We start from the raw sequence: 72089 nt of genomic DNA, 5'->3' as shown, positions 1-72089 counted from the left end.
ACAAAAAATGCAGGTGCAGAGAGCAACGTCACACTACTACCCACTTGCCCAATTAGTCCACCATCTCTTGACGCTCAGGCCCCAAGCCAGGGCTTCTTCTTTATAGTTGACCTTGCAGTCTGCTCTCTGTTCTGGAACTTTTAAGTAAGAGTAAGTACACCATTATCTTCATTTGGAGCTTAATGAATAGCACTTGTTTTCGACTTCTGAATCACATGTGTGGAGATCATGATTTTGTCCTTTCAAACATTTATTTTCTGCTATTTGATTTAATTCGTCTGGGTGTTATTACTCTTCTTGACCTCTGGAGACTTGATTACTCTATCTTGCATAGGCTTTTAACATCTTTGATTGTCCAATACTTGGCGCTTCCAAATGTTTTCTTCTTCACTTAAACTAAGAGAAATATATCTTACGTACATGGCTTATCTTCTGGACTTCCTTTCTGCCCTGCAATTATTCCTTGATGTTGCGTCCTTGATCCAGGCCAATTTACTCCTCTGTGTTCCTCACACAAAAGTTAGCATGATTGGTTTCATCACTAGTCCGGCATGCATCTTTTTCTAATGGCCGCCTTAGCCACATTATGTTTTCTTCTGCAGCAAACTTCTATATGTCTCAACTACCTTGCGTTTCTGCGTATATACATTCACTTCTCTCCTCACTTATTTCTTTGGTGCATATGCTTTCTTAGTCTTCGATTACATGTTTCTCTTCTTACTTCAGTTACATCTCATCTTTATTCTTTAAGTATTTCCATATTGTTTCAGTGTGTCTTTGTGTCTTTCCTTTGTGTCTTTCCCTCATGACGTCACTCTGCCCTCGTTTGATTTCACTTATAGCTCTTCGATGTCCGATGGTGTGTGTAGACATCCCTCCACTCTTTCAGTGCAGGAGCAGATTCGATACGGTTGTCTGAGTGCATATCGTCTCTCATACACTCAATGCGGCATTGGGATAATACATGGTGTCCCACATATGGCTCTTCTGCTGTTGCAATATGATGGAGGTGAGGGGGGCGGAAGCGAGGGATGACATGTCACCTTCTCCTCTACATCGCCAACATTCCAACATTGATTTCATATTGGTGCAGGTAGGCAACATAGGGTCTCATTCTGACCTGGGCGAGAAGGGATACCGGGCACCGTTAAGGACAACGGTGCCGGTAATCCCTTTGTGTCCCTATTTGGAGGTCCCTAAATGGGTCCCGCTATAGGCTCCTGGTTTTACCAGGCGGCCTTAGCGGGAGCCGTAAAGGGACCAGGGAGCAAATAACGGTACCGCAAATTGCGGTACCGTTGTTAGCTCCCTCCCCATTCCCATTGAGCCCTATGGGGGCTCAAATGGGAATGGGGATTGCCTTTTTCAATGGGGATTTACCGGTCCGACAAAGGTCGGACTAGACCGGTAAGTCCCCATTGAATCAGGGCTGACTCGGTACCATTATTGGAGGCAGTCATGGCGCTAATAGCTAATAGCGCCATGACTGCCTCCAATCTCAGAATGAGGCCCATAGTCTTACAGATTGTATAATCCCGATGAACATTTTCATTTTATATTTCACTTTGCCATGAAAGTTAATCCCTAAAGCAATGCTAAGTGGTGCCATTAAATGGCCAGCATTTTACTTCCTTCACAGGCATACCTGCTACTGTCTGGCACTATCTAACATGTGCAGTGTGTATAAACAGGTATTGCACCACCACATTCCAGGTAATAATGAAAAAACACACACATACACACACTTAAGATACTCCTCTCACTCTTCCACGTTGCTTACCTTGAAATGTGGACATGTGGGTGGTATGAGAAACCTCAGGGTATTCTCACTCATACTCCCCTTGCCTCCACTGCACAGGTGGCTGGAGAAAGGCCGTCGCTCTTGAATCCTGAACCTGGGGGTGGAAAAGCGAGGGAGGATCACCTGGGTGGAGGGTCCTTGAGGATTGGGAGTGGGGTACCATGTGGGGTACCATTGGACAAGACATGGCATCCCCCTTTCTCTTGTGGCAGTCAACATAACACTTCCCCAACTTTTATGGGCTATTACAAACCAGTTTGCCCATTTTTCCACATCGAACACCTGACATAACGGAGACTAAGAAGAGGCAACTGAGAGTAGTGGTGTACCGAACTTCGGCTTCGAGTAAGTATTCGACTGAAAACCAGTTACTTGGCTTTGGCCGAATGTTTCCTGGAATACTTACTCAAAGCCGAAGATAAAAAAAAAGTGTCAGAGACGATAGCCAATGCTAGAAAGTACAACAGTGGGAAAGGAGCAGCAGCCAGTAAGCTGTTTGCTTACTGGCTGCTGCAGGCAGCACAAGGAAAAATACCCTGAAGCATCGGGACAGTGGACTGAGGCACCGAGATCGGAAGACGACGACCAGAAGATGATGCCCTAGGAAAGACGGTCATCGAGGTGGCATCAGGTAAGTGTCCACCTTCAAAACGTCAATTTGTGGGAGGGCCATGAAACGAAAGTGAAATGCTTGCGCTATTCAGCCTTGCCAGTTTTTTTCTGCCTCTGCTGCATTGAAAGGCTGGAGAACAATGGGCAATGGATCGGCTACATCTGGGAGATGCTGTGGGCTGGATTCTTCTCAGCCTCCTTTCTCGCCTCCCGCTGAGCATCTTCGTTGGGAATACTAGGGAGGTATATAGCAACGTGGATAGCGCATTCAATGCAGGCAGCCCCTAGGGACTCAAAATATGGGTGAAATTGAACCATCCGCCCCTAGCATGTGTACAATCCTTGTTGACTGACAGTGGGTTAAACATTAAAGATAGCCTTATCTTTGGTTGTCCACATTGGTGTAAATTAGGCACGGACACGCTGCTTAAAAATATGCACCTCCATTTTTTTAGAAAACCTTGCAGGTGAAACTGAAATAGTTATAGTTCATGAGAAAGGAATATGAATCAAATGGCGAGGGCCTTTGTTTTATTGTACTTCTCTAAATAGCTTATATTTGGAGATTTGCAAAGTGGTAATAGTATTCAATTTAGCATCCAACTTCCAATATCAAACAACTGCATGAAGAGAACTTGATTTCTCCATAATCACTTTTTATATCCACAGTGAATACGGTATTTTGCTCAGGCACACATGGGCAAGAATGCAGATTAACATAGGTTAGGCTGACGTCCAAAGTGTCATGCAACGGGTTCTGTATTTTTACTGCCACCCATCCATGCAATCTTCATATACTGAACCTTGCCTTCTTCCCTTTCTACACCTCCTGTCTCCCTTTTGTCTCTCCCCTCATTCCACTCCAGAGGCTATGTCCCGTTCCCTTGCTTGCTTTCCTCACTTCCCTTGCTTGCTTTCATTGCTACTCTTGCTTTCTTTCCTCGACACCCTGGCTAGCTTTCTACACCGCCCTTGCTAGCTTTCCTCGCCACCCTTGCTTGCTTGCTTTCCTTGCTGCTACACCTGCTTGCTTTTCTTGCTACACCTGCTTGCTTTTCTTGCTACACCTGCTTGCATTTCACAGTGACAACCCCTTAGCTGCACTTCTAGCCCTGTTTGAGAGATGGGGCTAGAAATGCCAGAATGACAGCAGCATTTCAAACCTCTGCTCTCACACTTAAAAAATAAAATACACAACAGTGTCAAAAATGGTCCATACAGAGAAGGGGAATGTGTTTCCATTTTTATGCATTTCCATGTACATCAATGAGAATTTAGGATGCACATAGAAATGTGTAGAAATGCTCCTTATTTGTGCAAATGCTCAAAAGGGGTTGAAAAGTGCATCTGAATGTGTGCATCCATGATGCGTGCATTCATATGGTCTTTACTGTCTTGTAAAGCAGTATTTCTCATGTGCTGGAAAATGTATTTAAAAAACACCTATTCGGATTACTATTCGGCTTCGGCCAAATAGTGATTTCACTATTCGGTACTACCCTAACTGAGAGTGATGATAATTACCTCTTTTCACCACTTTGGAACTGGGACAAAGAAGATATATGCGAGGAACCGTAAGGGTTAGGTATGTCCCTCTAATCATGGTCAGGCAGGGCCAATCAGGTTTTCACACTTGCAGCCTGTCAAGGGGCTGCAGGTGAATAAAGGGAGACTCACCCAGCAACTAGGAGAGAAAGAGAAGGAGAAGGAGAAGGAGCAACAGGGAGACCTGGGTGCAGAGGAGCAGCAGGAAGCCCATGTAAGAAGGCAGCCATGATAGTCCAGAACCCAAGGTGTATGGGCTTTGTAATTTCCCCGAGCCTGGGAGCCTCCAAAGCTCGGCACATGCAGCAGGAGCTGTTGGGGAAAGCAGAACCCCGAGGATGCGGTCTGCGTCTGAAAACAAGCGTCAAAGGTGCCGGCGCGAAGGAGAAACTATGCGGCCTGCAAGTGAAGTTCACACCAGTGGGCTTCCCGTCTGCTGGGGCTGAAAGGAAGCAGCGGGAACCATCAGATGAACCAGAGGCTGGTGTGTGTCAGAGAGACACTCCAGCGTCGGAAGCTGCTAAAGGACCTGCAGTGAGTAACGGTCTGGGAACTTTAACAATTGAGCGCATATTGAATGGCGAACTATATGAATATTTTACTTTGAAAGAAAACCAATACATCTTGAATGCCTAACTATATGAAACCTTAACATTGAGGCAAACAAACACATTGAATATCAAACTCACTCATAGTTTGGCTTTGAAGCAAACAAGCGTACGGTTCAAGCCGAATATAATTAAGAATCATAAATCCACTTTTGTACTCTGAACTGATATTCACCATAATGGATCTATATTGCACAACAAGTTACATTTAACCTGAAAGTTGAATATATTAAAGGCTGAAGGAAGCCTAAAAATGACTGGTTCAGTGTGGCAAAGCTACAACTTGACAAATGGTGTGTGATACATGGTGGCAGAGCCACGAGACAACCAAGGAGAGGCCAGAGGAATATAAAAGTAGCCCTAGAGCCAAGAGGCCAATAAAAGGAGTCAAGTGAAGGTGACTTGGTGCACAGGAGCCAGAGCCAAGAAACCTTTGTGTGGGCTAAGGAGCCAAGGGATCTGGTTGTGTGAATTGTGATGGGTGGATGGTGCGGTCTGATAACTGCGCCTAGACCAGAGAGCCCTGAATGGTGAGAACTAAAGGACACCAGGTGCAAGCCAAAAAAAAACACTGCAACACTTTTGAAAAGACTGAAGTAAGTGAACTCTTGGGGAAGGGACTCCTGAGGCTTGAGGCATTGCACTTCTTCTCTTGGGAACGAAGTCTCGAGATCCTTTTTTTTTGGATTGTGAAACTTGAAACTTGGGGAAGGGAACCCCAAGGATTGGTTTTGAACTATCATCTTGAAGTGGAGAATGTAGACTTTGAGACTTTTTGTTAATGGAACTTTCATATGCTTGTGGGGAACTTTCATATGGTTGGGGAAGGCAAGCTGAAAGAAAGCTGTGAGCTGGAAGAAGCTCATAACTCAGCGTTAAACACTATTTCTTTTCACTATGATGTCCCTACACATTTATTGGTACTAGTTGTGAGGACAAGGATAGGTTTTGGACATTAGCTTTGTTCAGGTAGGGAAATCCCACCATAGCATGGTGCAAGTTAGGCTTTCAAACATCCTGACATTTAAGTTAATAAATATCTTTTGTTTGAATTTTAAGTTTGTTGTCTGTGCCCTTCTTCATGATGCCATCGCAGTGGTCAGAGTGCCTCATGGCCATAATTCGGTATATGCAGAAATTATCGAATACAAATACCTAATGAGAAATAACTGATTATTTTTTGTCAAATTCGTTAGGGATTTTTGTACATTTTTTATTAAAAATAGATGGGGTTGGGTAAGTGTATAGGTTAAGGTGGGGGGAAGTGGGAACGGATGCAGGGGGTCTCTCCCTGCATTATTAAAATAAAGTTAGAAAAAAGAATTCGGTAATTTCTCAGTAGGTCATTTTTAAAAAATCCTTTCACGGTAATCTGCATAAATCCACTCACTCTGCAAACCTTGACTCATACCATATATAGACCCCGCTGTTATCCCATGGCATGATTCACCCCACAAATGCTCTAAGAAATGTGGACACTTACTATGCCAATGTCTGGTCAGGAACAATTCGGTGTCTCACACGTGGACATTTGCACTTCCCATCTAAAGTCTACTTTCCGGTTCTTCGGAACAAAGGTTTCACTCGTGCATCTCACTGACAAATCACCTTTGGGTTGGAACCTGTATGTATAAAGAATAAACCCCCTCCTACAGACCCCTTTAATCCATAACATTACTCCTGTTAAGCACACATTGCTCAATATATATTGGGCATGTTGTTAGATGGATTGCTGCACCGGTTGCCGCCCTATGGAACTAAATGTCCCCTCACATAAGGGCCAGTCCAACCCGCCACCCCTTCATGAAAGCTATAATACAAACGATTCAATGAACCCCACCAATCTGGGTCAATCACTCTCCTCTGTCATGGCTCATGACACTGCCCCGCTTACAGACGATTCAGGTCATAGTGTGCACGTCACACACCACAGTTTTCAGTCATTAAAAATAATTGTAATCAACATTAATTATACCTAATCAAAATTGCATTGACGCTTAGCATTTCATACAAACAACATAGGAGGATATTTCAATGTACATGCCCTCACATGGGCAAACCCATTTATGTATGCAAAAAGATGCATACATTCTTCCAAACACATCTACACGTCACACATGTCATCCCATAGCAGATCTCATCGGATTGACAACAACCGAAAACAATACAGCATTTACAAACCTTTAAACCCCAAATGACATATAATGACCACAATATACATCGTGTAACCCTGATTGCACAAGTTCAATAACGTTTGACAAAAACGTATGGACTTAACTCACAAATGTAGGGAAATGAAAACCGAAGGGTGAGTGATAGTGATCATTAGGATGAATGCATATCCTGTTTAGGGGTTTGACCAGAAGAATCTTTGATCTTTAATATGTAATCCAAAGAAGGGACGAGAGCTTTCGTTATTGGCCAGCAGAGCTTTCATGGAGGAAGTTAGTGGTGGTATTACATTGTCATATTGCGCATGCGTGATGGCCTTGAGCTGTGCTCAAGAGTGCCTGGGAGTTCTGGGGCATACCAACCTGATAAGCACACTAGGTTCCCTCCTGCTGGTAGCTGCAAGGGATTCTGGTTGTCCTTGAGATGTCACTGCTTCTGCTCTATATATTCAGGTTGTTGCTAAATAGCCATCTGCAAACCTTTGCATGTTTATCTTCATATGTATGTGTTTGTTTACTTTTAGCTTTGAGAATGACACCATTGGTACATATAAATAACCCCCAACAGAAACCCAGGAACGACACAATGGAAATCAAGGGCAAAATGTACAACAAAAAAAGCACAACATTCGCTCGGAAAAACGAGCGCATCAGCACAACCTGAATCAGAGGACGGCAGAGTCAGCAGTGCAGAGGTCGAAGAGAGATTAGTTACAACATATCCGATTTCTGCCTTTTAATAAAGAGCACATCATACATTAGCTCAGTTATTGAGCATTGCTGCAATGAGAGTCTGTAATATTGATTTGGCAAGAGTTGTTGTTATTGTTAATGCATGGCTTGTACAGGCAGTGTTTTCAAAGATTATGTTTCAGTATGAAAAACAGAGAAATAAGCAGTATTTCTGAAGTTTGGAAAGGCGCCTTCAGGGTTTCTAACTAAGTTCACAGGTTAAGATCTTGAAAGCTACTTTCTCCAGATGAAGAGGGTTGATCGGCGTCAAAAACCTTTTCAATTATTGGCCTGCTGAGGCTTAGCAACATTTTAAAGTTTTGGCACAATAAGGTAAAATGTCATCCTAATGATTTATGTTTTCATTTGCTTTGGTATTTTGTATAGTGCTGTCATGCTTCCTTGGTTGCATTCAAGCACTGTCCTAACACTGTAGCATGCTGGGAGACTATAGAAAGTGAGGTTCGGTCAGCCACAGGAAACAGAGCAAGCGTCAGTGCAAAATGGCGTCGATACTTGGGCTGAAGTCCCTAACAATCACTCAGCTCTATCGGCAGATCAGCTGGGAGGTAAAAGTTCACAACAGAGTGCAGTGCTCTGTGGCAGCTCTGCCGGCAGCTCTCCACACTCCCAACTTCCTGCTATTTTCTTTTGTGATGTTCGCCTTAAATGACAAAGTCAATCTGGCAGCCGCCTGGTCCTGCCAGAGTTTCCGTCGGTCTGCATGCAGGTTGCTTCTCTGCACTACATCTCTGTTCCACGCTTACTACTGGCTCCCTGTGTGTTGTAGTGAATAATGGTCAAGATGGCAGTCACTTCGACGGTTGACCCACGGACCACGCTCCTTTCTAATTTTCGGTGTCACACTTGCAGTCCGGGTTAGCAGATAGGATCGTAGTCTGTAATTTTCAGCATTCGATTTCTTTATTCTAACAGTGCCTTGGGGCACGTAAGTGGAAAGGGTGATTGACTGGAAATGGGTTAGATGCACAGCAGGATACCATCCCGCCCTCGGTCACCATCGCAGAGCAGGTGGCCTGCCACGGTCACAGGGCTCCTGTCCCCTCAATAGATAGGTATACATGACTTTTTAACATGGATTAAATACAGTGATTTCAATGAGGAGGCAATTAAACAAGTCGTCATTTCAATTGACTAAGATTAATGGCAAAAAGATTTTTGATAGACCAAGTCATCTGTAGCAAATGTACTCTTTTTGAAATTTTGCACGCAGATTTGGTGGGAAGGCAGTAGTCCCAACCCTTGAAGCCCAGGTGCGGAGTGCATTTTTAAATGGGTCAGAACTTTGGGGACACATTCCAGTGATCTCACTGGAACTTCTTGAAAGAAATGCTTTCAAGGCCTAATTGTGCACCCACAGTACCTGTATATGTTAAACTCGATCTTCGACCAATTGCCTAGGTAGACTTTTTAAAGCCGATTTTAGTTTGGTTACGTGGAACATGGTACTTCATTTCTCTTTCCATGAAGCAGTACTGTGGGAGCTCGCGGAATCAAATGTGCATCCACCATGGACTTAGTTTAGATTTGTCAAGTCGACCCTAATACATTTGGATCTTGCGAGATAAGGGACAAAAGTGTAACCAACCAGACCAATCCTCCTTATGACTTAATAAGGACAATTGGTGAATGTGCATCCAACAACACCGCTGAACTCTTTAAAATCTGCATGGAACTAGCCAACCCCACTGCAGTCTCCTCCTCACCTCTTCCCTCCCAGGCCCTCTGCATCGCACTGGCCACACACTTCAGTGTGAAAACTGAGCACCCTTGCGTCATTCCTCCCTCCCCTTCACACACTCCCTTGCCTCCTATGACCTCCAATCCTGATTCTGCCTTTCTCTTCCCCTTCTCTCCTATCACACACAATGAGGTTACCAGAGTTATTCGCTCCATGAAGGTCTCCTCCAAACAGGTTTCCCCCTGCTTCTTGTAAGGAAGGCATGGTATCAAACAGTAAGACAGACCCAAGTGATCACAGTTCAAGGGTGTTTATTGAACTTCAATTGGGTTTGAATATGCCTGTACAGGGGCGTTGCTAAGGGGGGCTAAGGGGGCTATAGCCCCTGATCTTTTGGTTTGTAGCCCCGGATAGAATCTCAGGAGCTACAGCCAAAAGACTAGCTAGCCCCCAGTCCCAACAGTTCCGACATCAGCTTAGCCTGGGTCTTTTCCAGACCTAGCATCTCCCCTGTGCCTGTATAATCCTAAATCTAAAGATGAGAGCAAGCTATGACCATCAAATAATAATAGCGCAGTCCTAGTTGAATCCATCTTCCCTTCCCCACGTTTTCAGCACGGGAAAAGGCAGCACACTTGAGCTTAGCACACTCTCTGGCTTCTCTAGCATGAGGATGCAGTTAAAAACCTCAACATCAGGGCCTTCTGTGCCAAAGTCTCTTTGCCATTCAAAGTCTCTTCTCCAGAGGGCCTGATGCAGCCGCCTCTGCCGGCTCAGACCCACTTTGACACAAAATCTTCAATTGGTCACACTCCGTGTGGCTCAGACCCCCTTTGTCCCAAAAACGTCAATTGGTCTCCCTCCGTCAGGCTTGGATCAAATTTATCTACTTTTCCAAACTTTCTCTACTTCATCAAAATCGAAGACTTTTGACTGTGCGCAGGATTTTGCTTGACCCGTCGTTAGCCCACTTCAATTCATAATTACTCATTGTCTTCTTTATACAACCTTTTCCTCACTTTCACTTTTGCCACTTTTCAGCTGGAAATCTTACAGAGACCTCCGATTGAGCACCCATGCAGTGCCGGACCACTCTGTCTAAAGCATTGTATCTTGTTTTTAAAGTTCAATCACTCATCAACGGTTCATCTTTACTTGCATCTCTTATCACACACGTTTTAACAATGTTCATTCCAGTGCTCGCCATAAAATGTTGCTGCTTGAAACCTTGGCTCCATCACAGACTGGTCTTGTATCGGTCTCCCCAACTCACCAGCGGTGTTGATTTCACTGACCCTGCTTTGTTCTTGGAGCCAAGGATGGTACCACAGTGGCTGCTGCTTCTCCCCACCTTGACGTGGGAGGGCTCTGGGTATCTCCGACACACAATGCAGGATTCTTCAGCCTGGTTTCCTGGTCTTATGCTTTCTATTCTCAAGGTTTCTGGAAAGTAACTGTTGCTTGTCGAAAAGGTCAAGTGAACTTCCTTCCTCGCGATCCCCTTCAGTTTGCCATGTTTCTTCTCTCATTCAACTGCTGTCTCGAAACTGCTGTTTCCTTGTATGCTTTGCCTAACTCAGTGTGTACTCTCGTGCTCCGCCTTTTATCAGTGTGGAGAAGCTTAATGGAAGTCAGGTTTGTGTGATGATCCATAAATGCATAACCTCACCTGACCATTGTATTGGGACATATCAGGTATACTGCCCGGGTGTTACTCTCATAGCGGGATGTCCATGTGAAAATGTTCATGTTGTAAAAGGGGGTTGGAGTTCTTAAATATCCTACCTGGGAGGATAGGGTAGAGGGGCTACAGGGAAGGGGATACCACATCTGACCATCCGGTGTCCCAATCCCTGAAGACCCCTCACCCAGGTCATACTCCCCACTGGTCCACCCCCAGGAACTGAATCCAAAAGCAATGGCCATGTCCTGGCCACCTTAATGATAGATCCCCAGGGACTAGTGGGTGAGACACCGTCTGGTTTCTCACATCCTCCAGAGCCATTAAGGACAATATTGGTTGTCTTGCCCCTGCACTCGCTGATTTCTGCAAACACTTTTGCTACTGGATCTTTCCCCTCCTCCCTCAAACACTCCCTTGTGCACACCCCCTGGAAAAACCTTCCGCAGACCCATCTTGTCTAGCCAACTACTGCCCCATATCTATCACCCCCTTCCTTGGGAAACTTCTGCTTCTTCCAATGTCACACTCACCTGTGTCTCTGCAGGAGTGATGGACGAGCCTCCCTTGACCCCGAGTCTTCACTTCCCCTGTTTCACCCAGAGGAATACCTGTCAAATACAAGGTGTACACTCAGACATGAATTCACCCGGGCCCTTCCCTTCTCTTTACTGTGTGCTGTGATGAACCACTATGGGCTTACCTTGATATTTAGTAGGGTGTGCACTCCATCCTGTATTTGCAGGGGCGCAATTCACTCATGCGATTGGTGCCAATGTCTGTAGGCTGAGTTCAGATGCCAAAAGCTGTTTTATGCCTTCACAGCGAGGCCGAGGGTTTAAGGCGCCAGTTTCTTCACTGGCTAGAAAGTCCTTCCCACAAGTGAACGTTGCGCGGAGAATGTTGAGTGTCCAAAATTGTCCGTATTGCCTTTGTTTGCCAGTATTTTTGTGGGTTTGTAGCGCTGCGTGTAGAAGATAGCTGCTGGTTTTTGCAGCACCTTCAATTCGAGCGCGCCTGGTAATGTCTCTCCCTTTCCCTTGCAGGAGAAGTTATGTGGTATTAGCGCCTCAAGTCCGGGTTCAGCGATACTGGAGACTTGGTGGTTTTGCACCGCGTAGAGAGAGAGCGCAGTGAAAGTGTCCACATTATTGGAGCGAGCGCAATGAATAATGTCTCTTCTTTCTTACAGGGGTTTGTGCGCTGTCATGATGCCTACCCCCAGGGAACCAGACCAGGTCCAGCAACCCCGGAAGCAGGCATCAAGTTGTTTTGAGCAAGCCCAAAAGCCCCTGTTAGGGGCTGAATCGGTGCGGTCCTGGCGCCTATGGCGCCAGGCTCATATGGAGAGCCAGTCCTGGCACCTATGGCGCCTGGCTCATAGAGTAGAACTTACCTGATGCAGACCATGCTGCAAGCTTACCTGGTGCAGATCATGCTGCAGAGCTCCAAGCCAAATGAGGCTTGGAAGGGACTATTTTACCTAGGGACTATTTTTTTACTCGGGTGGGGCTGGGGAAGAATACTTACCTGGGACTACTTTGGAGGCTATTTAAACCATGCCCGAAGAGCAGCACACGCTTCGTGTTATTCTGCATCCAGCAGCGTAACGCTCACCGTGTCTGCAGGTCTTCTGCCACGCCCGCCTCGAGTCTGCAGCTCCTAGAAAAAGGGAGGAACAGAAGGAGAAAAGGTTAGAATACCTGAATTCCAGATTCACCGCACCTTCGAGCTGGAAGAAAGAAGCATTTACACGCGCCGCCTCGCCTTCTGCAGCGCCGCGCTGAACTCACCGGCCGTCGCAGCATCCTCACGATCCACCGCATCCTTCTGCACGTTCCCGCCACATTCTGGCACCTAAGGGGAACACAAGAACAGCAAAGGTGAGACAAGGAAATAAACAGAGGAAATAGTAACTACCCACATAGACTTACCTGATTACCCCCGGGGGTACTATTCCTCTTCACGGGTCGGCACAGTCTCCATTGCATCCTCACCGCACCCCGGCCCCTAAGGGGAACAAAAGGACGACAAGGTGAGACAACAGGACAAATAAGGGGAACTCTTCTCACCGCAATAGACTTACCTAATTTTACCGCCGGAGGCATAATTCCCCGAACTTCATATTTTATCGCCACACCTGAATAAGGGAACAAGCAGCTTACATTCTTGCCTTATTTTATTGAACTGTGTAGGACAAGCCAAATCCTTACCTGAACTTAGTCAGCTACCACGAGGAACTCTTTGCTGGGGTCAAGCTGCAAACTGCAAGGAATCGGACAAGAGTGAAAGTCAGACATGTGAACTCTTACGAACTACATATTTTTCGGAGTCAATATTGTTCTGGAACTCACCAATTCCTTCGAGCCAGTGAAGCAACTGGTTAACAGCGCGCCCCTGCGCTCAACGCAGGATGGAGAGCTCATCTTTTCAAACCATCAGGTGAGACTATAAGAGGGGACATCAAAGGTGATCTGTGGGGAGAACAGCGGGGGTGGGGAGAATTTACGCTCAACTCCACGGGTGGTTAATTCCCTTTCTCCATTTGCAGAAGAATATTCCTACGGTCCGTCATCTCGGCCCTGCGCGTCACATTGGTGGAGACCGCAGCTGTCCAGTTCAGATCGACGCCTCTGTGGGAGCCAGGTGTGCGTAACAGCACTCGTGCAACTAACCTGGATTCCAGCGTCACGGGAAGATTTGGTGAGCATGCGCAGCATTACTGATGTAAGCGTGTTAATGCTGTTCTTCTTTGTTCTTACAGGTGCCGGTGTAGAAGTCCCCTCTTGACTGGACATAGCTGAGGTGTGGAGTAAGAACCAGGTAAGCTGAAGCTGAATGATCCCGAACGGGTAAGCAGAAGTAGGATGATCCAGAGCAGGAGAGCAGAAGCAGGATGATCCGGAGCAGGTAAGCAGATGCTGGCCGATCCAGAGCACGGCAAGTGTGTTGCTGATACAGCTCACAGTAAGCAACACGAAGCACTGGAAGAATCTTGGGTGTGGCTTATATAGCCAGCCACACCCAAACACTAGAGAGCTCATGAGTTATCATGCACTTCCTGTTTGGCAACAGGAAGTGGTAACCAGGAAGTTACTACAAACACTAGGAAGGAATGAAAGGAGGGATTTGTTATGGGTTCTTTGTGTGCCTACGCCAGGCCTGCCAAGCCTCCACCCAGCTTGCCCCAACTACCTGCCTGATACCCATGACAGCCTTCCCCCTCATAACCCCTCCCAATGGTATGTATGAGGGCTTTGGTTTCTCAGGATGGTCCCAATGGAATTTCCGCACCAATCGGGGGGCATGCGTGTGCGTGTTGGGTTCCCATGATCTTTCTTGGAGTCCATACCCCTTCCAGTCAATGAAATAATACAGGGTCTTCCGTACTTGTTTGGAATCTAATATGTTCTTTACTTCATATTCTGGTGCTTCTTCACCCACTTGTATGGGTGCGGAAGTTCGGGTTCCTGGGTGTGCTGGTTTTAATAGTGACACGTGAAATACGGGATGTATACGCATATGCTGAGGTAACACCAGTCTCATGGATGCTGGATTAATGACTTTTTCTATTGTATATGGGCCGATGTATCTAGGCTGACATTTCTTGAGACCCTTTAAAGCAATGTGTCTAGTTGCTAGCCAGACCGAGTCTCCCACTTAATAATCTGGGGCTTTTCGTCGATGGCGATCAGTGTTTCTTTTCTGTGTTTCTTTGGCTTGCTGTAGGTTCCTGCTGGCTTCTCTGGCTGCTTTCATGATGCTGGCATGTAGATTCTTTACTGAGGGCATTGCAATCTTTTCTGGCGGATCGTAGACCGACGTTCTGGGGTTTCGACCATATATAGTAAAGAACGGTGTTGCTTGGGTTGATGAATGTGTTGAGTTGTTGTAGGCATACTCTGCCATCCATAGAATTTCTGTCCAGCTTTGGCTTGTTTGGTGTAATAGACAGCGCAAATACTGTTCCATGGTCTGGTTCGTGCGCTTGGTTTGGCCGTCCGCTGGAGGGTGGTGACTAGAAGACAGACGGACGTCTACTCTTGCCAGGGCACAACATTTTTTCCAAAAACAAGATACAAATTGGCTGCCTCTGTCTGAAACGATTATGGTGGGGAATCCATGTAACTTGATGATTCAGTCTAGAAAAACCTACGCCAGGGTCTGAGCTTAGGGAATACCTTTTAGAGCTATGAAATGGGCCATTTTGGAGAAGAGGTCCACTACTACAAGGATAGTATTATAACCTGCGTTAGGAGGTAGATCAGTGACAAAGTCCATTGATAGTGTTTGCCAGGGTGCTGGGGGAATGGTGATTGGCTGAAGGAGGCCGGCTTGTTTTTGCCTGGATTTTTTGTATCGTGCACACACCTCACAGGTGCCTATGTAGGTGGCAACATCTTCTCGCCAAGTTGGCCACCAATAAGATTTTCTTACTTTCTTCATGGTTTTGGCTATACCCGGATGGGCTTCTAACAGCGAGTCATGGTAGTCTGATATGATTGCTTGTTGCAGATCCTTAGTTGGAACATAGAGGTGTTTTTGGTAGCATGGTAGTTTGTCTTGAATGGTGAACTGATCTCCATTCGTGTCCCAAGCCAGTAGGTCGTCTTCAGACAAATTTTCTTTTATTGTTTCCTGCTGAATATTTAACAGAGATGGGCCGATGCAGAGGCTGAGAATTTTATGGCTGGGTATGATCTCCACCGGGCTAGGGGCATTGCAGAATTCCTCTCCTGTGCCAATGCGGGATAACGCATCCGCTTTCCAGTTCTTAACTCCGGGACGGTAGGTGATTTAAAGTCATATTCCATTAAGGATAGGGCCCAATGGAACTGCCTTAAAGACTGAGCTTTTGCTGAGCGTAAGCATTGCAAGTTCCGATGATCTGTTATTACTGTGATGGTGTGTTTTGCTCCTAGTAAGTAATGTCGCCATTCACACAATGCACTTTTGATTGCTAGGAGTTCTTTCTCAGAAATTGCATAGTTTAATTCTGCTGGGAAAAATTTCCTTGACCAAAAGGCAATGGGATGAAGGCATCCGGTTCCAGGATTTTGTTGAGACAATACGGCCCCATGGCAATGCTTGAAGCATCCGTTTCCACGGTGTACGGTAAATCGGGCTGTGGGTGTTGCAGAATTGGGGCTGCAGTGAACTTTTCCTTGAGAACCCGGAAAGCTTCTTCCGCCACTGGTGTCCATTCGAACTTTCGGTGTTTGCGCAGCAAGGATGTTATTGGATTACAATATGTGAGAATCCTGGTATGAAGCATCGATAAAAGTTTGCAAACCGTAAGAAACTCTGTACTCCCTTCACAGACGTGAGTGAGGACCAAGTGAGGATTGCCTCCACTTTTCTATTGTCCATCTTGATCCCCCACAGTGTCAGTACATATCCCAGAAACTCCACCTCGGTGACGTGGAAGGAGCATTTTTCTAGCTTTGCATACAGTTGGTTTTCACGCAGTTTGCGGAGTACAGCTCGCACGTTAGTTATGTGCTCTTGTGGGAGTGGTCGAGTAGATCAGAATGTCATCGAAGTAGATGACTGCACAGACATCGAGGAGTTCCCGTAACACATCATTCATAAAATGCTGGAACGCAGCCAGGGCATTGCAAAGCCCAAAGGGCATGACCTGGTATTCGTACAAGCCATAGCGGGTACGGAACGCAGTCTTCCACTCGTCCCCTTTCTTTATACATACCAGGTGATATGCACCGCGTAAGTCTAGCTTGGTGAAAATCTTCGCTTGTCTCACCTGGTCTAAGAGTACCGGTATCAGAGGTAACGGGTACTAATTTTTTATGGTGACTTGATTTAGGGCCCGGTAATCAATACACGTTCTTAAGTCCCCCTCTTTCTTCGGTACGAAGAAGAGTGGGGAGGCGGCTTGTGACTTAGATGGTCTAATGAATCCATTGGCCAGGTATTGATCCAAGTAGGCCCGTAGATGAGTGTTTTCTTCCTCGGTTAATGCATAAATGCGGCTGCACGGTACTTGTGCCCCTGGATGCTGGTCGATCTGGCAGTCGTAAACTTGATGTGGTGGTAGTGTATTAGCTTGCTCCTTTGCAAACACATCCTGGAACTCCTGGTATTCCTCTGGTACAGTGCCCACCAAGCTTAAACCTGCTATCTTTTCCTGTGAAGCTAACAATGGGCTTCCTTTGATCCCTTTGATGTCGTAACAAGCGGTGCATTTCGTGGAAAAGAGTAAGGTTCGAGCTCGCCAATCTATCTTTGGATTGTGTGTCTCTAGCCACGGTATCCCAAGAATCAGCTGGAATTGGGGTGCAGCGATAACATTGAATCTAATACTTCCTCTGTGGCCATATTGGCAGATTAAGGTGATGGTGGAAGTACACTGCGTTAATGGTCCCGAAAGGAGTTGTGTGCCATCCACAGCTGTCACACTTTCTGCAATGTCCTTACAGTGGAATGCTAATCCCAAGGTCTTTGCGGAATTTATGTCCAGGTAGTTCCCAATAGCCCCACTGTCTATGAAAGCCTTGAGGGCATGCATTCGGGTGGGCTGTGAAGGGTCTACCAAAACTACAGGAATACTGAAATGTGAGATCTGAGTGCTCCATTCCTGGCTCGACAGACCAACCTCTACATCAGTTGCAGTTTTCTGCTACCGCACTTGTGTCTTCCCCTGTGTTATCTAGTACCCCCATTGTCTTCTGTGGGGGTTTAATCATGCAGTTCTGGAGGAAGTGACTAGACTGGCCACAATATAAGAAAAGTTTTTCCTGACTCCTCTGTTCTCTCTCCGCCTTGGTGAGTGGTCCCCTGAAAACACCCAATTGCATGGGCTCTGAGTGTATTTCTGAGGCCTGCCGATGGGACGCTTCCTTTCGTCGGACATACACTGATCTATGCTCTGATCTGGTTCGGTTGGCCTTGCGATCCTGTAACCGGTGATCTAGTTGCATAGTTAGGTCGATGTATTCACTGCAATCTTCGGGAGGATTAACTACTTGCGCCAAGATATCTTTTAATTCTCCTCTCAGTCCTCGATAAAATAACGTCATTCGTTTCTCCTCTGGACAACCTGATTCGGCTATTAATCGATTGAATGTGGCGACATATGAGATAAGATCCTGACCACCCTGTCGCAGAGAGAGTAGCTCATCATCCAGGGCCTGACCTCGAGTCTGATGGGCAAATAGTTTTTCCAGTTTACGCTGAAAACCTGGGTAATTTCTCAGTAAAGGGTCGTCCCTAAGCACTAACGGGACAGACCAGTCTGCCACATGCACTCCTAAATAGGAGAGGACAAAAGCTACTTTAGCTTGGTCATTCAGAAAGGTGTCCGGTTTGCATATGAAATGTAGCCGGCATTGATTCATGAACGCTCCAAATTTCTTGGGATCCCCAGAGAAGCGTTCCAGGGGTGCTAAAGGGATGTTTCCTGGAAGCAATACCTGAGCGGGTGTGGCTACAGGTGGCACGGTAGGCTGCCCCTGTGGAACTCCACCAGGTATGGGTGCTAGACCAGCTTGCGTCTGTAGGAGCTGTCTTGCCAAATTGTCTGTTTTGTCCCTGTTGACTATCAGCTTGCGCCTTAAGGCATTTGTCTCTGAGCGGCCTGCATGCACCTCGGCCCGTAGTTCACGTAACAATAGGGAAAGCTGGTCTACCTCGGAGGTTTCCTTCGCTCAGGCAGAGGTATTGAGGATGGCTTTGTGTTCTGTCACACTCACCTGTGTCTCTGCAGGAGCGATGGACGAGCCTCCCTTGAACCTGAGTCTTCACTTCCCCTGTTTCACCCGGAGGAATACCTGTCAAATACAAGGTGTACATTCAGACCTGAATTCACCCGATTCCCCTGGGCCCTTCCCTTCTCTTTACTGTGTGCTGTGATGTCCCACTATGGGCTTACCTTGATCTTTAGTAGGGTGTGCACTCCATCCTGTATTTGCACGGTGCGATTCACTCATGTGATTGGTGCCAATGTCTGTAGGCTGAGTTCAAATTCCAAACGCTGCTTTATGCCTTCACAGCGAGGCCGAGGGTTCAAGGCGCCAGTTTCTTCACTGGCTAGAAAGTCCTTCCCACAAGTGAACGTTGCGCGGAGAATGTTGAGTGTCCGAAATTGTCCGTATTGTCTTTGTTTGCCGGTATTTTTGTGGGTGAGTAGCGCTGCGTGTAGAAGCTAGCTGCTGATTGGTTTGCGCAGCTCCTTCAATTCGAGTGCCCCTGGTAATGTCTCTCCCTTTCCCTTGCAGGAGAAGTTATGTGGTATTAGTGCCTCGAGTCCGGGTTCAGCGCTACTGGAGACTTGGTGGTTTTGCACTGCGCAGAGAAAGAGAGCACAGTGAAATAAGTGCAACTAACGTGGATTACAGCGTCGCGGGAAGATTCAGTGAGTATGCGCAGTGTTACTGATGTGCGTGTGTTAACTCTGTTCTTCTTTGTTCTTACAGGTGCCGGTGTAGAAGTCCCCTCTTAACTGGAGATAGCTGCGGCGTGGAGTAAGAACCAGTTAAGCTGAAGCTGAATGATCCGGAGCGGGTAAGCAGAAGTAGGATGATCCGGAGCAGGTAAGCAGAAACAGGATGATCCGGAGCAGGTAAGAAGATGCTGGCTTATCCAGAGCACGGCAAGAGTGTTGCTGATACACCTCACAGTAGGCAACACGAAGCACTGGAAGAATCTTGGGTGTGGCTTATATAGCCAGACACACCCAAACAGGAAGTGGTAACCAGGAAGTTACTACAAACACTAGGAAGGAATGAAAGGAGGGATTTGTTATGGGTTCTTTGTGTGCCTATGCCATGCCTGCCAAGCCTCCACCCAGCTTGCCCCAACTACCTGCCTGATACCCATGACACCCAACTAACCCAGCACACTGAACTTGTTGGCTTCCTCCACGGCCATCAATCTGGATTCTGAGCATCCAGAGGCACGGAAACTGTTCTTCTGAACACCTGTGAGAAACTGATTGCATCTCTTTTGTTTCCAAATCTCCAGCCATTCTCATTCTACTTGATCTCTCCTATGCATTTGATAAGGTCAACGACTCAATCCTCATAAAACTACTCCACGATACTCTAGGTATCTCGGAGCGGGCACTGGCTGACCACCTTCCTCAGTGACCGTCCATCCCACGTTATTCTGGGCTCCTTCTCCTCCCCCATCTCTATGCCCGCCTGCGGCATCCCCCAGGGCTCCAACTGTTCTCCCTTGCTGTTTAACAGCTATCTTGCTCCGCTTGCACTCCTCATTTCCACCTTCTCCCCAAACATTCAGTGTTATGCAGATGACACACAATTCTTGTTCAAACTTCCCTCTGATCCTTTTCTTACTTCCTCCATTATTCCTGACTGCCTATCTGCCATTCAGTCCTGGTGTACTTCCAATGATCTCTGTCTCAACTCCAGCAAGACTGAGATCCTTCCTATTGGGACTCCTGCTCCCTCTTTCTGATCCTTACTCTGGCCATCTTCTATGGGCTCTCCCCCTTCAGCCTCATCTGTAGCCAGAAACCTTGAAATCATCTTCGACTCCTCTCTTTCCTTCATCCCTCACATTCAATACCTTGAATAGAAGTCCCACTTTCAACTCCACTTCCTCAAAGGAATGCTTCCTTTCCTCACTTTCTCCCAGATGCTCAATGTCTCTAGAACTCTGGTTCTCTCTAGGCTAGACTTCTGTAATAGCCTTTTCCTTAATCTACCCTCTTATTCTCTATGACCCTCCAGCTAATCCAGAATAGGGCTGCAAGACTTATCTGTGGCCTCATGCCCAGGGACTGCATCTATCCAGCCCTAAACACTCTCCACTGCATCCCAATTGCTGCAAGGATCAAATTCAAATCCCTCTGTATCATCCACAAGGCTGTCTGGGGACCATGCTAGCTACAACATGCTCTCACTAAATACTGTCCCTCCAGATCTGTACATTCCTTCAACACCAACTCTCAGTGTGGTAAGCGCTTCACTAAACAGCGAGTTGGCGACCCATCTCTCTCCTCAACAGGCTCCCTGCTATGGAATAGCCTCCCCCTTCCTCTACGTCTTGAGCCGGATCTCCTAAAATTCCAGAAGCTCCTCAAGACTTTCCTTTTCACATCCTCCTTCCCTTCCTCCCTCATCTGTTAAATCCCAAACTTGCTGATATTGGTGACCAGGACGCGTATGTGTCCTCCCGAGTCCTGGCCTCCCACACCCAATCGCCTACAGCCTCCACCCTCCCCCCAGCACTTTGTGCCTCATCACGAGTTGGGCGGTAGGCCCGGTGCTATTAGCACTAGGGCTATTAGTGCTACTGCCAAACCCGTGATCCGGCGCTGTTAGCGCTAGGGGGTTTGGCGGAACGGTTGGTTCCCATTCCCCATTGGGCCCCTTCAGGAATTCCTCATTCACACTATTACCGCCGGCGGATTTCCGGCCGGAGGTAATAGAGCCAAAAATCAGCAAATTTGCAGCGGATTTGCCCCCAGCTCAGAGCTGGGGGAAAATCATCCAAGGCCATGATATGGTGGGCCCTGAAATGTGACGGTAATAGCGCTACTGCCGCATTTAAGGGTTACCACCAAACTCGTGATGAGGCCCTTTGTCTAGGCAACCAATGGCCTATGTCACCACAGGCCTGCACTTATTTATTGGCGGCTGACCACTCTACCGAGGCACATGCAGCATTCTTAATGCTCACAAGGCCTAGTAGGTCCGCCTCTATCTTTAATTGTTATATTTGTTCTTAATTCTCATGTCCCCTCCATGTTTCTCTGTGGGCACTTTGAAACACAATTTACTTCATGTATAAGCTCCTTACAAATGCACAATAAATAAAATGAATAAATTGCCTTATGTCTTATAGGAAGGCACTTGGTGCTTTTTAATTGGGTATTTGTGTTAGGACACTCACCCGGGATCGGGATCGGCTGTGTCCTCGTGGGTAGGGTGATGCCTGGCGGCTGTACCCGCGGTTTCGCCTTGGTCGTGGGCGCATTCTCCGAGCTTATCGCTCATTTGGGGTGCGGGCCCGCTTCGGGCGAGTTGGGGTGAATGCGTGCATACGCGGAAGCGGCAGGGAACGGGCTTGTGGTCCAAGCCTCGTTCCCACGAATACTGTGATTCCGCGCATGCGCCGACTCGAATTGCGGGTCAAGCCTCGCTTCCGTGCCAAATCACTATAAAGGGGCTTCCGGATCTGTACTCGCCGCGTCTCAACGCGGTTTGGTACTGACCTCCCGCTCGCTTCTGGAAATCCTTATTCTTCCTTGGTCTCCTCGCTTGCCTCCCTTGTTTCCTTCCAGTTTGCCTGGCCTTCCCTTACCCTGGTGGCTTAGGTTCCTTGGTTGGGGGTTTGCTCTCTTGGGTTGGGTATTGTCCGGTCCTGGCCTGGTACCTCCGGTCCCTTCATTATTCCTCCTTACCACCTATCCCTCTCCTGCCTGACCACCTTCCTTACCTGAATACTCCTCTGCCTTGTGCTGGGTGCCAGTGCCTCCGGTGCCTTAGTTTGGTCCTACTTGCTGTCTGCCTGTTCTGCCATACTACAGTCCCGGCTGGCTTCTCTCAACATCTTCAAGAAGGATTCTGCAGAATCACAGCAACGCACTCAAGCTCGCAGTCTACATCTACCGGCCTTCCCTGTTCAGTGCCTCGCACTGTTCTGGCGCCACGTAAATCCAGGGAAGTGTTCACCCGTGGCGTCAGGAATCGGACCCATTTTCAATCCTGCAATCAGGACGGGACCTGGGCCGGTTCCTGGCGTTACCCTCTCATCTTTCGTTCTACAAGCAACGTCCTGGCGACCCCGGCACGCAAGCCTACAGGAAACAGGTACGCAGTGCCCTAGGGACGCACATCTTGACAATTTGTCCCAAAGAATGGTGTGTGGGTCCAGAAATTAGATTGGTTGCCCAATACAAGGAAAAGAGCACCTTTTATGATGCTCAGAGGAAACATTTTACCGTTAGCCTATTTAACTTGCAAATGAAACATGAACTGTGCAGACCAATATTTTGTATCTACAGATTTGAAAGAATGTTATATACATTTTATGTTTGTTTCTCCATTAAATGCCAACACAAGGGGAAAATGTATCCTTCCAGTCATGGCCAAAAATCAGATGTTAGACTTGTTTTGGTGGTTTTTAAATTGCAACTTCTTTTGATATCACGTTAGCTGCGGCTGGTTTTATTGATCGTGCTTCAAATTTAACCAACCATTGTATTTTAGACATTCCATGTGTACCATCCGTTTATTTTACTGCTGGGTGTAAATACGACGGCTTGTGTTTTATATAGTTGGTGTTGCAATTGTTTTTGTAGCATAGTTTTATATTATTGTCTCATCATAAATAGAAATCCATGATTTCTGAAAAAAAGGCATATGATTATGATAAAAAAAATGCATTTAATATCTGCTGCCCCTGTGGAAGTAGGAAAATTACTATTTATTAGTATCCAGTTGAGGGGGGTGTGGCGGCCTCCCAGCCAATGAGGAGGGTTGGAAAGGGGGCCGTACCACACAGGTAAAGACTCCACTCCAAGCCCCCTGAGAGTAGGAGGCCGCAATCTTACCTAGCAATGACGTAAGATAAGGGGGCTCCCCACTGTCATCGGACACCACTCCTGGAGCTTGTGGAGGAAATGGTATGTAAGGCGCCATTAATGCACCGCTACATTCCTCCCGAACGTCACCACCGGTCTAGTTCTTTTCCAACATGGCAGTGGCCACTTCTCATTTATTCTGACCGGGGCATTCGCGCTGTGCATTTCAACCCTGCACTCTCTCTTTGGGTAAGACGCTGTTTTCTTGTTCACTTCCTTGCAACCGCTCTCTCACTTCCACAGTATTTTCACTCCTCGATCGTGCCATGCTCCTACACCCCCCTCTGCCTCCTGCTCCTTACCTTTTTCCCCGGCTGTGTTTTTCGCAGAATTTACTTTTGTTTTTACCTCCTGCAGTCCACATTACTTTATTGTTTCTTCCTTGCTGTGCCCCACTTGGAACCCGATATGTTGTCCTTACCTGCAGTCCTTGTTACCTGACTGTCTCCCTTGTTATGTCTCCATTGGACCATTCATTGGACCTGGTGTCGTTTCATGTACAGTTCGCTTCTCTCTGTGTTTACCTCAACTAGCTTGTACTTTCTTGACTTACTACGGCATTTCATTGTCCAACCATCTCCCTTCTGGATACTATACTTTACCAGGACTGCTGCATCCGTTTGATCAAGGAAGACACACACTGGATTGAAGGGTTTTTTGAAGCCTTTGGCTTTTTCCCTTCAACTGGTATTTTTGGGAAGGAGTCTCGTGCCTTTGCTGGGTGGACAGCTGGCATAGTGGCTTCTCCCCGAGACGACCATACCTCTACCAGGACAGAGGAACTTCAAGAAAGAAATGAACTCCTTCACCAAAGGAAGAATCACCTAGTCCTTCCAGCTGCGAAGACTCAGGTGAGGAAGACTCTTCCAGTGTTGACAGTTTGCAATGCCCATAATCTACGACGATTATGACTACCGCTGAACAGGTACAGGAACATCTTTCTTCGGTACAAGGATTATCACTGGAGGTACAAGGCCTGAAATTGGAAACTGATGCAGTTCTCAGGCAGATGGTATCTGCTAGAGAGGACCGTTCTATGGATCTCCCACGTATTGGACTTGCCTCACGAAATATGATGGATCTTCGAAAAAGATCAAGGAATTCATTGCCACGTGCATTGTCCACTTCACCTTCTGGCCTTCCACTTATGCCATGGATCAGGCATGTGTGGGCTTCATGGTTTTCAATATGACCGGCAACTCTCTAGTGTGGGCCACCTGGTTGGTTACATCCTCCAATCCGGTATTGCAGGACTACAGTGATTTCATACCCCTTCTTAAACGGAAGATCGAACTTCCTGTAGTGTTTTTTTCGACTGTCGAGACACTTTTAGATATCCGTCAGGGTTCCTCTGACCTAATTAGCTACATCCCTAATATTAAGTGTGTAGCCGTAAAAGCAGGATGGCCAGAGGAGGCCCAATTATCTAGCTTTAGAAGGGGTCTGCAGATTCGGATTTGATATCACTAGTGCTTCAGATCGATTACCATCTGCAGGAAAGAAGATTGGAAAGGAAAAGACTACAAGGAGAAGCGCAGCCTCCCCTCCCATCCAGGCACTATTCCTTCTGTGTCTAGTGAAAGGCCCAAGGAGGAACCCGTGCAGATCGGATCTGCAAGAGAACCATTATCTCCCTTGGAAAGGAAAATAAGAAGAGACCTCAGTCTATGTATGTATTGTGAGGCCGGGAGTGATCTGCTTCGTGACTGACTGTCCAGAAATTCCAAAGAGGAGAATGGGAAATGACAGACCCGGACCCTAGAATGCCCATTGGCCGGGGATATAAGGAAGGTCCAGTGATTACCACTTTCTCCTACTCTGCTCAATCCGATTCTCATTTGTTAGTTGTCCGCTTACTACTCAAAGTTACCGGAAGAAGATTGCAGTATTGGCTTTGTTTGATAGTGAAGCGGCGGACAACTGTATGGATGTTGTTTGGGCTAAGAATGAAGGAACACCTCAACAAGAGTGCACAGAAAAACTACCTATGAAAGGGGTTGATGGTAAGCCTCTTAGTTCAGGACCCATCACCCATGTTTCGGTGCCTTTACAGATATCGGGTTTTGACCATCGGGAGACACTCTTGTTTGATCTCATTAGAGCCACCCATTTTCTACTGATAATGGGTATTCCTTGGCCAAGGAAGCATAATCCCCATATCAATTGGAAGGAAAATACCAGTACGAAAATGCAAAAAAATCCAGGACATTGCGCCCACTAAAGTGAAAACATTTTTTATTGTTAATTCTACAGGTTCGCCCTCTAATGATAACACGTGTTTCGGCCCTTGCTGGTCTTTCTCAAATCAGGGCTAGTAGTAATATTCCAAGCAGGGGGTCACTACTTCATCTTAGTCAGCTTGAATTTATTGGGTCAAATCCCATCTACGTGTGTTACATAGTAATCGGAAGAAGCCAACGCGTATGACTGGAGTTTCATTGAAATGTAAAGTCTCTTGGTCCTCTATTTCAGAAGTACATTGCATACCTACCCTCTACCAACGCTTTAGCAAAGTCTTTCTAGACAAAGTACCTAAGGAACTTCCTCCCCGCCTCCCAGAAGATTTTGCCATATAACTGTTTTCCAGTGCTCTGGTACCTTTTGGCCCCATGTTCTCCTTAACCATCCCTGAGAAGAAAGCGCTCATGGTTTATGTTGAGGAAAACTTGAAGAACGGACACATTCGCCACTCAAAGTCTCCTGCTGGGGCTTTGCAGGTTTTTATACCCAAAAGGACTCTCAAGAACTCAGGCCATGCATTGACCACAGGGGTCTGAATAAGGTGACTGAACAGAATAGATATACCATGCCCCTCATAAAGGAGATCCTGGAGGGGGTCCAAGGTGCTGTCATCTTCACCAAATTGGATTTACAGGCGCTTACCATCTCCTGTGCATTCATTCTGTGGATGAACGGAAGACTGCCTTCAGGGCTCCGTATGGCCATTTTAAGTACCGTGTCATACCGTTTGGACAAGTCAATGCCCCTGCCATCCTCCAACGGTTTATGGATCGCTTATTTTCCGATCTGTTATTTAGAACTGTCATTGTCAACCTGGATGACATTCTGCTTTTCTCACGGGCTAGAGAGGTGCATCAACAACACCTTTTTGAAGTTTTGGAAAGATTAAGAAGAAACCAACTACTGGTCAAACCAGAAAAGTTCCTCTTTGAGGTTACATTCGTCCTTTCAGATCAAGGTATAGCCATGGACCAACAAAAGGTGTAAGCTATACTTAGATGACCAGCGCCTACATTGTTTAAAGAAGTTCAACGATTCCTTGGACTGGCAAATTTATACCAAAGATTCACCTCTGATTTTTTTCTCAACGGTGCTTCCCATCACATCTTTACTGAAGAAAGGAACCCTAGTTACCTGGAATTCAACTGCAGACGAGGCCTTTCACCTTTTCACCTTGTACTGCACCCATCCTTAAACAACCCGACCAGTCGCTTCCCTTCATCGTGGAGACTGATGCCTCTGCAGGTGCCCTAGAAGCTGGTCTCAAACAGGAGATTGATGGAAAAGAACACCCCATAGCTTACCTATCAAAGCAAACTCAATTATTCAGTCATCGAAAAGGAGCTCATGGCTATGAAGCAGGCTTGCATTGAGGGGCAACACTTAATGAAGAGAGCCACCAGTCCTTTCACTATCCGGACTGTCCATAAAAATCTGCGGATCCTGGACTGTGTCAATGCTAGGCACGCAAGGTGGGTGTCTTTCTTTGCCCAGTTTGATTTTCAGATCACCTACAGTCCAGGGTCAGAAAATTTGGTGGCAGGTACTTTATCACTGAGCTTTCATACAGGATCCTCTACCGACATCAGTAAAGGACCTCTCTTTTCTAGGAATAGGTTCCTGTGTTCTGTATCTTCATTTCATAGATACTTCTGCAGGATTAAGACCGACTGGAGCAGCACAGAATTCACCCTAAGAGACGGTATTGTCTTTTGCGATAAGCACCTGATTGTACCGGATAACTCTATAGAAGAAAGGGTTATGTTTTGGTGTCATGACAGTAAGACTGCAGGACACGAGGTTATGATGCCACACACAACCATACCCATCGCTCTTTTTGGTAGCCTACTGTGTGTAAGGATGTCAGAACGTATGTAAGGTCATGTCCTGTTTGTGCTCAAAACAAATACAAGACCAACAGACCCATCGGTTTACCGGAACAAAGACCAACTGCTGCCAAACCCTGGAGTCACATTTCTACTGTTTTTTTTCATGGAACTTTCCCTCTCTAAGGGTTGCAGCGCCATCATTGTGGTGGTCGACTCATTTAGTAAGATGGTTCACTTCATACCACTTCAGGGAATTCTCGTGGATTCTGAGTGTGAAGGGTTTTGACCCATGCTGAATCAATAGACTGGGTAGATGTGGGGATGAGCTGCCGCTGCCCATCATTCCATCCCAGAGTCCAGGAGAACCGCGCAGTTGTGCGCATACCAAAAGCGCCAGGGGTGAAAGGTGGTGCCAAAGGAAAAATAGCAGCACCTGTCAGGGCAAAAGCGCGTTTAAATCACCTCTGTTTCTTTGAGGGCAAGCTCCAAATGTCAAGTTAAAACATTGCAAGATAGCTAATACCGGAGACCTTTGTTCAAAAATCCATTTTACTGATGTCAAAAAGTTGCTGAAATCATGGGCACAAGACCACTCTAAAGATTCAACCTTCTTGTGGGGGGGTTCCACATAACCACTCTAATGTAAGGATGCCTATCAAAACAATAGCAAAAATCTCCTGTCAAATTGAAGACAACTCCTAAATGGATGCAGTACCGACAAATTCCACAAGGCGGCGCTAGCGGTCTAAACTCTGACAGGAGAACTGAGTTCAATAGCTGACAAAGGGACCTGAGTCAGCTGGACTTCAAAGCCTGTTGGTTAATAAAAAATCTTAGCCACCTGCTGTTCCCAGAGGCCAAGAGGCTGGGAAACCTTAACACCTCAGAGATTCCCACACCAGGAGGCAGGATATCACATGGCCATTCTGAGTAAGAAGGAGGGGTTTTCCTTCAGCTTGCTGGAGCCCACACAAAAGACTCTTCCCCTTGAATGGGGTATGTTAATTTTGAGTGATTCCTGTCAACAGCCCTCTGCCAGCAAGGAGAGACATGTGCTTCCTGGCCCACCCAAGCTTCTGGAGGCGGACCCAAACACTTTGGGGAGTTGAATTGAAGGCAAATATATGTTTCATAAAAATACTGATAACTCTTTGTAACGAGATGACAGAAATGTGCAATTTGGGGATCCTTAAAATGAAAACTGTGCCCACAATTCAAGACCAAACTCCAATTTGTGTGATGTTCTGGTGCAAAACCCAGCTAATTATGAATATCGCAGACACAGTATTTAAGCTAGCGACCTGGAAATTTACTGGGATATGTCTAGAAGGGGGGTGTACATTTGTATAATTTTTGATGAAAAACCAATGTTGCAAAACCCACTAAAATCGAAAATAAGTTGCCATTTTTGAATGCAAGCTCCTAGAAACGCCAGAGTCGGAACAGAGACTACCTTAAGCAATGTGTAATATGTACATGTAATGTCAACCACTTGTGTACCTGGGAAATATGTATTTGGATCAGAAATAGATTTGTGTGCACATTGACCAGGGGAGTGTCATTTCTGCAGGTCATAAAAATGACATCACTCTGACACACTATCCCTTCCCAAATCAGGGACCAAAGAATCTATTGACCTATCAAATTAAGAGAGGGGCAGGCTTAGTGAAGCTAGCCTCTCCACCCACTTTCTGAACACATAAAAGCAGACAGTGCAGGACAGATAGGGATTCAATTCCACTTGCTGCGGAGCGTGCTGACCGACGACGTCACATCCAGAGATCCAACACTTAGACTTCCAAGCTAAACAGAGACTACAGAACTTTGAACAAAGAAGGCCCACTGCAAGCAAAAGTATTTGTCAGCAGGCCTCAAAATCTTTTGCAACTGAACTCTTCAAATAGCCGGGCTGAGCTGTTTGATTCTGGCCTAGAACCCTGTGACAGAAACATCCAGAACCAGGAGCCGTGCTGTGTCCAGAGAAGGCAGAACCCGATCCAGAGAACCGGTGCCTAGCAGACCCAGGACAGCAGAGCAGAGCTGACCCAGATGCTGTGAGCAGAACCGCCCGAAGTCCAGTCCAGTTGACCCGTACCGTGACGAGGCCCAGTCCTTCTAAAAATATAGTGTGAGTACTGCCAGAACTGTGCGAAACCCAATCCCTTAGTTAAAATAATCTAATGCAAACTATTTTAACCTAAGTAGAACTGCCTCCTAGTAATCCTGTCATCTGTCATTCTAAAGCTGCGAGCTGTCATCTGTCATTCTAAAGCTGCAAACTGTCACCTGTCATTTTGAGTTTTACTTTAAATCCGAAAAACTACCTTTACTAAATCATCCGTATCTCTGGAACCGTTTGTCCTAGGATCGTGGTTTAACTTTCATTTAAAAGCTGGGCTTTCCAACGAACCTAAAACTGACTTGCTACTCCTTATACTTTTACCGCGATTTGCGATTTGGCCTGATTTCTTCTCTAGTAAAAAAAGTCAGCAGCTCCATGCTTTCCTTTACTAAAATTCATTTAACCTGCTAGTTACTCATAGAGCATTGCTAAAGTGAGCCTGAACTAATATAAAGTAGCCATCACCTACCCTGAACCGCTAGAGGGAATTAAAAGCAATTTTAGCACCTTTTCACTTCCTTGCAAACCACATTAAAGTAATTTGCCTGTGTTTCAAACTTCTACCTGTTTTCCTCTAAGCTTGCTGGGGGGGAACTGAATTTCGTATTGTATTTGATTGCATTCCTGTGAACTGGGTGCTCCTCCTTCCATTTCTTACATTGCATGGGGGGGGTGAATTGCCAGAGAAAAAGTGATTATATTATCTTTTGCTAAAATCATATCAAGTTATTTCTGTACTGCATTTCATTCCTCATTGCTTTTCCCTTGAAACCATAAAAGTATTTTCGCTGCCTTATCCATCCTATAACAAACTCCTCATTGATTGTAAAGAGGTGTGCTAGTGTCAGATTACCCATTGTTGATCAACATTATATTCATAAGTGTGATTTCAATTATTAATTTATTATAAAAGTGTGATATATGTATATTGTTTAATTTTTCAAATAAACCTTTTAAATTTGCAAAACAAATCTACTTCTTGGCTCAGTGGGGTCAGGGGGATTCTAAGAGAGGGGTGTTATACAAGGGTTCATCATCCACATTATAACTTGCCATAAAAATATATAAATAAGGGCTTCCCTTGGGCATCCCAGACAAGGCACTGACTTAGTGGGATTGCTTGATTGGAGTCACTTACATGAGACAGCTGCTGTTTTCGTTCAGGAGATGTTTCACCTGTATGGTATTCCAGAATCTGTAACCTCTGACAGTGGCTCCTTACCTTATCCCCCTGGTTGTGTGTTTCTCAGAATGTACGTTTGTTCTTACCTGCTGCAGTCCACATTACCTTATAGTTTGTTCCTTGCTGTGTCCTACTTGAAACCCGCTGTTGTCCTTACCTGCAGTCCGTGTTACCTGACTGTCTTCCATGTTATCTATTTTCGTATTTTTATTTTTGTATTTATAAAGTGCTGAAAGCTCGCAGGCATCAGGGTGCATAACATAAAACATGAATACTACAAAAATGACTTAACAACCTGACCTGATCTGGCTAATCATCCAAGGATGGGAGATCCTTATTTGAAAATATATGCTTTTAGGCTCTTTCTGAAAGCAAGGTGGCTTGGTTCGAGTCGGAGGGATGGGGGTAGGTTGTTAGAGTCCTTCGCTGCCAGTACAGGAAAAGCCCTGCCCAGACCGGTTGGGGGTGTTTCGTAAGATCCTTTTCTTGCACCAGCGTCAAGGATTTAAATTAAATCCTGTCTTCGATCCTCAGCCAGTGTAGTGCCTTTCTGTCCATGGAGATGTGTTTACTATGATTACTCTACTGCATTGTTCTGCATGACCTGACATTTCTCCAGTCAGTTCTTGCTAGCCCCAAGCATGAGTGAGTTTCCATAATCTAGGCGGGACAATATGGTTGCCCTAGCAATCGTGGCACTGTTCTTCTCGCACAAGAAGGGTCGAATGGATCTGAGTAGGTGGAGGTGGTAAGAGTTGTTCTTATGCAGGTAATAAACCTGCGCCTCTGCTCCCAGGGAGGCTTTCATGACAAGCCCGAGAGTTTTAACCTGCTCTGACACCTGAATACGGGTGTCCTTGAAGTAGATGGCCTCATAATCAGGTCCTAATTTAGCTCGGGTTTGACGGGTGCCAAAGATCATAAACTCCGTCTTTTTGCCATTAATGCACATCCAATTGCCCTTCATCCAATTCTCAATGATGGTATAAAGTGTGGAAATGTTGGAGCTATCCTCCAGATAATCGCTGCCCAACTCAACTACCAGCTGGGTATCATTGGCGTAGTTAGTGAAAAACGCTCTGCCCCCTTCCAGCACCTCACAAATAAATCTCATTTACAGGTTAAAAGGGAGGGGGGATAGGCTAGCCCCAAGTGGGACCCATACCTTATAGGTGCTGCCTTAGAGAATCCCCCCCCCAGTGAATTTTTGCCTCTCTATCAGCTAAGAAGGATGCCAACCATGTGGATGCTTCCTCGGAGCAGCCTGACACTTTTTCTAGGACCAGTTGGAGCAATTGGTGGTATACTAGATCGAATACAGTGCTCAAATCTAGGAGCATTAAGAGCCCTATCATGCCTTTGTCCAGTACATTGAGCATATGGGTCTGCAGGTCAAGCATGTCTGTCTCTATGTGCGGTACGAAAGCCAGATTGTTGGTCATGCAGTATGAGGTTTGCTTCCACATGCTTCTGTAGTTGTGGCGTTCCTATTTTGTCCATAACTTTCAACAGAAAGTTGCAATTAGTGATTGGGCGCAAGTTCACTGGATACCTGGGGTCTAACCCAGGCATCTTTATAAGGGGCGTGATGTTGTGTCTGCATTAGACCATTCATTGGACCTGGTGCCATTTCGTGTACAGTTCGCTTCTCTCTGTGTTTACCTTGGCTGGCTTATACTGTCTTGACTTACTACAGCATTTCATTGGCCAACCATCACCCTTCTAGATACTGTACTTTACCAGGATTGCTGCATCTGTTTGAGCAAGGAAGACACACATTGGATTGAAGGGTTTTTTGATGCCTTTGGCTTTTTCCCTTCACCTGGTATTTTTCGGGAAGGAGGAGGAAGAATCTTCATTGTTGGCACCCGCATTCCCTGCACCGTCCCCCAAACCCAACCCCGTTTTCCACATATCCATTCCCTTCCCTACCCAAACCCCTTCCCTACCCAAACCCCACTTACCTGTGCTCCTCTGTCCCAAATCTGTATATGCCCACTCAGCAGGTCGGCTCAGTTCCAGCCACCACAGCCCCCTAAGCTTCAAGTGATATGCCATAACAATGCAATCACAAGAAGTGCCTTCTGACTGCTATTTTTAAGGCCTTCTCCTCGTATTCTGGAGAAGTGTTCATCCCTCCTGAGTCGCCTTCCTCCCTCCTCTGCTGCTGGAGCAAAATATCCCTGTCAGCGACCTGTGTGACGTCATGCACCTGATTCATCTACGCTTGTCTAGCTGCTAGACCACCTAGTGAGTTCATTGTGCAGATCACCGTCTCTCTCTCTCCCTTCATCTCTCTGCCCTCTCCCCTCCATGGTGCTCTGCAGCTCCTTATTTACTCTATCACATGTATCTACCTCTCTTTCAAAGCCTGGAAGGAAATGATTCAAGAAAGATCTCCTGATCTCCAACCCAGACGTGCCCATCGATGTCACCTATGTCAATGCTTCTTCCAGGCAGACTCTCACTGACATCCTCTTTGACACTCCCTCTCCGGACCTATGGATTCTCCATATGGTCTCAGTCCTCTCCCCTTTCTCTTCTTCGCCCATTAATGGTGTTACCATATGGGAAGTACTCTTGGCACACTTCCCATCCTCTAGGTGCATCATTAATGTCTACCAGAATGGCACTGTCATGGGCCAGGGCTCTCAGTCCAACCTCCTCCTTCTTGATTGGCACCTTCCATCTCTCATCAACTTCCTCCCTTCTCCTGCCTCTCCTCCTTCTGCCACCTGTGAGAAACCTGAGGGTATTCTCCCAAGTAGACCTCAGGAATCCCTTATTCAGGTGGCAGAGGAGGGCTGGTGCTCTCAGATCCCAACCCTGGGGGTGGATTAGCGAGGGAGGATCACCTGGCTAGGGGCGTGTGAAAGGTTTTAATTGGGAATAAAGGCAATCACCCTGTTTAAGAAGTAAAACTGAAAGTTTTGATTTTATTTAAACATAACATGAACTTTTAACTGCACCAGAGCCACTTTGCAACCTTATAAATCTGACTTATTTTTCTTGGTCAAATTATCTTTCTTTAATTTCTTTCACCAGATGAAGTGGAGTCTATCTTTTTCCTTTCAATAAGTATGTCTTTGAACTTTCTTTACAGTCTCAATTTCAGTTGAATACTCTTAAGGCATCGCCATAAGTTTCTTATAATGTATTTCTTTTCTTTTTTTATCTTCTTCTCTTTTCACTGTATTCTACTTCTGTTTTGCAAAGTTCTTTTGAGGTTCTTTAGTCTCTCCCTCAATTCCCTTCCTAAATAGTTGTATACCAATTTCGTATCATTCTTTAATCTCCTCTTTCACAACTTAACTTCCTTCTTGGTACCTGCATTTCTCTTCGTGGCTGCTACAGGTTCTTGTGGTTCTTTTCATCAATTCCGCTTCACTGGCAGAGGTCTTCCCTTCAATGGACTCTCTGCAGTCACAGATATCGATCAGCTGCTGAATCTGACTCAGCTGACAGCTGTGCTCGACTCCACCCCCTTCAGCCTCTCTGCTCTCCTCGGCTTCGCCCCCTTCGACCTCTCTGCTCACCTCGCTGGTGCTTCTTGGCTGCTGCTTCGCACAGCTGCTGTCAGACTTCTCTCCGTCTGCAGGGGCTCCGCTCACCTCGCTGGTAGTTCTTGGCAGCCACCACGCAGAGCTGCTTTCAGATGGCTCTCCGGCTGCAGGGCCTACCACGTATTCAAGTCAATACGTGCAGCAACGGATTAACGTGGAACAGTCTTACGAGTCCCATTTGGCACGGCTCACCATCTGTACAACATGTCTTCCTCTTTATTGTGCCAATGTTCAAGTTTCTACTTCTAACAACTTTATAACCTTTTCTATTGAACTTGAAACTTTTCCAAAGGCCACCTCTTAATAGGCCCAGCTATAACGGTTCTCTCTCAGTTCTTCTTCTGTCACCTGGCAACCACACAAAAGAAAAGACCAGCTTAGACAAGAGCACCTACAGAGTGAAACTCTTCTCTCATTCGCCAGGTGAAGTGTCCATCATGTTTAGTTTATTATCCACCCTCATTCTCTCAACCTCATATATTCTGATAAGGCTGTGACACCTGATGTTATCAGATACCGTCCTCTGTTTTTAACACATGAAACATCATGAAATTACCCCTTCATGTGAGTAACCCACAGGGAGCCCAGGGTTGTGCTCGGGAAAAAGCCCCAGGTGAGATGCGGTATTACACAGCAGAAGAAGGAAGGGGGAATGAGATCCTTGAAACCTTTGTAGGCTGTGCTACATCTATCTCCCTTCTTCCCAATGAAGACACCGTATTAGAATCCTGCCACCCATATACCTCTGTTAACCAATTAAAAGCCCAAACCCAGTTACATTAGGAAACAACTTCTCTCAGAATCACTGTTTTCATGTTGCCCACCAGACTAACCCCAACCATTCTTCTCCACGTCCCTCTCATAATTCATTTCCAAACTCCCAATCTATTTTGACAAAACACTGCCGTTCCGACCTTCCCCTCTGTTCAGTTCACAATCCTGGCTATTCCCATTTATTTCATAAACTCTACCAATCCCATCACCCTGATTGTCATTTTCTGACTTCTCAGTTCAATGTGACCAACAACTACAGCTCCCACAAACCCTCTTTCTCATTGCACAAACCCTACAAAAACCACCCTTCCGAGTTAACCAATCAACCCCCATCTTATAATACCTTTTTTACCATGTTACCATGTAGGATACACAAATACTCTACACCCCCCTTTTCCGACATGAGCACTTTCACACCCCATGAAAGACAACAGTCTAAGTCCAGACCTGTTTACCTGACATGTCCCAATACAAAGGTCAGTCAAAGTCGGCAATTGACCAAAACCACACACTCCTGATGGCCCTTTGTGTTCCCCACCGGGATAAAAGGTGGAGCACAAGACCACAAGAGGAGCAAGGCAGACTGCACAACATGAGAGCTAACTCAACACAGCAGTTCAAGAGGAAAAAAAAGACGGCGCATACCGAGAGGGTGACAAGGAGAGAAGCAGCGTTGCCCTTTCCTACTGAGGCCCTTGAATCCTCCGCAGAAGGAATCATAACACTGCGAACAATAGCCAGCGTGTGTTGCAGCAGATGTCAACATTACATGACAACCTCCTCTGCTGATTACCACGCCGGGGATAGACACCGGTCTTGTGGTACCAACTTTGACTCCAAGGAGAAAGAAAGCCAAGCGGTTCATCAAAGCCGGTCGAGGGGAGTGTTGATAAGAAACCAAACTGTGTTAAATGAAAAATAGCCAACAGCGAATTTGTCCTTTAAAAGCTAAAAGATACTATTGATGAAAGATGGGGGAAACCAGCAACAGAGGAATCCGGCACCACGTGGGTGCTCACACAGGAAACTCTGGGCGATTACCCAATGATGGAAACTACCATAACCAGAAAGCCTTGGGAAAGGTGAGAAGAGGCCAAAGTGGTCATACAGAGGTCTTGTAAGCTCCTCTGTACCGTTGAAAGTGTTTGACCGACAGATGATTGTTAAGCAAAGGGAAATTAATCCTGCTTTGTGAAATTAGCAAATGAACAGAGTGTTACAAAAGTTGGCAAGAGTGAACCCAGCGGAGGGATGCTGACAGAAAGGAGACAATCCTGAAGTCCCTATGAACAGTGTGTTGACAAGAGTGAACCCAATCGAGGGATGTTGACAGTGAATTGTTTGAAAAGACATTAAGACTCGAGAAAGTTGGAAAAGCCATAGTGAACCCGAAAGAGAGAGGCTGACATCTGAAAGTGGTCCGAGCCTGAAGGAGGGAGATCCAGGGGTGGAAAGTCATCACCTCAAAGCTAATTTTGAGAAAACTTGAGGAATTGTTTAAAAATACATTGTGAGTCGTGAATACAAGAAAAGCCATAGTGAACCCAAAAGAGGGAGGCTGGCATTTGAAAAGGGTCGGAGCCCATAAAGAGGGAGATCCAGGGGAGGGAGATCCAGGGGTGGAAAGTGATCACCCAAAGATCATGGGAAAAGGAACTGTTTAGTTGATGGTTTGTGAATTGTCTAAGCCCAAAGAGGGGGGCCAAAGGGTGAAGTCATCACCCAAAGTATATGTGGAAAATAACTTTTGTGTTTGTTTGTTGGATACATCAGGCCTCTAAGGCAAGAGACTTTTTATTGAAAGGAGACTCAGCCATCGAATAACCTTATAACTGGTATGGAACTGTTGTCTCGTGCTGAGAAAGCTTGAGCGTGTGCTGTGCTCAGGAGATCTACTTTGTCCCATGATCAAACCATGGGGAAGGAAGACCCCGGGCGATCACATCCTGACTTATTATTTGTGAACACTTCTTTATTTTTTAAAAACCCTATTCCACACTCTTTCTGTAATTAGTTGGAAGGATTTGGCATTTTTCTTTTTTAGTACAGGCCTTTTACTTTGACAAGACGCCACAAGGACTGCCTTATTTTTCAGTTGATGGTTGAAGATTACTCCCATCTTAGATTTAGGTTGGGCGTTTTTCCGCCCTGCGTTTACAGTTTAATAAACACACTTGAACTGTGATCATTTGTGTCTGTCTTTACTGTTGCCACCATGAGTTCCTCACACACCCCACCGGCCCCTTCGCCACCACCATCAGGTGTACCAGCTCCCTGTACCTGTGGGATGTACTGACCTACTTTGCTGTGCTATGCGGTATCACTCTAATACTTTTGGCGCAAGAAACTGCAACAATGGGCGCAAAACTCTTGTGTGTGCCAAAAACCGACAAAAACCTACAAAAACCATGTGCTTCACCACACAAAGAGAGGGATGCACAATCAACCACCCAGAGTGCATGTGTGGTGGAATAGCGGACACCCTGCAGAAAATGTGCCAGTGGGCTCCATGACCAGCAAACTGAGTGCAGAGAGAGAAGCAGCGCTTTGTAAATAAAACTCCAAAATGTGCCGACAAATGACATTTGCTTTGGTGCTAAAAACTCCAAAATGCCTATAACACAACACTTCTCAACATCCAAAATCTTGCTCGGTGCTAAAATTCATGTAATCTTATGAAGCATTGCGAACATGCAAAGTCCTAATGTGAAGAGCAAAACATTTCTTCAAAAAAAATGGATTGTCTGTAAACTGACAGCCCCTGTCAGAATCTGGGTGCAGTACCCTGAGCTACCTGAATGACAGCTGTCAGATGAGTTACTGATGAAACTTTAAAGTGATCTAAACTAAAAAGTCTGCCGGATCAGCAAACATAAAAAGGATTGTGGCTAAAAAGAATACAGATCTCAGTTGCTTTTTATCCCACAGAGTCAAAGCTAAGAAAGTAATGTATTTATGTTTGATGCAACAAATGTGGTTTTTCCTGGATTTTAATTAAGAATAAATTTGCTTGGTTGAGCTGCAACCCTTTGGAAGTGGACAAACAGGTTTCTCCCAGGGGAAGGGATATCCTCTCAGCAGAAACTCACGGGGAGGTTCTTTTTGTGGGTTAGCCCAAACTTTTGTCTATAGAAAGAGAATAAACAATAGCAGGCCCTACAGCCCAGGAAACGGACGTTTGAGAGGGTCTTAATGGCTCCTGGAAGGAACAAACAAGGAGGGGAATGCTCCTGGAATAAAGGGAGAGAAAAGGGGGCGTACCATTTGCTGTTAAGCATGAACAAAGAACAATTTTTAAAAGACTCATAACTTGTGATTCAAAATGGTGAAAAATATACCAAGGACATATCTGTTAGTCTAATTTTTGGTTGCACGTTTTAAGAGGCGGCAGAACCGTGTAGCATGTCCTGGACAGGAATGGCAATATATGTGGTTTTATGTGAAATGTATGAATCCTAAAATTGTGAAAATTTACACAAACACCCCTATGTTAAAGACACACATTTGTGGAAGTTTGCATAAAGTTTAGAAATGGTGTTCATAGCAAAAAACAAAATTCTGTAGAAAGTTGAAACAAGATCCTACAGCTGCGATATTTTGATGAACCGCTACTACATAAAATATGGCATCTTTGTGTGTGATTTGTGTAAAAGTGACCAATGAAGAAATGTGTATTTAGTATAAAATCCGATTGTGAGACCAGTAGCTAAAGGGAGGTCTCTGAGAACTGTAAAGCAAACCATAAAATGTGACATCATCCGGCCTTGATCCAATCACTCAAATGCAAGGTGGGGATGAATTTTTGATCCAATCCCAGCTCACAGGGGAAAGCTTAGCTAAGCTGGCCCATACACCCATTTTGTGAGGTCATTTTAAAGGATAAATAGAGACAGCTGACAACACATAGGGCCTGACAGATCCACTCACTTTCCTGATTTCGGCGAAGCACTCTGATCCCTGTGACAACACATAGGGACTGACAGATCCACTCACTTTCCTGATTCCGGTGAAGCACTCTGATCCAGCATTCTACATCCAGCTTTAACATCCTACCAGGTCCAGATGCCAAGACTCTTGCAAGCAGTAGAGAACTATTGACTTTCCGCAAGTCCTAAATCTTCAAACTTATTCTTGCAACGCAGTGGAGTGCTCTGGTGTGAGAAGGCCTTTTGAACTAAGATCCTGAAATTCTCTGGCTTGCTACCACTCGGCTTGCCTGAGGAACTCGCTATCCAGCTGATTGAAATGTTCACAAATAAGAAGGACAGATCCTGTGTAAATCCAGTGACCGACGTAGCTGACCCGATCCCGTGCCTAATGTGCTGTTCTTCCTAGACCAGATCCAATCCATAACCAGAACTGATGGTCCAATTTAATAACTTGTCCTGTGAGTATTAATAGGAAGAACTGTGACCTGTAGTATATTTGCATTGTCTTATCCCTATCTCAAACCCATCCCATTTTTAATTGAGAACCATAGCGTTGCTAGAACTATCTTTGCGCAAACTCTTTTCTCATCTGAAGAAGTAGAGTATCCACAACAGGCAGGTTACGCTGATCACGTGACTGTAAGATTCATCTGTGGCATTCACTTTTTCATAGTCACAATCTATTGTACTCAACCCCTCTTTCAATTTCAAAGTGCATTTCTGTTTTCCATTCTCACGCCTAATTTACAAAAATGACCTTTACTAAAACCTCTATAACTCCCTCAGTTTTTATGATAGAAATGAAATTTCAACTCCTACTTGTACCAGCTATCCGTAGAACCCAAAATTGAGAAATTCTCCCGTTATAGCGAATATCGCGTAAGGAAAGGTTTGCCAAGATTTTACATTCTGAGACATTTTACACGTGTGAAATAGCTTTAATGTATTTCCCACTTGGACTTTGAGATTTCAAACGTTTTCTTCTGACTAAATCATTGCTTGTGATGGTTGGCAACTGTTCAAAACGGCTCCCATAGGAATTTATAACAAAATTAGTATTATTGACCACATTTGGTGTTTTTGCTCAGTAAATTCCTAAGACAATTTCAAAGCCATGCTGACAGCTGAAAAGTCCATTCCGTTTTTCTCTTGTGTTTGAAGGGGGAAGGTGGGACTGATATTCTGTTTTATTTGTGCTATTCCTGAATACCTGCTCTCTCCTCCAATCTATTTAATTGCCTATTGGGGGGTTCAGGGGTGTGCAGGGGGAACCCCTAACCATAGTGCCACCTGTTCCAAACCAATTCAAAAGTATTCTTTTCTGTGCTGCATTTGTTTTTGTGCTCATTACTTGATTCCTAGTGCATTATAGATACTATTCAGTGTTCTGTCACCCCACTGGTGATTGTTGTTACCTATTAAAATATATTGTGATTACATTCTAAATACATAAATAAATATTACATTTGCAAATTAGCCCGATTCCTGGTTCAGTGTGACCGGGGGTGGGGGGGTCTCAGGAGAAGGGTGTGATACGAGTGGTACATCGTTCAGAATATTGAACTTATAGATAAAAATCAATAAGGGATTTAATTGTGCACTACACGCTGGGTGTGACTTGGGTGTATGCCGGATCGGAATCACTTACATACCCCTCCTCGGAAGACCTTTAAAGGTGGCAACCACCTTCACTTAGCTACCCTCAACTCTTGCTCTGCTGTTAAACACTCCTCTGACATCTGTCACCTTCTCAAAGACTTTGACCATGACATCCTCACTGTCACTGAGACGTGGTTCACTGCCAGCTCTGTCACTGTTTTTGACACACGCCTCCCTGAGGGTTACAAGATCCTCTCTAAGCCAAGGCCTAGACATCCTGGAGGCGGAGTGGCCCTGATCTCCCCTGAATTGGTCCCTGCTACCATCATACCCACTCAGTCCTACTCTTCTTTTGAATGCCTCTTCTGCAGCTTGGTATCTCTCCTATCCTTTCACTGACTCTCGCCACCATCTACTTCCTTTTGGAGTGGTCTGACCTCACCGCTTCTCTCCTGGCCTCTTCCTCCAAGCTTCTCCTCCTTGGAGATTTCAATTTTCACCTTGAGTCTCCTGATGCGGCACCTGGACACTTCTGCAGCCTCTGCGACTCTCTTGTCCTCATCATTCTGCCCTCAGGTCTGACCCACTCAGCCGGACGCACCTTGGATGCTTTCATCTCAGCAGACATCCCCATATCCAACCCTCTCATCACCCCCCTCTCTTGGTCTGACCATGCTCTCTTGTCCTCTCAGCTGGATTTCTTGGATCCCCTCGCTAAGCCTCTGCCCTCACTGCCATTCTCCTTATCTGTCCTTCGACCGATTAAATTAGTGTCAGTTGCTGCCTTTGCCGGCACTTTCATTCCCCATCTCACTCCAGCCACTGACTCTCACATTGACACAGCCCTTGCCAACCTTCACCTTTCCATCTCCAAATCCCTAGACATCCTTGCCCCTGCCATGAGTGCAATCTGCACATTAGAGACTCCTGTTGAAACATCTCAGATTGGGGGTGAGCATCAGCTGTAAATATAGACATGCACAGAGTTAAGCACCTGAAATCAACATCATCATCCCAGCTCAGTGGATTCATTTGATGGTGCAGGCAGCTATGTGTATGGGGAGCCGCCAATGGAACCGGGGTGTGTTTATGCTGGTGGACGTCTCACTTATACCCAGAAAATTGATCAGCAATTGGAAGAAGCTGAACAATTAAATAGTGACACTTGTGTTGAGAAAACAAATCAAGAATACGTAAATAGTGTGTGTACTATTTTTAATGATACCATATATTCTAATGAGTGCATTATCAAAATAGTTCTCTTTAATTGTCACACCGAGATCGCTGTTCTTCACACATTATAGCTTTAGTGTCATGCTGAATTTAAATTAAAGAAATGCCATATATCCAAAAGGCACAAACAACCCCTGCTCACACGCTAACTTTATCACCTCGTATGTGTGAGAGGGCAATTGGCTGGAAGGGCATCGATCGTTACCACTGCTTTTAGCCTATTTACTGGTGATCATGGAGGCCCTTGATGAGAACGGTATGATGCAGCCAAATTCCAAGTCAGTGGCCCTCATTAAGAGTCTGCCGGTAACCCGCCAGTGCTACCAGCGGGTTATCGGCAGACTCGCCTTACCGTTTCTGCCATCTGATCTCCCGGTATTACCAGGATTTTACAGGCGGCAGAGGTAAGGTAAGTTCCCATTCCCGTGGAGTAGGAATAGGAACCCTGAAACACCGGCACCGGGCAGTGAAAAATCTGCTGGTAGGGGACAGAACTACCAGCAGGTCAGGTCTGCTGATAGTTCACAGCCCCCACCGGCTGATTTGTAGTTTGCCGGTCCGAAAAAGGTGCAGATAACCGATGTTACTGGCACTTTTTTCCAGACCGGAAAACTTGTAATGAGGGCCAATATCATAGATCAGTGGGCTATTGCAATGTCGGCAGAGTTCTCTGTGCTGTGGAACTTGGTTATGAATGATGAATTAACTAACATTCAAATAAATGAAATAAAGAAAATACTTTTATTTGTTTATTTTTTGTTAGCCTTAATGTTTGAAGATCACTAGGTAAGAGGTTTGCCGCTTAGTCGGTCTCTCCATCCTTCTCTAGTAGTGCTCAAAGTCAGTACCTTGCAGCACGCACCGTTTCTCTGTCCCCAGCCACCGACTTCTCTCGCCATCTGTTTCTGCTTCTCTTTGGCTTCCCTTCCTCTATGTGGGCCAGTTCTCTAGAGCCAATAGAGCAGTATCGTCACCCACTTGACTATAATAGACTCCAAAAATGATAGTTTTGGTCGTCCCACATGGTAGCAACCAAATCGAATAGAGACCATTTGGGATTAGTCAACGACCAGGACACCTTCAGGTGGAAAGCATGAGAAAGAAGAGGCTGTTTACAGCAGGGGTGGGATATGTCAATTGGCTCATCATCCGCGTCTATTTAATACACTTGAAGCATTTGGATTTTGAGACTTTGTACTGTATTATATCTATATATCAAGTTAGATAATAGTTTAGCGGGGCAACACTATATTTAAGTTTGCATTGGACTTGACATTGGGAAATGAAAAAAGAAATCCTCTGTAACTTTTGTCATTGTGTATGAAAGTGCAACAAATTTGGCAAGCAACTGATCAAGCAGAATTCGAACACTGACCGCAAATTTGGCAAGGTCTCATCAACGTTTTCATGCGGAAAAAAGATTAATGAAAACAAAAATGTTACGTTAAGATTTCCATTAAGAACAAAAAATCACAATTTAGCATACCATGGGCCTCATTACACGGTAGGCGGTAAACCATGGCGCTACTAGCGCCATGGTTCATGCCGGTAATTTACCGGTACCGCCTTGGAGGGAAGGGTGAATTACCGCCCTATTCCAAGGTTGGCGGGGCGGTAATTCCCCCTTCCACCATTGCCCTTCCCCATTCCCATTTTTGCCCCATAGGGCATAATGGGAATGGGGAAGGTGCTAATTACGGTACCGCAAATTGCGGTACCGTAATTAGCACCCTGGTCACTTTGCGGGTTGGATTTTTAACGCCTACAAAAAGCAGGCATTAAATTCCCCAACCCGCAAAGGGTCCTCGTAGTAAGGCAGTAAGGATTTACTGGTACCGGTAAAATACCGGTACTGGTAAACCCTTACCGCCTACAGTGTAATGAGGCCCCATATCTTGAAAAAGTCTACTTCAATTGTGATTTGTGGCACAGACATTGCCCTGATGCCGAAATGTGGCTCGCAACAAAAAAATTGAAGAGTGGATTACCAAACTCGAGATATTTAGTCAAATCGAATACTATATATTTTTTTGGTGGTATAGTTTATTCAACTTTACACAACAGATATCAAAAGAAATAATAATCTTACATAAAATCCCTCTCCTAGCTAATTTCTAAAATCACAAATTTCATGACAAAGTGTAAAAAACGTTCAGTATTTCTCTCCAGAACAGGGTAAAGTGAGTTATACAGGCATTATTATTTCCAGTCATAAATTCCCGCCACAGGAGATTCTCAGAAAGGGTGTCCATTAGGCCAGCAGATCATAGCCTTAGCTTAAATACGCATGTTATATTCATATTTCTGGAACTGTTCAATAGGCGCAGAGGCCAAATAGAACAAAACACACAAAACATTAGTAGCCCGCAAAACTAACACACCCACATATTAAGCCATGTCCTCTATGGTCACTAAGACAAAACTAAATTAAATATATTCTGCAAAATGCACAAGATGATCTGCCGGTCGGCGAGACAGGACAACATGAAAAGCCTTCTGAAAAAGGATGAGACTCTGAAACCGACATGATGCTCAGCCGTACCACATTATGCACTATGTCTGCCTTTCATGTGAAGGAGGCATGGACTGAAAAATGTACGGCATTGCGCACAAAAACTGCTTAATCACCCAAGACACAAAGCGCCATTCGATCATGCACAGTCGGGTAGGGTAGAGAGACCAAATTAAAAATGTACCCACAATTTAAAATATTCTGCAAAACACAATGATTGGCTGCACCTAACACGCATTAGGGGCACTCTACAGACGCAGAATTGTCGGTGAGACAAAACAAAATGAAATACATTTAGTGAAATGAAAAATATTCAGCAAAATGCACAAGATGCTTGGGTGCACCCGATACGCAGTATGGCCTCCGTACATTCACAGCAGGTTCAGAGGGACAACAAATTATAACATTTCACAAATTGAAAAATATTCTGAAGAACGCCCAAGAGTCTTGGCTGCACCTATAACCCAGTAGGACCCCGCCACATTACAGCAGGGTCGTAGAGACAAAATGAAATGAAAAACATACAGTGAACTAAAAAAGATTCTGTAATATAAAGCATACTGTGAAAAACATAAGATACACACAACTCTCAATAGAAGGACCGTACTTGAGTGTGAGGGTCGGAGGGACAAATTGAAATGAATATCAGACAGTGAAATACAAACTATTCAGGAAACCCACAAAATTATTTATCAAACCCAAAACAAAGAATGGCAACCATACATGCAAAGTAGGGTCAGAGGGACAATATGAAATGAAAAATATACCGGGAAATTAAATACATGCCATTAAACACACAAGATGATCCTGTTCTCCTGGACTCCTACGGAGGCCTTCCCATTGCTGACACCTATTTCGAGGCCACTTCCAGACAGACTTTCACAGACATCCTCTTCACTGTCCCCTCTCCTGTCCTATGGACCCCACATTTGGTCTCCACTCTTTCTCCCTTCTCCTCCTCACCCATTAATGGTGGACCCTATCTTAATAGGGCTTCAGTGTATGGGTTCGGCAGTGAGCCCTCCTGTGACAGATGTCTCCTAGCAGTGGAGTGCCTGGAGACTGTGAACCCTGTCCTTGAGCGCATTCCACCATTTTCTTATGTTCTCTGTGTTATAGGACAACATTCCCAACTGCCACCACCTTATCAGGTACCTCTGTCCAGATGGCAAACTTCCTCCTCAGCCATTAGAGTGCATTCAGCTTCAGTGAGCTCTGGCATCCGCATCCTCATTTCTGGAACTTTGGATCTGGTCTTGTCCCCTGACATGTTTCCTGTGTACTTCTCCTTTGAATGACACTAGGGAATGGGTTAATTTCTATGGATTCTATTTTAAAGATGGCCACTGCTCAGCTTCCCAAATCCGACGTGACACTATTTCAATTTTGGAGGAATTGCCACTTGTAATTTCTCCAAATACAGCTATCGCTAATAGCAGTCTCCGATCGAGGCGTGCGCATCTGATTCCCCCGCTGCTCACAGGTACTCTGCTTCAGTGGCTCCTCACAACCTGGCAATCTGCTGCTTTTGGTTCGCAGCCGCCAGTGCCACTTGAAGAAGGAACTTCCTCTGCTCTCTGGTGCTCGCCGGCCATGGGAGATAGCCTTGAGGGGAAGAAAGCTTCCCACACTTTTGCTTCCTGCAGCCCTGCAATTAAGGCTTCTGGAGGAAAATACCCTATGAGGACGGCTACCGTTCTCTGCTCAACAGTGGTCCCAGAGTCTACTCCCTTCTCTAGGTTCTGCTTCTGCTGCTCACTCTGCTCTCTAATGGCCTGCACTTGAGGGGACCTTTTAAGCCTCTCAGTTTCCCTCAGGTGTGGGTAATTTCTGCTAACATGCTGACCAGTTCTATAGTTGTGTTCCTCTTTAACCCTCTTCTTCAGGTTCCATGTCATTTCATCGCAGGATGTTTTCTCGTGGGTTTTTACCGCTGATTTTTTAAGGAAAAAAACGTATTGAATTTTTTATTTTTTGGGGGGGTACCCTCCTCTAAACCCCCAGCCCCTTTAATTCTTTTATTATTCTCAACACCCACAACCCGTATGTATATTTGTATAACCCCCCCTAAAAATTCCATGAGTTTGTTTCTTAAATAAAAATCGCGGTAAATAACCCTAGGAAAAAACATCCCGTGATGAAAGGACGAGGTACGCTTCTTCAGACCAATACTTTGGGAATGATGGGACTTCAAGTCTATAATGAAAACGTTTGTTTTTCTACCTTGAGCTTTGGCCTCAAATTCATTTTTGTTCACCATAATATTCTTTAAAGTAATATCATAAGGATCAATCAGAAGACTGGATTATATAGAGAAACAAGGTTCTTAAGAGTTTGAATTGTTATTATTCAGAGACTTCCTTGCATTGTACCTTTGGGGGTTAGGGAGCTTCTAGCTTTACAAGTCTCCAGGGCTTTAGGAGGGTTTTTATTTCTCTCAATACCCAAAGGTTTCTGACTATTTGTACCCACCTTAAGATGTTCAACTTGTGGAGCAAGAATATTGTTATGCCAACAAGCCATTGCATACTTTGGTGTTGAGTATATGTCCCCCCTAGAGGAAGACAAATACTGTGTCTCACCCCACGGAGTTCTCTCATTCCCCTGGGCCCTTTTTCCTCCCAGGTGATCCTCCTGCAAAACACCACACCCAAGGTCAGGATCAGAAAGTGTCTGCCTTTCCATGGTCACCTGGGATGAGACTTTAGGCAGGGGTTTAGTGAGGAGTCTGTGGGATTTATCACATAAGCCTGTTACTTGTGGAGGAACGATCATGTGGCAAAGTGTCTGGGAGGCTGTCATGTCTGTGCCACTGGAACACCAATTGACAACCATTGTGACTGCTTGGGACTCATTCATCACCATAATCCTCCCCGGACAATACCTATTAATATGTTTGCCCTTATTGGCTGTTTGCAATACTTTGGAAATTCCTTCTTTATTTTGCGAGACGACGTGTCCCATAATGCACCTTGTGGCAGTTCTCATTGCCTGGCTAGTTCTATGCAGAAGTCTTAGTGTCACTTTCCCAGAACCAGAGAGGGAGGTGGCAGGTACCTTCAGGTGGGGTGGTCGAGGTGCTGCTAATGAGCCGGCTTCAGGGCAGGGCAATATTTAAGAAGCTGCTTACAGGAGCACAGGGTCCTTGCTCCCAGCCCCTTGTACTTTGATCCTTGGATTTCTGCTTTGTCCTGTTGCTTCAAAACGGTGCTCCTGTTCCAGTGCCCTGTGCTCCCTACCTTGCAGCCCTGCTACTCTGTTTTCAGTACCCTGCCTTCTTCCCAGGCAACTCTGTGCTTCATGCACTGCAGCCTGCTCCCCTGCTTGTGGTCCTCTGTTCCCTGCCTGCAGCTCCTTGCTCTTTACCACCAATGATCTTGTTCCCTGCCTGCTGTTCCTTGCTTTCTGCCCATAGTCTGTATTTCCTGGCTTCAGCTTTCTATATTCCAGTCCCGAGTTCCCTTGTTATCTGTCTACAGTCCTGCCCTTGTTCTTCCAGTCCAGAGTTACATTTTCTTGAATTCCTTGTTACCAGTCCGCAGTTCAGTCCTTCTTATCCTAGTTCGGCGTTTCGGTCCTGAGTTTCTTTGTTCCTGGTCTATAGTTCAGTCCGCAATTCCTTTATTCTGGTCCACAGTTTCTAGTATGCCGTTCCAGTCTCCTGTACCCTTGCAGTTAGATTATTTTCTTCTTGCTTTTCCTTTTTCCCCTGTTCTCTGTCCTAAACCATGCTCAGTTTGTCTTTCTATTCTTTCCTTGGACATTTCTGTGACTGTTCTTGTGCTCATGTGTGCTTGTGAAATTCCTTTGTTCGGAGTTTGACTGCTGGGATTTCCAGCGGCAATCTCTTCCCCTTTCCTACTGTGCCATGTGTCACATTGTTAACAGTGTGCTGGTTCCTGTTTCAGGAAGTAGTCACTGTTCAGTTGCTACTGGATCTGTACATGCTTCACTCTTGTTAATATTTTTCCTTGTTCGTGCCGTAGGATGCAGACACTGATGCCCACTCCTGCTGCTCCCTTCCATGAGCATTCAGAGTGGGGCCCTGTAATAGCAACAAGCTCAGAAGGCTAGAGTTTCCCCAGGCCCTATGGGAAACTCTTCCCCGATTCTGTGTACACCACGGGGACCTAACGTGCTTGTCTTACTTGTGCTCCTGGCACTTATACTTCTGTTCACTCCCTTTGTTACCTGTCTGTAGTTATTGCCAATCCTTTCTTGTCCGTAGGATTCCTTACAGTCCAGTCTCCAGAAGCCCCTGACATAGGTGCAGTAAGTAAATAATAGGGGGAAGGAAAGGAGAGGTTAGAGAAGGTCCCCCACAGAAATAAGCACATTGTGGATGTCGAGGAGGACAAAGGAGGTGGGCTGTTGAACAATAGGCACCTTCACACTAAGACATAGTGGTAGGCAATGCCCTAGAGAACCAGCCAGAGTGTGCTCTCAGGAGACCCTTGCTTGTTGAAGACTCTGGTGTCTTGTGGCAAAGACCCACATTGTGGTGCTGGAAAGATACCATCTGATCTGAATCTGCTAGAGGGATTTAGGCAATGGGTGAGGCTCCTGAAGCCTTTTTCCTGCCCCAGCTATTCAATGAGGTGCTGTTGACAGGTGAAATACAAGTCCAAGGTAAGTGACAAACATGGAACATACTCTTTTTACAGCATAAATAAAGTGTTTCCTGATCACCATAGGAATCAGTTAAGATTGTGACCACTGATAACACCATGGTACTGTAATGAAGATGCAAGTTGAACGTGGTATAAAGGAAGGCACTTATCAGCAGCACTGTAAAAGGGGAGGGGGCTCATCCTGATATTTGTGAATTAAAATCCATAATAAAACGAATTCATGAATACAGGGGCACAGGTAAGTATAATCAATCTTAGTAGTGGGACGAAATGCGGTAAATAGTCCTTAAAAGCTTGCTTTTGCACAAAACATGTGTTATCCTTTTGTGTGCGGAAAAAGCGGATGTGGCAGGTGATTTATTGCATAGTCTGTGATCCCAGGCCAGTACTGAATGAAGTATACAATGGATGTTATTTTTTGAGGTCATAGTTTAGTGCTCGCAGATTCCGCCAGCAAGTAATGAATGCATGACCATTTTATAATTCAAAAATCACTTGTAAAATACGATTTTCTAATGGAGTCTAAAAGAACCACTGTTGTTTCAAATTGCCCGTGGTACATTTTCTCTGAGAAAAAGTTAGTGTCCCCGATATGAAACATTTGTTTAGCAGTAGTACGTCCATGCTTTAAGGCTCCAACGGTGACATGATAGGTGCATCTCATGTGAACGGAGATGAGGCGACCAAGGCAGATGATTAACGATCCGCTGGTTGTCTCAAATGTTCCAATGAACTAACTTTGTGCTGTGGGAATTGGGGGTGGATTGTGACATCACATATTGTAATTGAGGACGGTGTGGGAAGGTTCATGGACCCAATTACTGAGCATAATGTATGCTTACTATAGGGGTTCATAATGCAAACACCAATCAGCTTTGTGTGGGGACATTTTTTCATGTCGCACTATGACGAATGCTAATTATGTTGCATTGTATAAAAGTTTTATATTTAGGGGCGTTTCTTTGACAGCACATTTTCATGCAGTTCTGTTCCACGATCTGTTTGAATATAGCTGCCCTAGCTGCATCTGGGCCCTGAATAACACTGTATTACCTTTTGCACCAGCGTACACTCCTTTTTGACTACTTTTGTAATTTTTGGGTGAGTTTTGAGGCAACACTTTTGGAGGCCCCATCGGGATATCTCAGCCTTTCGACTGATGGGTGGGAATTCCAGCCGTGCTCCCGGAGGAGTACGGGACAGGGTCTGTTGGCCAGTATAAACAGCTCTAGTACAAGGTCGTCAGTGGACATTGAGTTCCCAAAGGTCCACCTGGTCCAGTGCTGCCTTCACTCAGACTGAAGTGCAAGCCTTTAAAGGGAGACTCTGAGTTCGAGAGAAATGAAGAATCTCCTAAAAGGATACGTCAGTGTACTCGTGCATGAAAAGCGCAAGGGGTAGGAGGGACTATCTTTTGGTGTATAGCAATGCACCCTCGGAGTGGTGGAGGATGATTGACCATAGTAGTCTTAGATGTTAGGTCTGCCATTACGATAGGAAGCAGGCAGACAGTGGCACATCTGCATTAGAGCAGAGGGTTGTGTAGTAAGTGGTAGACCTTGTTAGACAACAGTTGCTCGTAGTGCAGGCAATTGTTATAGTTGCATAATTTTCTTTTTCTTTGGGGGAGAATTATTTCGGGGACATGCATGCACATGTTTTGTGAGCAGTGGCAGTTTGTTTTAGTGTTGTGGAAAGTGGTTGTAGTATTGGTTTTATGTGGCTGAGGAAAAACCGTAAGAACCACAACTGAAATAACTTGTAAATAGTTGATGAGCCGCGTAGCGTGAGTAAATGATGCAGTCAATTGAGGAGAGGAGCGACTGCATTTTCTAAAGTACTAGAGTAAGGCATCATTGTTAAGGTGATGGGCCTGTGGAGAAGGACATTTTTTGTACTAATACAATATAACCAAGCAGGTCTGTGGAGAAGGCCAGTGTGAGTAAGCATTGAGTGCGCGGTGTGAAAGGATGGGGCCTGTGGAGAAGGCCAGAGCAAATGAAGAAAGGGTGATTGAGTGAAGTGGTAAGCATAACATTAAGTGAGTGGAATTGACTGAACAAGAAGTAAGAGTTTAAAGAATTAAAATAATAGAGGGAAAGAGGGAAAAGGCAGATAAGAATATTTCAATTAAAAAGGATTAAGGCAGGGACAATGACGTCCTATTGGATGGATGCCCTACTTAATCACATTTGCAGAAAATGGCCCCATTATCGTGATACAATAAAGTACCATTTTGAATGGGTGCATGACACATTGGGAAAGTGTTATAAAGAATGGCCCGGGGACGGAACATCCAATAAAGATATTATAGACAGTATGTACTCATACTTGTCGGCAACACACAAAGGCGCAACACTTAAGCCGGTCAAGTGGCACAGCGAGTAGAGCGCTCGCTTTGACATCCGTGCAGAGCCTATTAACGCAGGTTGGAATCCCGGCAGGGCCAAACTCAGCCTCTCATCCTTCCGAAGTCGATAAATGAGCACCACACACCGTGGGTAATAATAAGCAGCGCTCAGATACCTCAGGGTTCGTAGCGCTATATAAATGCCTAATTATTATTATTATTATAAAAAGAGATGGAATATTTTAGCGCTTTGGAGATTGTATGAAGAAAAGGAAAAAGAGACAGAGAAAGGAAAAGAGGAGGAGCAGGGAAGTACACCACCACCTCCCTATATGATATATCGACTATTAAAACCAGCCGTAGGTTACACAAATCCTAAACGAGTGCCTCAAGACAATGAAGGAACACGTAAAAAGAAAGCAGAGAATGACACGAGCACTATTAGCAAGGATGAGAAAGGGAGAAGGAAATGTTTAAATGAAATAAGAAAAAGCGTGCAGCAGCAACTTGACAGTGTGTGCAAAGAAGCAGAAAAAGCAATGGAAGGGAAAGGAACATGAGAAGGGAGCCAACAAAGAGGGGTGGACAGCAGGATGCATAAGATTTAAAATAGACAATTTGGAAAGGACTCAGATAATAGTGAAACCATTACGGTGGAAGAAGGGCACACCATATCAGACTGGGAAGACAGTGGTGACAGCAATTATGGGGATGACAAAACAGACATAAGCAATTTGACAGACAGGAGAAAAAAAGGAGATGAAATGAGAGAGAGGAGGAGGAAAGAGTCACTGGGCAACAGGGGAAATAGGCTTCGGAGTAGGAAGATGAGAATAGCGGTAGCCAAGAGACCTCAATGCGACAATAAACACAGAACATGCACACAGAGGCCTCTTTTGCAGAAAGCAAGGGGCAAGGTTCAGTACATACCATGGCAGACAATGGACAGGGACAATTTAGTTTACAGTTTACCTTCATTAATAGCGGGGGCGTGCAAGTGGATTTATGTTTTTGAAAGGGAGACAGCGGGAATCCCATTGGCCATGGGAGATATAACATGTTTATTGGCAGTATCAGTTGGGGAGAGAAGTGAAAACAGGCTGGATATGCCGTGGTAAAATTAAGCTCTAATATACATGATGGAGCACCCTTTGACTATCAAACACATGTATGGAGGGCTCTGAAGGAGCTATATCCAGATACATCAGATATGGGCTCAATATAAGCTTGCAAAATGAAGCATGACGAGGATCATGCGGAATACATATGCTCCAAGCAAGAAATACAGACAGAGGAAAATAAACAGTAATGGGATAAACAAATACCCTTGTTTTACCACATCTTAGTGAGATGTGCAGACTTCTTTAGAAAACATAGTGGGAATTGAGGCGATAGGGTGGCCTAAAATACTGGCAACAATTGTACACTATTGCAAAGGTAAGCAGTAGAAGGATAAGGAGCTGATAATGCAACAAAAGTGGAAAACAAATTAGATCTGAATGAAAAAACTGGTGAAAATACATATCAAGGGAGAAGTACTCACAGGCCCAGTTGACTTTCCACAAGTTCAGCAACAAGGGCTTCCAGTGGCCACAGTAATGCAGCCCAACCAGCAGTGTACAGATGCAGCAGCAACCCGCATTCATAAATGTACAACAGCCAGGGGTCATGCAGGCGGGCGGGGGAAATGGGTATATGATACAGTATAAGACTCAGAGAGGATACTATGCACATGGAAAGGTAATGGGATACAGGGAAATGATGCCACGTTTCAGAGTACAGTGCTTCACATTTGGGAATTGTGGACATTTTGTGCAAACATGTCCACATATTGCACAGGCAGTGCAACAAAAGCACTCCAGCATGCATACATGCAGCAGACTCCTTAATGGGTGCAGGTAATGCTGCAGCAACAGCAAATACAGATACAGCGCACAGACACAATGTATTTCTAACCAGGGATAAGTGCAGGAACTAGGTGGGGAAATGGCAGGAACTCAAGGTACAGTGAGCATACTTCAGATGCCAGTACAGACACAAATACCAGAAGGGGTAACACTGCTAGGACAGAATACCATGCCCCAATACAGAGGAGTGACAATGGTGGACGGTAACCCCTTTATGTCATCTGCAAACACATTTTCCCAATAGGGGTGCCCACGTGGCGTGCAAGTGTGTCCTGTTCTAGCAGTAACTGAAGACCCAGAGGAGAAACCGGTGGTAGCAGTTCAGATAGGGCATAGGGGATTTTCCTTTTTTTATAGATACTGGAGCAACCAGATCATGCATCAAGGAAGAAGGATTTTAATTATCTAATACAAGTTTGGACACACAAGGCTTTTATGGGACAATTCTGACAAAAGATTTACCCCTGCAATAGGGACACAGCATATTGTAACACCATTGCTGTATTAAAAAGACACTTATTAAAAAGACACTCCCATCATCATTCTGGGGAGGGACCTACTCAGCAAATTGAACGTCACAATTTCATTTTCAGATAAAAGGATGGTGTGCACCACACCTGGAATGTATCCAGCCCGGGTGGCAGTACTGATTCTGGCATATTATGCACAGCGCACAATAAGAGAGATACCCAAACACATGGAGGTGTTTGATTGCAGTGTACATGTGTTGTTGGAATGGTTGCCAGGGATTGAAGGGAAGGTGTTTCAGCTGTCCAAAAGATTTTTGTTCAGGCCCTAGTGTTCTTTCTCTGTTAGCTCGGGCACACACACTCTACTGTACCTGGAGGAAGTAGTGGTAAGGAAATACATGATTATACTAGTTGCCACTGATGAGAACAACATGGAATGGCATTCAATATTATTTATTGATCCCACACTGGCATTGAAAGGAGTAAGTGACACCGAGTTGTTTGCAACGAAAGACAATGAAGAAGGAGAGGTAGTGTTTGAGCTGAGCATACCTTGTCCAGTACATATAAAAGAAAGGGCAATGCCCCAGATAACAAAAACGAAGGCACATTATTTGCAGGAAGATTTGGAAAAGGTGCCCAAAGGCTTGTGGACAACAGGACCCCATGATGTAGGAATACTTAAAGGGGATGGGGCAGTATGCATCAAGTTAAAAGAAGGATCACTATTGCTATGAGTAAAGCAGTACGCACTTAATCGAGAAGCAGATGATGGCATATACGAGAAACTGCATGCTCTCTGGCAGCAAGGCCTATTACAGGTGAGTTAATCACCTTGCAACACAGCTACCTATCTGATTAAGAAAGCAAAGAGAGGGTCATGGCATTTTATATAGTATGTATGCCCTCAGAATGATATTATTGAGGCAGAGTATCTATCGGTCCCCAACCCCACAGTGATTGTTTGCAGCATTCCCGTGGAGGTACACTATTTCACAGTAGTTGATTTTTAAAAAAACGTTTTCTTCCATTGCACTACATCCAACTCCAAGTATCTCATTGCCTTTACATATCGAGGGACCAGATTCGAACACACTAGAATGCCTCAGCGGTACTGTGAAGGGCCTAGCATCTTTAACAGAGTAATACAAATGGAATTGAGCAATTTGCACGCTGCAAGCACAGTAATACAGAACGTTGATGTCTTATTAGTGTGCAGCCCAACAGAAGAGGAGTGTAGAAGGGAATCATTGACACTACTGACTTTGCTAGCAGACAAAGGATACGAAGTGGACAGAGAGAAATTACAATACTGTCAAAAAGAGGTGGTGTATTTGGGTCAGATTGTGTCGGCAGACGGGAGAAAAAATAACCGCAGAAAGCGTAGAGGCCATTCACTAAACTCCACAACCAAAAACAGTGAAAGAGATGCAGCAGTTTTTGGGCATGTACAATTACTGCTGAGCATGGATTTTTGATTATTTCACGTACACCAGGCCATTGTTGCAAACACTAAAAGAAGCACAGAAAAACAAAACACACAGAAAATGGACAGCTGAAATGGGCAAATGCTTTGATGAGCTAAAACACTTGTTAGCACATGCACCACTGTTAGCAACACCCAATTACAAAGAGAAGTTTCACCTGTTCTCCCATTCAGATGGAAAGGTAATGACAGCAGTACCAACATAGAAAAAGGAACAGGTACACAAGTCACTTCCATATTATAATGGGTTTTCCATGTGAGCAGTCACTTGCTGTTGGTGTATTTGCTATTGAGAAGGCTTCCATGATAGCTATGGTGTGGCCAGTAGTTGTGTACGTGGAACATGCATTATTTGCAATACTGGAGAAAACAGAATCAGCACTGACAACTCAGAGATCTTCAGGGTATGAGGTAAAACTAACAAACCCAGCAATAGAAGTTGTGAGATGCAGGACCATAAAACCAGCAGAGTTAATTGCAGAGAAATAGAAGAAGGGGATTATATACATGACTGCATAGCATGCATAGACAGGAGTGAAGGTAACCCTCTGGTTAAGGAAGAAGTTATCAAGGGAGGGCATGATTTTCATTGACTTAAGTTCCAGCAATTACAAGTCCACTGGGCAAAAGCATTCAGGTTGCGCAGTATTGGGGCATAGACAAGGAGTATACAAAGCAGAGGAGTTTATAGTTTACTCACAGACGTGATTACCAAACTATTACTCTGCAGAAGCAGCAAAGCTGGTGGCCTTGATTGAAGCATTAAACATGTCAGAGGGCCAAGTAGTGAACATATTTTCTGAATGGGCCTACGTTACTTCCACAGTGCATTCAGGGTTAGCAAGATGGGAAAGGAGAGATTTCAAAAGAAGCAATGGCATTCCCGTCCAGCATGCAGCATTACTAAGTAAACTACTAGAAATGCTACCTCTCCCAGTTGTGAGAAACCTGAAGGTGTTTTACCTGCTGTTCCCCGGAGATCGGTCATTCAGGTGGCCAGGACATGGCCTTCGCTATTGGATCCAGTTCCTGGGGGTGAACCAGTGGGGGAGGATCACCTGGAAGGGGGGTCTTCGGGGAATGGAAGTGGTACACCAAAGGGCAGCACACAGTTTTCCCTTCCTTATGACACCTTTTCCCCATTCTACCCAGTAGGATACTTAAAAACTCTACCCCCTTTCCCGACACGAACACTTACTCACTATGTGAGCAAAAACAGACTAACACCAGAGCAGTTTACCTGACATGTCTCAACACAAGGGTCAAACAGAGTCATCCAGTTGCCAATAATTATACACACCTGACTGCCCTTCCCCACAGGGATAAAAGGCAGAGCATGAGAGCACACGTTGGGCAAGGCTTGTGCTCAACGAAGCAGCCTTTCTGGGACAGCAGTTTAAAAAGAGGAGAAAGGCAGTGGCATCCGAGAGGACAACCAGGAGGGAATTGCCTTTGCCCTTTTCAACCCAGACCCACAAAGCCTCCAAAGAAAGAAACGTAAGACCGGGAATAGCAGCTGGCGAATAGTGCAACAGATGTTAACGGTACACAGGGTCCTGCCGCACTGATAGCCAGGGCGGGGAGAAGTGCTTGCCACTGTGGTACCATCTTTGACTCCCAAAGCAGAAGAAGACCCAACGAGTACCGCACAGCTGGTGAGTCGGAGGAAGATGATACTCGATTGTGTTAGGTTCAAGGTTGCAGTGGCAACATTGTAAGAAAGAAGATAATACACAGGTATTTTTGTGAACGAACTGGGTACCAGAGATAAAGTGGTCCGGCACCATGCGGACGTCCATTTGAATGTCTCTAACTGGTACCCCTCTTGAAAGGAAAGAGAAAGTAATGGACTAAGAACTGTTTGGTTGTCAAAACTACAAACACCAAGAGGCCTAGGGGAGGCCGATGAAAAGTGTAAAATTGGTCATATCGGGGTCAAGCCAAACCCTTATACATTTGAAAGTCTTTGACACGTTGTGGAAGCCAAGTGAGCTGTGTTTGGGGAAAATGTGAAGCCGACTGAGGGATGCCTATGAATTGGGGTGAACACTGATACACCCACGAACATTGTGTCGACAAGTATGAACCCGACTGAGGTATGTCCACAGTGAATTTTTTGTCTGAACCTGACTGAGAGAAGCTATTGTGAGAGAAGGATCGGTGCCCGGCTAAGGGGGATCCAGGGGTGAGGAGTAATCACCCACCGTGAAGATTAACCAAAGGAACCTTTTGTGGATGTGTACGATACATCAGGCCGTCTGAAGGAAGACACTTTTTATGAAAGAGACTTCGGGCACAGAAGGCCCTGATATTGTGAAAAGGAATGGTAAACATGTGCCAGAGAAACCCAGGAGAGTGCTGCCTTGTCCCATGCTAAAAATGTGGAGAACTTTGATCACTTGTGTCTGTCTTACTTTTATAACATTTCTTCATTACATAGTAGAGTTATCATTAATGAAGTGCAAAGCCCATACAAGAGAGCAAGACTTTATCTGACTAGGAAATGAAAGAGCAGCAAAAGAAGCAGCATACCTGCCAGAGGGGTCACATGTGCTGTTCCCTGGCGAAAAAGAAAAAATACCTCTAATATTAGTTTTAAATGTGAGCAAAGAAAAATATGCATTAAAACTTTAATGCAAACCCAATATATTGTTTTATTTTTTTATTTGCGTTGTTATGGTTAAATAGACCTTTTAACGCATCCAAAAAAACACATAAAATCAAGCAAAAAGCTACAATACAGATATTTCATATATACATAATGTCATAAATACTACACAAATATTTTGCATATACATAAAATCATTGCATCTTATATCGGAATAAAATATTAATAAAGAAAAAAAAAGAAAATTGTTCACTACAATGTACACTTATGTAAAGTTGTTCAAGCATTACAATATTCTCAACCACATATGGTACATTGTAAAATTTAAGATTGTGCAATTCCCCGAGTATAAAAGTCTCCAATTTTTGTCACTGTCATAATTTTTGATGTTATATCTCATATTACGGTAGCCTTTTATATGGATCATATCCATTTTTGAACATTTGGTCAAAAGATGCATATGATTTTCAATCTCTTCATTACAGAATCTACAAAGGCGTTTCAGATATGGAATATTACCCGAAGCTCCCGTTCTAGAGAGTGTTGGGAGTAACTCCAATCTCAAAGACATTATGAACCTAATAACCTTCATATGACAGGGTTTTATTAGGTAACCACAGGGCGATTCCACAGGGAAAGCCTGTTTAACGTATACACTAACTGCCTGATTCATGGAATTATTTGCGCTGAAAAATGCAGATTTGCGGTCCGTTTGGAATTGTTCACAGTAAGAGAAACATCGTGGCTGAAAAAACTTGAGGCGGATCTGCCCGAAAATCCCTGTTTGAAGTATGGGGATTTTCGGGCAGATCCGCCTCAAGTTTTTTCAGCCACGATGTTTCTCTTACTGTGAACAATTCCAAACCATACATTAGACAAGGGATGAGGCAAGTTTTATATAATTTAACCAGACCTTTCAATGGGCAACTACCTTTGGCTCTTACAAAATGTAAAACTGCCAGGAACCTTTTCTCTATCTTCTGACGTACATAATCTTCTGAGTTGCAGGGAGAAGCATCAGATGCAGAAAAACATATATGGAAAAGGCAAGGATGTTCTTTATCCCCAACTGACTTGGTTTGGCGACATGATAGCACAGGAAATGTTTTATTGCTGGGAAAACTGTTACAATTGGTATTGGAACAGCTTCACTACCCTTCCCACGTATTGAAAGAGCATATGGGTGAAGGGATAAGTGAAAACTGGTTTGTGCCAAATGTGTATGAGTATGCCACAGAGTTCGTAAATAACTGCATGACCTGCCAGAAATGTCTGCCAGGTCACACATTGAGAGTTGTACAGGGAACACAGCTGCGATCGGAAGGCCACTTCCGGCACTTGCATATCGATTATGTTGATATGCAAGAGAGATGTACTTCTTACAAGTACCTGCTTGTAGTTGTGTTTTCATTCTCACGTTGGCTTGAGGCAGGTCCCTGGTGCCCATAATATTGCCTGGCAAACATTCTTGTGAGGGAGGTTTTCCAGAGGTGGGGTATTCCAGGTGAAATTTGTTCTGACAATGGGCAGCTCTTTGCTAATGATTTAATAAAGGAAATAACGACACTCCTGGGGATAAAGCATAAACTATGCACTGTTTACCCTGCACATGTCAATGGTTTGGTAGAAAAGATGAATGGACTGCTTAAGTTGCGATTGGCAAAGCTTACGTAAACTCTTGAAAAAAATTGGTTCACTGTTTGCCTCTTGCCTTTTTTTTGCAATGAGAAATACACCTGGAGGAGGTCACCACCTGACTCCTCGTGAGATTGTTACAGGGTGGAGAATGCATGCGCCTATTCTGCCATTGCGTACAATCTCTGATGCACACTCTTCTTCTGCTATTCAGGGGGGGAATTTGATACATATCTCAAAAAGCTTACAAAATCCCTTCACTATATATCCTTGCAGAGGAGGTCTAAAATCCGATCTTGACAATCAGGAGACCCAAACGCACATTTTCCACAAGCAGCACTTCTTTATCTAGTGACCACATCCTCGTAAGGAGCAACATTCGAAAGTGCCAAGAGGAGTGCTTCACTGGCCACATACGGTCATCTATTCCACACCAACTGCTGTCAAGCATGAAGGTCGGTGGGATGGGTTCACATCACCAATGTTCACAAAGACAAGAACACTGTCTCCCAAAGCACAACATAATGGGGGGTATGAACACACTTTCTTTCATTTTTTTATTAAAAAAACAGCAAAAGAGAGTAATGAAGAAGTTTTTTATGGAAAATGTGTACCAAAGAAAATGAAATGTTCCGTTTATTTGGAGCGTGATGATATTCTTATGTTTTAGTATAGTATTAATACGTTTGCTTTGGTTGATTTATAAAGAAAAAAGTGAAACACAAATGAATGAAACAAGAAATGGGGGAATAATAAGCATAGTGAATGGGGAGGGATTCCACCATAGCACTGAAGAGGAGCATAGTTCATTAACTGGAAATGTTTGGTACAATGAAATGCCGGTGGGAAGAGAAAGAGTAAATAGTGCCTGCTATGTCTACTCTCTCATTCCACACATAGTAGGAGCACCCAAGGTTTTCTTGCTCCAAGGAGTGCCTTATGTGGAAGCAGGATGCCTAATGCACTTGTCACTCTTCAAAACTAGTGGTTTATTTCAATGGAATAAGGTACTAGTTCAGTGGGTGGATGAAGGGGAGCAGTTATATGAATATAATTATGTGAAATTAACAAACATGATGCAAAAAGGAGAGACATGGTACAATGTAATAGAACATTTGACAGAAGGATGCTGAAAAGGGGGATTTCAAATAAGAGACCATAAAAGATTTCAGTGCACAACCTAAGAATGGCAAAGTGTCCCCTGGTGCCATACAAGGCCACTGATGAGAACAGAAGGAGTGGTATGGTATGAGGACAAGTGAGATGGGGAATAATGCAGTGTCATGCTGAAGGATTGGTGGGTTTTGAGCAAAACGTGGCAGCCACGGTGAATGATAGCTGCCAAAAAACATGGGGAAAGTATGTGCATGCCTTAACGTGGCTACATGAAACACATTAACCAGTCGACATAAATAGCTTTACACAATTCCCTTTTTTGTTTCAGGTCAATTGGGTCTATTTACCTGGGGACTAATTTGGGATGCGCCAAGGTGGTGAGGAATGCAGCACTGATGCATGGAACAGCAGCGGTGCTTGATATCTGGTGGGCCTGCGGATCCAAAGCGTATGCCCACCTTCCACCTGACTGGAGTGGAGTCTGTGCTTTTGTCACTTTGCACCGTCCTGCACTAGTGGTGCCTTGAAATAGCACTGCCATCAACATTGCACTGCAGGGAAAATGGTGCAGCAGAAAATAATGGGGAGAAGGAAACAAGAGAGTAATTATTTATTTTTTAAAGTGCGGAGAACATGGCTGAGATCCCAGATGAGTTTTGTTTGTTCTCCACGGCTGCTACCTTCTTTACTTCATTGTTGTTTCCAGGAGTGCAGGCTGCAACAAATTTTAAATGGCTGCAGCAGACTAGGTATGAGTTATTACACCTGGCAAATTCAACATCAATTTTGGAAGCAATTAAAGAGGAGATGAGGGCTTTGCTTCCATGAACATTGAATGAGCAAGAACTGGGTTGCTGACCCTGCAGAATGAGCCTGGCGAAAGCACACCGCCAAGGGCACGATGTTGCAATCTCGCAAGCTGCAAGCCAATGCCAAGGTCGCACCTGCAAGATAAACCAGGCACACAGTAGGAAAAACAATATTAATTGTGTTGAATTTTGCCTCAAACACGGTCCCACCTCACGTGACAAAGCCAAACCTGACAAGATGCCAAGCCCAGGAGGAAGGAGATGCCTGAATCCCACGTTTCAAGACACAGGCAGATACGATTAAAAGACTTATTGGACATCTGCAGCAGTGGGAGTAGTCGACCTCCCAACATATGAATAAATCCTCACATTGTTTACACCTACTCATATTAAAACATTGTTGCAAATTACAGGTGCACCGTGACCCGGGAACAGCGATAGTCCCAGACTGGGAGGCTCGCGAGCGGACCAATCAGAACATGGGGCTCCTATCACTGACGCCATTAACATTGACCAATCCTCAGAGGTCTTCATGTAACAATTTTCATGTATCAAATTGAAGGGACAGCCCAGGTATACCACCTGACTAACCCTCAACCACTAATACCGTTCTCCATATGCATGCTATACTAACCCTACCACTCGAGTAACCAATCCAGAGTGGAGATAGGTTTTTTTGCTAAACTTTCCAAGTGACGCAAGTAGCGCGTCATACTAAGGTAAAAAGGGCCTGCGAGCCCACGATTGTGTGTGTGTCAGGACGGACGCGTACGCTCCTTGACCCATCCCTGCCGTTTTGTCTAATAAACAGCAGAGTCACCTTGCTTCTTGCGTGTGTCACATACTCTCTCTCTTTTGGGATATACGGGAGGAGTTGGGGCCTCCCTGCCCGGAGGTCTGCGGACGGCCCGGCCGACCCCGGCAGAATCTCTCCACGACAAGTTGGAGGCACTGCTGAGATCTGTTGAAGATCTGCTTTTTTATTTTTACTTTTTTCCAGGTAATCCCGTTGCGAGGAGGCCCGGCGGCGCGGCCCCCTCTGCCGTTGCCCCCTTCTGAGGACTACAGGACCATCGCGGAACTGCGAGAAGACCGGACAGCGCAATCCGGATATTGGCCTTCGGGAGCCGGTTGAGAAGTATCCCGCCCGCGGTTGGCGAGTGTCCAGACGTGGTCCAGACGAGGGGAGGTGGCGAGCCACTTGGAGGGGTGCACGCAGTCGAGCGGCCCCGCATCAAGAGAACTTGGTGAGCATGCCACGCACAACAAGCAATGTGAAATTGTGAGGGAGGGGGGAGGAATTAAATACGGGAGGTGGGAGGTGTTGCACAGGTGTGCGGCAAAGGTTTGACAATTTAGTGTTGGCAATGAAATGAATGGTAGCCGAACGAGTGCGAGAGCAGTCGGCTACGTTGCACGAGAGAGGGGGGTGGCGCACGAAAACATCACGTGCGGCCGCTCGTAGACACTGATTGGCCTAGGTCGCGACTACGTGTAAGGGTGTGTGTGTGTGTGTGGTTTCCTACGATTTGGCATTTATTGATCAATGAGTAGATGAGGATCCCTATTGTTCGAGCAAGAATCTCGATAATTAGATGACGTTTCCCTGTAGGCGGTAGCTAGTTAGTTGCCCAATACGGAAGATAATTGGCTGGTTAAGCCCTCCTGTCGAGGGGCGTATCACACGCGAGGCGACGCAGCGTGCACAGTCCGATTATATTATTGATTACCTTGTTCCAGGAGTGACAGGAAGACAGCTGTGAGGTTAACGGGGGTAGATTGCAAGTGTATTTTGAACTTAAAGAATATATGAAGAACTTACCAGTAGCTCGAAGAGATCGGTGACGTCACCAGTAGGGTTTTCATAGGATATCCCGAGCACAAAGCATCTTTCTTTCTGAGAGTGGTGGGGAAGAGAACTGTGGTAAGGGAGTGGAAACGGAGATAAACGGTAATGAGTTGATCGGGGAAAGGCAAAACGGGGGACGTGGCTGCGCACGGAGAACGCCGGCCACGGCAAGTGTAGAAGAAGGAGGAGGAGCAAGTGAAAGTAGGACGACTGTATAAGAACGTCATAAGGGGTACGCAGCCGCAGGGGGCTACATGCGCCTCGGCCGCAGGGGGCCGTAAGGGTGTTGTGTAAAGGAAGAAAGACAGAAGAAAATATACAAATGTAAATACTATATTTTTATAATTTTCCTTAGCGGACTATCGCAAGTCCCCAAACTTACGGGGCCAGGTAACGATATAAGGCTGTATATTGTAAACTGCTAGTGAGATAACCGCTACCAAATAGGGGAAGGGTAACAAGTGGAACGCTACTATGTCACACGGGACAGGATCGGGAGGGTGGGGGAACACCCTCACTACCCCACTACAACACATATGTACCACACTGTCACCCCATAGGGAGAAACTGATCAAGTATAGCATAGAATGGACACAGGGGACGGACAACAAAATGATAACGCCATGGCCGCCTAATGGTAGCTTCGATCCATATACCCAACATTCACTATTAAACCATTTGCATAATACATACAAAGGGAAGAAGTTGACAAACCACGTGGAGGTGTTTAACTTATGGAGGATGTTCCAGGGGTCCCGACCAGGACCAAATGGAATGTTCACTGTGGGGGAAATACCGGAAGAAAAAGAGATTAAGGAGGAAGGAGAGGATGGGAAAACGGGGAGGGAAGACCCAAGGAACACAGGGAACGGACAAGAGGGAGGAGAAAAGAATAATAAATCAAATGAAATAAAAAAGGAACCGAGCAACGATATACCCCTCGTAAAGGTAATGAAAACAGAGGGAGAGGGGTTGTACCCTTTAAGAGAATTAGGAGAAATAGGAAGAGGACAGTTAAGGGCGGCTGAGGGGTACTCGAACCCGGCATACAGCCCTCCACCATATGTGGCTCATAGGAAGATGCCAGCAGGGGAGGGGAGGACTGGAGAAGAACAAACTGTGGAAATAGGAAATGATGAGTGGGTAGCTGCGCAGATATTATTAAAATTACGAGGTTCATTAACAGGAGAAGAGAAGGAGGTAGTAAGGAAAACAGACGAGGATAATAGCAGGGAGAGTGGAATGAGAGGGGAAGAGCTGTTACGACAAAAGGAAGAGATTTTGGAGGAACGACTAGCAGAGTTAAGGGATGAGCAGAATGAACTGATCAAACAGCTCGAGAGGGAGGAAAGAGGGAGAGCGAGGGAAAGGAAAGAAGGTAAGAACGAATTGGAAAAAATAAGGGAACGAACTGAGGAGCAAAGGAGAGAAGCTGAGAGGGTAAAAGCAGCAGCAGAAAGGGTATCAAGAGCAGTGCTGCGAGAGAGGAAAAGGGAAGAAGAAGAAAAAGAAAGAGAAATGGCAATGTGGAAGAAGAGATTACTATCAGAAACGACTAAGAAATACGAAGAAGGGAGGGTGATAGAGAGTATATTAGAAAGGGAGAGGGTGAGATGGGAAAGGAAGAAAGAGGATGAAAGGATATTGGAAAAGGTGAGTAGTGAAGTAATGGAGGAATTAAAAAGGAAAAGGGAGGAAAATGGTAGGGAGATGGAGGAGAGAAATGAAGGAGAAAGAGAAGATAGGAGAAGGGAGAGTGAAGTAAGGGGGGATGTATTGTATATAGAGACACAGAAGTAGCAACAACATCAGCGCAAAGGGGAGCGGTTGGTAAAGGAGGAAAGGGAGAACCGGACCTGATAGACTTAAAAACAGTAACAATAAAGGGAAAAAAGACAGAGTGGGGGGTGCCGTTTATGAATGACTTTTGTAGTGAGGAAGAAGAAGAAGTGGAGAAGGAAGGAAGGAACAGTGAAAGGGAAAGCCTAGATAAGCTATACATCACCCCATCACCCGGACCAACACAGACTCACCATGGATCCGTAGGAGAAAGGATGAACTGGAGAGAAGTGAGGAGGAAGAGCAAGGAATAGCGGAAAGACAGACACATGAGGCCACAACGTCCACATCACACCCTCTCCCACCCCACCCTACATGCTCAACCACCTCACGCTCATTACGTACAATAAAACTTGCGCCCTTCACAGACGAACTGACTCCCTATGCATATCGGCATAGAGACCTCCCTAGACGCAGGCAGGAAGGACGAATACACACGCCCACATTTAATACAGGAAATGATGGAAGAAAGGGACAGGATGGAGAAGAAAGAGTTACGAGTAGGGGAAATATGGACGAAATTGACGATGTAGAAGAGAGGGAAGAAGAGGAAGAGTGTGAGGACTCGATTTTATGGAACACAAAGGGTAAAACGAGAAATAACTTAATGCCACTTCTGGAGAGAGGAGGAGTTAGACCACAGTATGTCCCTTGGAAGCATACAGACAAAGAGAATATAAAGTGCAGGCTCCCATCACTAAGTGGAGGTGCGGGTAAATGGATATATGAAATGGAAAAACACACCGCAGGACAGAAACTGGCAGTGGGAGATGTAAAGGGCCTTCTAATATCGATATTAGGGGATGCAGCGGATGACATTTGGAAGAGAGCGGGATTCCCTGGGGTAACAATAGCAAACACATCGCATGATGGGGCACCATTCGCAAACTGCAGACATGCACTGTGGCAGGCATTGAGGGTACAGTACCCAGACACATCAGACATAGGAGCAATTACCTCACGCAAGATGCGTGAGAACGAAGATCCTGTTGATTATATCCAGGAAATCCAAGAGAAGTGGCGCATGGAAACTAGAGAACAATGGGACAAAACACCAGCAATATTTTATCATATACTAGTACAACAGCTCCCAGAAGGAGTTCAGAAACAACTGAAGAAAGTAGTGGGAATGGAAGCAAAAGCGTGGCCAGAAATACAACTGACAATAGTGCACCATTGCAGGACATGGCAAGGAAAAATGAAACAAAAGGAGGAGGACAGGAAAACGGAAGAGGCTAAATTAGTACAGAAAAAACTTACTAAATACACAATGGAAGGGGCACTAATAACTACGCCTACAACAATGACCCAAAGCCCCACACAAGTAGTGGCCGCACAAGATCCCTACCAAATACCACCCCCACAGACTATAACACAACAGGTGCCGCCACTCCAACCATACACGACCAACATGGGAGGAGGATACTCAATGCCAGGAGCTGGGTATTATAATTACAACAGGGGAAGAGGAGGAATTATGAGAGGGAGAGGATACGGATATAACACACAACAGCAAGTGGGAGGACTTAGAAATTCCTACCCCACAGGGCAACCAGTATACCAGGACAACACAGGGAGCTTTCCATGGCAGAGTAGGGAACCACCGGTGTGTTGGAGTTGTGGATTATTAGGGCACATGTCACGCACATGTAGAGTAATACCAGGAACACCATCATGGAGTGAACAGGGACAACCAAGGCCCACACAGGAACAGCAGGGCATACAGCAACAGCAGACGTTGCAACAGGGAAATGAACAGCAACAACTAATAACACAACAACAGCCACAGACATATTCACTGCCACAACAACAGATAGCGATAACACAACAACCCCAAGCACAACAAACACAACTGGGTAGGGTGACGGTCCTGGGACACAACCCTTACACAGGAAATGGTCAATCGTTGTACCCTCAATAGGACAGCCCACAGACGGCCTTGGTGTGTCCCATCCTGTCAGTAACACCTAATAGTGCGGAGGAACCACGCATAGAGGTAACGATAGGTGACAAAAAATTATCATTCCTTGTTGACACTGGGGCGACCCGGTCTTGCATAAGGGAAGGTAAATTTAAGATGTCAGGCGAAGCCATGAACACCCAAGGATTCTCTGGGGCTAGAGGGTAGGTTCCTTTTACTGATAACATTCCCTTATCTATAGGAGATTATGACATGTCAGTTCCACTTTTATATTATAGTGCCTCACCAGTAAATATACTGGGGAGAGACATAATGAACAGGTTGAATATGACGATCTCCTTTACTGAGGACGGCATAATTTGCTCTACTCCAGGGATTAACATGCTCACAGCACGACAGATTATGCAAGCATACTGCGGACAGACAGCGATTAGGGCGGAGCCAGTAGATGGCGAACTCTTCCAGTACGGGACAGACATGGCATTTGCATGGATGCCAGGGATAGAGGGAACGATCTGGAGGAGGCCAGCAGCCTATTTGTTCAGACCAGAAACACCAGTCAATGAACCAGAAGGAAAGGTGGTTCCAGTGGACATTGAGAGCATTATAGCAACAACTGATTACATTGCTGTACATGCCCAAGACAGAGAAGGAATAGCATGGAGGGCAGTGATAGCACTAGCAGAAGGATGTAGGCTCACCCAGGTGTCAGATGAGGAGCTGTTCTCAGAAGAAAAGGAGGAAGGTGAAATGGTGTTCATGATGAGTGTGGAAATATGGCTAAGAGTGGCGTACAAACAAGTAGCACAGAAAATTGCAATGGCACTTGAGGCACCCGCATCCACCCCAGTTCCCTTCTTTAAGGAGGATATGACAAAGGTACCCACATCATTGTGGACTACTAGCCCCTATGACGTGGGGTGCATAAAAAGTATAGGGGAGTAAGGATAAAATTGAAAAAAGGTGCAATACTCCCCAGAGTGAAACAATACCCACTATCAAAAGAGGCAGATGAGGGCATATATGAAACCATAACGGCCTTTATAGATAATGGCATATTGGTCCCCTCAGAATCACCATGTAACAAGGCTGTATACCCAGTGCGCAAGGCTAAAGGGGGGTCTTTGCGCTTCATACAGGATCTCAGGCCCTTGAACAACATAGTAGAAGCACAATACCCCATAGCCGCAATCCCGGCCACAATATTGTGTGGCATTCCAGCGGAAGCATCACGATTTACGGTGATCGACCTTAAAAATGCTTTTTTCTCAATACCATTGCACCCAGACTCACAAGATCTGACAAGCTTCACTTACAGAAACACAAAGTGGAAACACACCAGATTACCACAAGGGTACTGCGAATCACCCTCAATATTCAACAGAGTAATACAGATGGATTTGGGTAACATTGAAGTGGAAAGCACAGTGTTGCAGTATGTCAACGACATAATAATTTGCAGTACAAACGAAAGGACATGCAGAGAGGACTCATTAAAGATGTTGACAATATTGGCTGAAAAAGGTTACAAGGTAGATATGGAAAAGTTACAGTACTGTCAAAAACAGGTACTTTACATTGGTCAGCTCATATCCCAACATGTAAGAAAGATTGCACCACAAAGGGCACAGGCCATTTCAAAAACGCCAATCCCACAAACAGTGAGGGAACTGCAGCAGTTCCTGGGTCTGTGCAACTACTGTAGAGCATGGGTATTTAATTACAGCTCATACATAGGACCCCTGCTTGAGGCGTTAAAGGAAGCTAATAAAGGGGAGAAAAAGTTGGGGTGGACAATGGAAATGAAAGAGGCTTTTGATGAACTGAAAGAGGCGATATCAACTGCTCCGGTACTGGCAACCCCAGACTATGAGCGACAATTCTTTATATTTTCACATTGCGACTCAGCAGTAATGAAAGCAGTGTTGGCTCAAAAAACAAGCATGGGCTACAAACCAGTAGCATTTTACAGTGGCCACTTAGATCCTGTGATGTTAGGTCATTTCCCTTGCGAACAAGGTCTCGCCGCAGCTGCTTTTGCGGTAGAAAAAGCATCAGCAATAACCATGGGGTGCCCAACTACACTGTTTGTGGAACATGCACTATTTGCGATATTGAATAAACCTAAGTCCACCCTAACCACGCAAAGGGCATCAGGTTATGAGATCATCTTATCCAGAGCTGAACTATCAATTGTTAGATGTAGCACGGTCAACCCTGCAAGGTTCCTAGCAGAAGTACTTGAGGAAGGAGATTATGCCCACGATTGTACGCAAATAACTGAAATGTACTCATGTACTAGAAAGGTTGAAGAAAACGCACTAGAGGGAGGTGAGCTCCTGTTCATTGATGGGTCATTACTATCGACCAAAGGGATGGTATAAGGAGGACTGGGGCAGCAGTGGTAAAAATGATGGAGGTACCGGTGTGTGTGGCAATGAAATGTGTACAATTACCACAGCATTACTCCGCTCAAGCAGCAGAATTAATTGCACTGATTTTGGCATTGAGGGAAAGCTTTGACAAACGAGTGACCATATATTCCGACAGCGCATATGTTACGTCCACTGTCCACTCAGGGCTGTCGAAATGGAGAAGAAGAGGGTTTAGGAGAGCTGATGGCACTCCAGTGCAACACGCCCTCCTATTGGCTGAACTAATTGAAGCAATAAATGACCCCCAAGAATTAGCTTTGGTCAAATGCACCGCACACACCAATGGTGAAGACCACATTTCAAAAGGGAATGCAGCAGCAGACGCACATGCGAAGTATGCTGCATATTTTGGTGAGATATGGAACCCCCCAGAGTCACAGAGAGGGAGGGGAATGGCTAAGGAGATGTTGATAAGAGAAGGGTACACCCATCTCCCAGCCACACAGATTATGGAGCTACAAGCGGCTGCACCAATGGCCAAAAGAAATATGGGTAAAAAAGAGGATGCACAATGTCACCAACCGACGCAATATGGCGCCAGGGTGACACTGGAAAGATTGTAATACCACTGGCACTATTGAACACCGCTCTGAGCCAACTACATCACCCAGCCCACACAGGCAAGGAAGTAATTGCAGCACGAATTAGGGAAGACTGGTTCTCATGTCAAATTTTATCAGCAATTGTCTCACATGTCAACAGTTTACAGCCGGTCACACTCTGAAGGTGATAAGAGGTACTATACCCCGGCTAGAGGGACCCTTCCGACATCTCCATATTTACTATGTTGATATGATCAACGTATGTCAAGGAAATAGGTATATGATTGTAGTAGTATGCCCATTCTCGAGGTGGATTGAAGCAGGGCCCTGTTCACACCCAGATGCATTTAGAGCAGCTAAATTCCTAGTGAGGGAGGTCTTCCCCAGGTGGGAGTGTGCGAGGTACTGAGGTCAGACAATGGCCCACATTTCGCAAACGAAATGTTCCAGCACATCACATCCTTGCTGAACATCAAGCATAAATTTGCATGTGCATACCACCCACAGGCCAACGGTATATGTGAACGCCTGAATGGCCTATTAAAGGAGGCAATTGCAAAAATACAGCAAACAACAAAGAAGAGTTGGTTGTATTGCCTTCCACTAGCCCTATTTGAGCTAAGGAATAGACCAGGTTCCGACCACCACCTCACCCCTCACGAGGTGGTTACCGGACGTCAAATGCGCCTTCCCCTAACGCCAACATCAAGAGCATTTACCGACCACGAGAGTACTGCACGTGTCCTTGGTGATGAAATGCACCAATATGTGTCTTCTTTGATTACTAGTGTAGCGTTTGTGTCTCAACAGCTCGAGCGCACGCGGGGTGGTTCTAACAGCGATCAACAAGAAGGCGCGGATAAAGAATTGGAAAAGGAAAGACTGTGCAAGGTTGCTAAAGGTGACTATGTACTACTTCGCAATTTCAACAGGAAGTGGAACAGTCCACGCTTCACTGGCCCCCATCTGGTAGAGGAGGTATCAACGAGAGCAGTAAAGCTACAGGACAAACGTGCCTGGAACCACCTACATGACGTAAAGATCTACAAACTCCAGACCCGCCCCAGCGCCACCGACAGGGCCACTGAAAGAACAACAGCAGCGTCACCAACGGAGGAAGAGACTTCTACCGCAACTAACGGCCTAAGTGTCCCCATACCCTGCCACCCCCCAGAGTCCCCAGAGACAACTATTAGAAAAGGAAGGGGTGATCCCCATACTGCCCACCCCATGGTTACACGATCAAAGGGTAAAGAGACTTCCGCCAGTTGAGCCCCAAACCCTCTGCCCATTGACCCCATACCCACTGTAGTAATAACGGAACTGAAGGACATTGTTTTGCACATATACACATGTAAACACCTGAATGTTCTCTTTCTTTTCTCTCGCACATGCAGGTAAAGCGTATTGTTGTACTGTTAAGAAAGTAGATAACTAACCAATTCACTGCCCAGGAGTAGATGGTACCCTCAGACGATAATTACCTAGAAGAATTGTCACACCAATTTGTATATGAAATAAAAAGGCCAACGTACCTGAAAAGAAGGAGGGTACATGTCTACTACACAGCATTCCTCTTAGCCATAGAACACTCAATGCCCCACCTCCAACCATACTTGCCTGCCCTAAGAGATAGATCGCTTAGATTGGCGTGGGAACAGCTCTTCGCCTGGGCACTGAATGACTACTTGATAGGGAGAGCTTTAAAAAAAAAAAACGACAACTAACATCAATAGCAAGCATATTAAGAATTTTCAGGCGGGCAACTGTAACGTCGCAAGAATAAGCTGCCGGACTGCAGCAAGGTAAGAGCAAAATGCCGGTGAAATTAGCATTTGTAATAAAATTGATAGGGATTTTAATGATCACCGGGTTCTTGGCTGCCTCTGTATGGCAGTACAGCTATGCTATCAATATTATTGCTGTACCCAAACCTAATACACCCCCACCCCCAGCTGCAACAGGTGTTACATCAGGTGGTACTAGTAAAATCCCACACAAGGAAAATAGAGTTAAACGCAGCACATACTCAGATAATAAAGGCATTGACAACTATGTACAAGATTCAGCACACATCTCAAACAAC

The sequence above is a fragment of the Ambystoma mexicanum genome, chromosome 4q (genome assembly GCF_040938575.1).
Source record: "Ambystoma mexicanum isolate Mex_15411 chromosome 4q, UKY_AmexF1_1, whole genome shotgun sequence".
Classification (NCBI taxonomy): domain Eukaryota; kingdom Metazoa; phylum Chordata; class Amphibia; order Caudata; family Ambystomatidae; genus Ambystoma; species Ambystoma mexicanum.
Note: the sequence above shows the minus strand (reverse complement) of the source record.